The 72,089-nt window shown below is 43.5% G+C and overlaps 1 protein-coding gene across 1 annotated transcript; it reads right to left on the bottom strand.

Annotated features, from left to right (window-relative positions):
• Positions 1-11,643: 11,643 nt before the first annotated feature.
• Positions 11,644-71,573, bottom strand: gfra4b (GDNF family receptor alpha 4b; the record flags this gene model as incomplete). Its single annotated transcript, XM_079497431.1, has 8 exons — positions 71,490-71,573; positions 28,870-29,145; positions 28,036-28,116; positions 26,990-27,335; positions 24,840-24,949; positions 20,985-21,122; positions 12,543-12,754; positions 11,644-11,778 (listed from the first exon to the last, which is right to left on the bottom strand). The coding sequence occupies exons 1-8, from the start codon at positions 71,530-71,532 to the stop codon at positions 11,644-11,646; spliced, it is 1,341 nt and encodes a 446-aa protein (XP_079353557.1). The 5' UTR covers positions 71,533-71,573.
• Between the last annotated feature and the right edge of the window lie 516 nt (positions 71,574-72,089).

Below are 72,089 nucleotides of genomic sequence, written 5' to 3'. Positions count from 1 at the left end.
GTGAAAATGACAGACAATATGTAGGCTATAATGTTTATATAACAACTACTCAATGCTCAAACTACTCGATGGCAATAATTATGACAATTTACTTGTCAGCAACTGTAGAGTCTGTTTTCCTAGTATACGGCTGTGTGTCCTGGACCCTGAAGCCTGTTCCTGCATGGCCACTGCTGTGCTACACCAGAACGCTGCGTGCAATACTAAACATTGACAAGGAAGAACATGTTATCAACAAGCATCTGTTTGGGATGGATGGCTACCAGGAGTGAGTGAGAAGATGGCAGCCAGGACAAAGAGACTGGTTGGTTGGTTGGTTGGTCGGTCGGTCACTGCTATTGCCGCCGGGAGTTTGCAGCAGGGGAGGAAAGTACCATGGCAAAAGATAGCCAGACGTATGGAGGATGGAGATGACTGGAGACACCGCTGGAGGGCTGGTCCGAGGACAAACTAGAGAGAGGCTCTATCTCTCTATGACGAGTTCCAACGTGTTTTTTCTTTTTTATCCCATGATTTTTTTAAACACTTTTTTTACCCATGTGTCAATTATTGTCTAGTCTCTAGTGTAATCCTGGGCGCTATACACTCCCTCTGCCAACCTGGGGAAAGCAACGGACTTTCCTTCAATGCATGAGTAGTCCAAGCTGCTTCTATTCACCTGACGCACATGGAGGGAACACGTTTTTCCATCCAGTTCCTTTCCCCTCCATCAGGCGCCCTGGCTGGCCAGGAGGAGGCAGTTTAGAGACCAGTATTATAAGACTAGTATAGAGCGTCGCAGTCCCGCCCCTTACCATGGACCAGGAAATGATTCTCCGTTCATTTTCCTCATAGACATTTCAGAAAGTATTTATTTAAAGACGTTTACGCCGCGGACAAAGCCAACTTGAGTCGTGACAAACACAAACACAATTTTTGGGGCCGAAAAAATAATTAGAAAGAAGAAAAAAACGGCAGGTTACAACACTTTTTTTGTTGTTTTTCTTCTTTGTAATTATTTGTTTGGTCCAAAATATTGTTTGTGTTGTCATGAGTTGTCACGACTCGAGTTGGCTTTGTCCGCGGCGTAACCGTCTTTAAATAAATACTTTAAGAAATGTCTATGGGAATAATGCATTGGGATTCATTTCCTGGTCCATGGTACGGGGCGGGACTGCGACGCTCTATACTGTATAGAGACTAGGATGTTTTTTGTGAGGCACTGATGACGCGGAGGAGAACATGCCATGGAGAAATTAACACCATACTTGATCATACTGCATACAGCGTCACACAAAGACAGAAGTAGCAGATCCACACATGCATGTTTTGAGCTTTTCGATTTTCTACTGTTGATGCTTTTGAATTTTGAATCCTGAAAAGTAAAGACATGACACCCATCTATTCCAAAAGGTCCTTTGGAATAGAAGACTGACAGACAGACGATCTGCAGTATGTCTGCTGTGTTTTGGCTGCAGTTGGTGGCTGTATACTGGTACATGACTGGCTTGGTGGCTGTACTGGTTCACGACTGGCTTGGTGGCTGTACTGGTTCATGACTGGCTTGGTGGCTGTATACTGGTTCATGACTGGCTTGGTGGCTGTACTGGTTCATTACTGGCTTGGTGGCTGTACTGGTTCATGACTGGCTTGGTGGCTGTACTGGTTCACGACTGGCTTGGTGACTGTACTGGTTCACAACTGGCTTGGTGGCTGTACTGGTTCATTACTGGCTTGGTGGCTGTACTGGTTCATGACTGGCTTGGTGGCTGTACTGGTTCACAACTGGCTTGGTGGCTGTACTGGTTCACAACTGGCTTGGTGGCTGTACTGGTTCATTACTGGCTTGGTGGCTGTACTGGTTCACGACTGGCTTGGTGGCTGTACTGGTTCACAACTGGCTTGGTGGCTGTACTGGTTCATTACTGGCTTGGTGGCTGTACTGGTTCACGACTGGCTTGGTGGCTGTACTGGTTCACAACTGGCTTGGTGGCTGTACTGGTTCACAACTGGCTTGGTGGCTGTACTGGTTCACAACTGGCTTGGTGGCTGTACTGGTTCACAACTGGCTTGGTGGCTGTACTGGTTCATTACTGGCTTGGTGGCTGTACTGGTTCACGACTGGCTTGGTGGCTGTACTGGTTCACAACTGGCTTGGTGGCTGTACTGGTTCATTACTGGCTTGGTGGCTGTACTGGTTCACGACTGGCTTGGTGGCTGTACTGGTTCACAACTGGCTTGGTGGCTGTACTGGTTCATTACTGGCTTGGTGGCTGTACTGGTTCATTGCTGGCTTGGTGGCTGTACTGGTTCATGACTGGCTTGGTGGCTGTACTGGTTCATGACTGGCTTGGTGGCTGTACTGGTTCATGACTGGCTTGGTGGCTGTACTGGTACATGACTGGCTTGGTGGCTGTACTGGTTCACGACTGGCTTGGTGGCTGTACTGGTTCATGACTGGCTTGGTGGCTGTACTGGTTCATGACTGGCTTGGTGGCTGTACTGGTTCATGACTGGCTTGGTGGCTGTACTGGTTCATGACTGGCTTGGTGGCTGTACTGGTTCATGACTGGCTTGGTGGCTGTACTGGTTCATGACTGGCTTGGTGGCTGTACTGGTTCATGACTGGCTTGGTGGCTGTACTGGTTCACGACTGGCTTGGTGGCTGTACTGGTTCACAACTGGCTTGGTGGCTGTACTGGTTCACAACTGGCTTGGTGGCTGTACTGGTTCACAACTGGCTTGGTGGCTGTACTGGTTCATTACTGGCTTGGTGGCTGTACTGGTTCACGACTGGCTTGGTGGCTGTACTGGTTCACAACTGGCTTGGTGGCTGTACTGGTTCATTACTGGCTTGGTGGCTGTACTGGTTCACGACTGGCTTGGTGGCTGTACTGGTTCACAACTGGCTTGGTGGCTGTACTGGTTCATGACTGGCTTGGTGGCTGTACTGGTTCATGACTGGCTTGGTGGCTGTACTGGTTCATGACTGGCTTGGTGGCTGTACTGGTTCATGACTGGCTTGGTGGCTGTACTGGTTCACGACTGGCTTGGTGGCTGTACTGGTTCACGACTGGCTTGGTGGCTGTACTGGTTCACGACTGGCTTGGTGGCTGTACTGGTTCATGACTGGCTTGGTGGCTGTACTGGTTCATGACTGGCTTGGTGGCTGTACTGGTTCATGACTGGCTTGGTGGCTGTACTGGTTCATGACTGGCTTGGTGGCTGTACTGGTTCATGAATGGCTTGGTGGCAACACCTCCTCTGACCTATGTACTGTAAGTAGGTCTATAGACTACCGAAGTCCTGACTCACTCATCCCATGGTTTGCGGAAGTAATGTCTCTATGGAGAATAACATTGGGTCATCTTAAAATTCTCTCATATAAGCATTGTTGTCCAAAAATAAAGAAATTGTCGACCGTCTGCGATATTGTCGAGGAGGAGGTCTCTGTATCGTTTACGGCAGTCAGTCAGTGATATTTGATACAGTCTGCTTCATTTAATTCAACTAATTCGGCGGCAATAACGTTGGCGTTTTCTCACAGTCAGTTGAGCGTTCATATCCAAATGATTGAAACCGCCGGGATGATTTGTTTATTTTGGATCACAGTTCTATATTTGACGTGATTGTTTTTTTTTTTAAAGTCTTGGAATTCAGAATGGGGAAAAATACACAAACTGGGTAGGATGTGAAATTACGTCAGACTTCGGCACTCGATCCTCATGACCTTTCTTTCTTTGGAAAGATTTTCTATTTCTTTGCTGAGATACTGCATGTGTTGTGTTGCTTTGTCAAGCTCTTTGTATTTGTCGTATTGTATGCTGTGAATGAATGTGATTCAGGCTTTTGCTGCTCTGCCGTCACATGTACACGTCTAGAGGTCTTTCTCTTCTTTTTTCACGGACACACATCTTTCTGGGTCTTTAGAGATAACGGGTCCATAGATTGTGTGAAGAAAGTTTTGTGCAGATTGCTCAAAGAAATGTGTGGGTGACAATGGCTGGAATGTCCTTCATGAGTACAGGCATGATGTATCAGGTTTCATGGTTATACTGAAGGAGGCCTGACATTATGCTTGTTCAAGTTTGGCTTTTCGATCGATTGCTATAGTTTTGTTAGCACTGGTTTTCTCTGCAATTTTACTCATATGGATGTGAAGCATCAACCAATGGTGAAAAAGTAAACTTATCCAAAGAGTAATTTTTCTTCTTCTCCAAACACATACGTAGGCCTACAGTACATAAAATGTAACTCGATCATAAACGACACAGAGTCACACATACCTGACAAAATCGCTGGGGTAGGTTTGTTTACGTTTGGGAACACGGTTCTTGTATGACGCCATCTAAGATTTTCCTGTGGGGAATCCAGTACAAAACATAACTCCGTGACCCAGGGGTAGTGGGAGGGATACCAGCAGGACTTCGGTACTCTATAGACTTCACTTCTTTGTTAGCAATGAGTTTTCTTTTAATCACTCTGTCCTCGTGGGAGCTGAAACCACGGTGCCGTTTGCTAACAAGCCATTACTCTCCAAAGGAAAACATGGGGGAAAGTACACTGACACATTTCACCAACCTCGATCTGTCGCAGTGTTTACAGCAATTAGCAGGCAAAATCCATTTCAATTACACCTCGCAGACGTTGGAGGATGAGTTGTGTGTGTGTGTGTGTGTGGGGGGTAGAACTGTGTACAGTATACTGTATTGTCACTGTCGAGTGAAAACCTCATATCTCCAAAGCCGTTATTTTTCAGGATTCGAACACATCAAAAGTAGCAGATCTGCAAGCTCAAAACGTGTCGCTTTCATCACGCCACATTTCCAGCTTATACACAGTATGATCAAGTAGGGGGTTTATTTACGGGAAGAAAAAAAAAGGTTAAAATATGGAGATATGAGGTTTCTGCCCGACAGCAATGATATGCAGGTAAAGCGATCCGACACCAACAGTGAATGGCAAGAGGCCTCGGCAACAGTCGATTGCTTCTATTGATCGTCCCTGACCCCCGAGTCATGCAGCACAAAGCCATGGGTCCAAGAGGTGAAAGTGGTGGTGAAAAGTACAAATAATGCACTACTGTACTTATCCACTTAAACCATAGATGGCTAACCTGCCATCCTCTACAATTCTGCGAGAAATATCTTCATAAACGGCCTTGTTTCTGTACATTTCGAGAAGTTTAGATTGTACGGAGGCATCATCCAAACTCAAAGTGACAGGAGTGCCAAAGTCTGACGTAATTTCACATCCTACCCGGTTTGCATTTAACCGCCTCCCCCCCCTTCGGAATTCCAATAACTTTTTCATATCGTCAAATAAGAACTGTGTTCCAAAAATTTACAAATTATCCCAGCGTTTTGACTCTTATGGATATGAAGAATCAACTGACTGAGAGAAAACGCTAATGTTACTGCCGCCAAATTATTAACATTTTCGCTAGAAACAGACATTATGACTGACTGACTGACTGTTGTAACGTTACAGAGAAACCTCCCCAACAATATCGCTGAGACAGTTTATTTATTTTTGGACCACCTTATGAGACTATTTAAAATTCAACTTCTGCGACCCGGCCCAGGGGATGAGCGAGTGACGTCAGGACTTTGGTACAGATTTCACCGTCTGTACGGCATCCGCTATAATGCTGACATAATGAAGTGACATTATTCCTATAAAACAAACTTATGTTGCACTATTGTTTTCTCTCTTTTCTGTCCTCTCGCTTGTTTTCTTTCTTTTGCTCTCGTTTGGTTGTTTTTCTCTCTCGTTTGTTTGCTTAAATGAAAATACTCGCGCTCTGTAATGACGTCACATCAGTAGCGCTCGGGTCGCACTGCAAGTGACATTTGGACAGTTTACTTGGGTCACTTCATGTGGTCGTTGCATTCAGACTGAGACAGATCTCCTCAGATCGGATTTGAAACCACCTCTGGATGTGACTCAAGTCACATTTGAAAAAATCGGATTCCACGTGACCTGTCTGCATTTAGACTTATTTAAGCAAATCGGATTTCTATCTTGAAGTGACACAGATCTGATTCAGGCTACATTCAGGCTAGATTTGGCTGCCAGTGTAAATCAGGCCTTAGACAGGAGCTAGCCGAGATTCGAACCGCCGACCCATGGATCATTGGACGACCTGCTGTACCTCCTGAGCTACAGCTGCCAAAAATAAATATCAATGCATCTAATAACATTGATCAGAAAACTCAAAAAGAGTTTGTTTATCTCACATCCATTTTACATTTTCTCTTTATTCATATAATCACCTTATTCTCACCAACAAGATGAGCCGCGTTTGTAAACAATGCTCCAGGCATTTCAATTTAATTAAGATATAATTTGGAATTGATTGGAAAAGCAAACGATAAACAATACATTTAATAGGAAAAGTGCCGTCGTTGTGTTTGTGGTAATCTGCCAGTTAAGGCGAACACAGACTGAGTTTACTGCATGATTTATACTTTGTTGCGCTATCCATGGATTCAAGTTCTCAGTCGCCAATCGTCACGAATTATTTCAGTCATTTGTATTCCATAGAAGTCAGCATGTCTTCTATGGAAGCATGCCATGCACCATTACTATTTTCAGAGGTTAAAATGACGATCGTTGTGTCAGCAAAGGTCGTGGAATTATGAAGGACCCAAGTCATCCCAACCGCAGACTGTTTGAGATGCTGCCGAACGGAAAACGTTTTCGCAGTATCAAAGCCACTAGAAATAGACTGTGAAAAAGCTTCTTTCCCCGACCAATCAGATACATGAACGAACTGATAAGAATCAGAGCGAAACAGGGCAAAGACAAACGCTAGCAAAACATACACTAAGCACTTCAGCCCTACGTACATTTCGGCCATTTGAAAATAGCAGAACTACAAGCTCACAATGTGTCGCGATGTGAGCATTGATTGTGAACTTGTAGATCTGCTATTTTCTTATTTTTATACATTTGAAAACGTGTGACACGGGGTGGTGTCTCTGTATCGTTTACGATCGTCAGTCAATCATATTTCTGTCTGTTTCTAGTGAAAATGTAACTAATTCAGCAGCAGTAACAATAGCGTTTTCTCTCAGTCAGTTGATTCTTCATATCCATATGAGTGAAACGGCCTGGATGATTTGCTTATCTTTCAATCACAGTTCTTATATGAGGCGCTCTAAAATCCCCCTATGGGGATTACAATGCAAATAAAAAAAGTACATGAACCTGTGGACTTAGCGCCCTCTACCGATATTAGCAGATTTTGGTGCTCTATACTTTTACTTAAGTAAAACATTTGAGTACTTTTTTCCACCACTGATGAAGCCCACAGACAGACTTAACCACTTTCACTTACAGCAAAAATAGAAGATCTACAGTAGCCTATAAGCTCACAAGGTGTCGCGATGTGACGCACTGTGAGCTTTTAAGTCTACGTTTCTTTGTCTACTTTTGTGTGACACTGTAGTATGACGAGGAAGGGTATTCATTAATTTATGGGGGGCAAAAAAAAAAAGTGAAATGCGGAGATACGATGTTTCTTCACAACGACGTTGTGCAAGTTGTTGAACGTTAACAATGATGAGTTGGAGCGTGGATCATCCGAGAGATTTTACTTCGCTTTTCCACAGCCGCATTATCTTAAAAGTGAAAAGACAACATTTTGCGAAGAGTTTCATCATTTTCTGGCTTCCTTCAATTCATCGCCACAACGCGTTCCTATAATCGACATGTGAAATGTAAACAGTCCTGTCCCTGCGGCACTGTGTTTCAGAAGTCACCCCATCGCAGCAGATCCAGGGCCAATCCCCTCGACAGCACATCGCCTTGACGGAAAACAAAGCAATGCATCCTTGACTTCCTTTTGTTAAAACCAGCAGAGACGCGTTCCCTCCCCTCCTCCTCTTCCTCCTCCTCCTCCTCCTGGGCTGTGTAAGGCCTCTGTCCGGATGTACACCCACTCCACCAAAAATCCTCTTTATTGTTTGGTTAACCACTTCAAGTCTATGACCGTCGCTGTCCGGCAGAAACCAGCTCCAAAATGAAATGTAATCATTGGAGTTGGCTAGTTTCTGCCCGAGATATACTTAATATAATAGAACTTTCCTCCTCACCCACATGCAGTCACCAAGGATGAAAATGGACCCTCAACTGAACCTTGAGGCACTCATGAAACACCTCTGTAAAACGTCCTTTTTCCACCTCAGGAACATTGCCAAACTCTGCTCCACACTCATCCTGCCAGATGCTGAGAAACGGGTCCAAAATACTCATAAATAAGTATAAAGTACAAATAAATAACTCAAAATTGTACTTATGCAAACACACTTATAGTTACTTTCCACCACTGGGATTACTGCAAAATTCATCAGGATCCCTTGCAAGAGCCTGCAGAAGCTTCAATACATTCAAAGCAGCACTGCTAAGATCCTGATGAGAGTGTGAACGTCTCCCTTTTGACTCGTCAGTGCATCCATAGACGTATATAAAGGCTAGATGGCTCAAGGCCTTAAGAGTATATATTAATAGAGACGGCACCGGATTTCTCCTCCCATCCACTTGCATTAAGTTGCTAAAAGCGCATGTAGTCTAGTAGGATGCTAGGCTACTTGGCTGCCAGTCTGTAGTTCGTAAGTTTGCTTGCCAGTGACTCTGGTGTGTATACTGTCACTGCAGTACACCATCTTCCATCTCTCTACTATCTTTGACATGTCACAACTCTTCTACTCTATGGCTCTGGATCGACGGTGGTATTATTATTATTCGCCGTTAGAAAATGTTCGGGTGTTATGATCTGATAGCCGCCTCCCCTCCCCTCACGTCACGTCACGTCAAAACAGTTCTTAATGTTTACATCTTACTTGACGAGAAGACGTGGACATATCCTTATGGAACCAGGGAGAGGGGGGAAAACACCACGAGAGTGACGAGTGATCATTCAAACATGTGTTCTCTCCGCAATAAATAATAATATGTCTGTAATGTATGCGATCTGACCATTATTATTTTGATTACACTGTCATGCTTGTTTGAGGACAGGTAGAGAGCAGAGCATACTGTACATGTGTTTGGGAATGTTGCTGAAGGTTATGTTATTTTGTCAGCTGACACCCAAATCAAAGAAACCATACAGCGTGTATTTAATTATTTGATATCTACAGTCAACGCACTGCAAGGCTACAATGGAAGCATAATTCTGACGGCCCACGGTGGAATGGAGTTAGAGTATAAAAACGGACGGGGCAGACCCATTACTGTTGTGGATCAAGGTTATGTTATTTTGTCATCTGACACCCAAACCATACAGTGTTTATTTATTTTTTTATACAATGATATATGTCTCCACAGTGAGGCTGGAAAATGTAGCCTAGCAGCCTACTAGCCTACTGGTAGGCAGGAAAATGGCAACCAGAATAACCCGTTCTGAGTGAAACTCCTCCCGATGCACTGGCCCTATAAACCAGAGCAACGCGGCTGCTGTGCTATAGCAGAGCAGAGTCTTGTACGGTAGAAAGAAAGGGAGCATCATAGAGCATATTTTGTAAGAGTATATACAGTTTAGTATAATATATACAACAATACAACAGGTTGACAATGTGCTGTGGAAACGGCAAAACGATCCCCATCATCTCCGCTCGTCACATCACATTCACATGGACGTGGCCGTGGGCTAGCTGTCACCAGACCCATAGAGTAATGCTGCATTCACATGGAATCAGGCAAGCGGTAGACGGCAAACCAGACTTCATTTTAGTGGACGGGAGCAGGACGGTAAACGGAACAGGGCGTAACGGCAGACGGCATCAATTAGTTAAAATAGTTTATATTTTTACCGTTCCGTCCAGCAGGTTTTGCGGTTTGCCGTCTACCGCTTGCCTGATTCCATGTGAATGCAGCATAAGACAGAGTTACGACATTGAGGGGGCAGAAAACAGCCCGGTCACATGGTTCACTGTCACTGTAAAGCCTATAGACTCCAATGCATTCCGTAAACTTCCGGTTCAGGCCTTTGTCACTATTCGCCAATAGAAGTCTATGCAGAAGAGTCTATTGGACTGGCCCCATGGAGTGAACGGAGTTGTTGTAACGTCACTAACGACAGAGGAGGCCGCGGTTATGAGAATAATTCAAATTATACCGTAATTTATACCGTGGAATTAAGGTCCCTGCAGGCCCCCTCCGATTCACCCCAAAGCCACTGATGGAGGGTTAAACTAAGTCTGCATGTAAATGTCATCTGAGAAGTTTTTTTTCTTATACCGCATCTTATCACGTATAAGAACAACTCCTCCACATTCATATAGTGTCAGACAGGCTCGGCACTGCTCCTTAATGGCAACTATGAAGGTTAACCCAATACGACCTGAGGCCGATTCTACAAATTTCTCTGTTTTCTGAAAAAAAAAAACACACTAATTATCAGTGGTGCTCAAACCCCCATCTGAAAATATTTTGTTCCAGGCACCCCCAGAAGCAGTTCTTAATACAAAACAAGTCTATGGGAATTCAGAATGTTGAAAAAAGGGACCCAGGTAGGAGGATGTGTAAATTACATGAGACTTCGGTGCTCTTATTACTCCATGGGGCTTTGACATGCATCCTCTGACTTGCCACAAATGGAACCAAATGGACCCCAATGGGTCAAATTGGTTCCATTTGTACACTCTCAGAGTTAAATTAACATTGATTTTACAATATAAATTAGGGGTCCCAGAGGTAGAAAAGCCATTAAATGGGGGTCCGTATAGACTAATGCATGTCAAACTGGGGGTCCTTGAAATTAAACGGGTTCAGAATCACTGCTATAGCCGTAAAGATCTTCTCTTATCGGGGTCCATGGCATACCTTTTTTCACATGGGGGTCTGCGGGCTAATTGGTGTCAGTTTGGGGGTCCTTGATATCAAAAGGTTTGGGAACCACTGATTTAGACAGCATTGTAGAAGCTTCTTCCAGTCTGTATATTGGTCCAAGATGGCTGAGTGAGCCACAGTGCGCTCGCTCTCTCTCTCTCTCTCTCTCTCTCTCTCTCTCTCTCTCTCTCTCTCTCTCTCTCCACACTCAACCATTTCCAGTATTGATCAGCTCCAGTAATGGTCCCTCTCAGGGGGGGGAGGGTTGCATTAAAAGTCCAATATCCTCGAGGGGCTTTTCCAATCATTTTGAGCACAAAAGTACAAAATAGAGACAAAGTTCACCGCTTAATGCTCCTCCGACCTCTTTCTCCACACAAAAAAAGAAATGATAAAAAGAAAAAAAATAGAAACCACACGTTTGCGATAAGAGCCCTCTGTTCAGATATCATGAATCCTTCAAAGATAACACACGCACACGTTGTGTCTCTAGGTATACATTATCATTATTTTACATTTGCATATTCACTGTCAAATTAGCGGGGTGCTTGGGTTTAGTCCACGTAATTCCACTGGACCCCGCGATAGCAAATGTACACGTGTACAGACTGACTCCAATCTGTCTTTGTCTCTCTGAGTCACATCACCGAGATGGGAATACTGGCAGGCGCAGCGACTGGACCACTGAAACACGAAAATGAAAACAAACAAACAAACAAACCGATAAGCTGTACATATATTTAGATCGTGAATCCGCCCATCTGCTTGTTTCTGGCCAGGTGGCACGGCACGGCACAGCACTCGGGCCCGGCAGTCTTACAGTGTCTGTTACAGGGCACATAACGCGAGCAGCAGCAGAAGGCCGGTGGCGTGAGACTTCAGGTCAGGCGGAGACGAGGAGGAGCTCGGGAGGATGTTGGACGTCAGCGTGGAGCTGTCCCAGAGTCGCTCGTTTCCCATCGTCTAGGGAGGAGGGGGGGAAAAAAGGATGTCACTTTGTGGCAGTCGGTCTGCCATAAATATTGACCGCCAGATTTATTTTGCCACCCTGTTCTTCTGTTACCAACTCTTTTTCAGAGCAGCTTTTTTTTGAAGGAGACCAATTCATGACCCCTGAACTGGAAGTAAAATTGGCTAGGCTATTTTATCTGCGATCTTTTGATACAGTAAAGCGTTATTCATAGTCTGGATTTTCGGTGGTGAGGTGACCACCGAACTACAACATGACGTCACGACCCGCGGTGAAGAGCAAACCACCACCACCACCACCCCATTGTTTTTACTCACCACCGCTCAACGTTATTTCAGCTCCGGTGGTCACCCCACCACCGAAAATCCAGACTATGAGTATGAATGAGCCTTAAGTCACCCGAGGCATCAGTTGTGTAACCGCGCCCTACGACGCTTTAGTTATGAGCTATGAACATCAGCATTTTGATCAAAAACTCAATCGGTGAAAAGTGATGCATTGCTATTTTCAAATGAAATGACCGATATATATAGGGCTGAAGTGGTTAATTTATGATTTTTGGTTTTTATATAAAAACAACAAAGTAACTAAAGTTTTCAAATGAATGTAGTGGAGTAAAAATACAATATTTGCCTCCGAGATGAAGTAAAAAAGCATTGGAAATTGAAAATGCTCAAGTAAAGTAGAAGCGCCTCAAATTGTACTTAAGTACAGCACTTAGTAAATGTGCTTATAGTGACTTGACACCGTTGCACACCTGTGGGGGTCTGGTGGTGTCCTGGCTGGTCTGCGACGTGGTTTCCATAGCATGAGCGTGGTCGCGCTGGGAGGCAGAAGTGGCACTCTCTTCCTCCTCTCCGAGCCCGCCCCGGGCCGGGCTAGGCGACGCGCTGGAGTGGCCCAGAGTGGTGCTCGTCATCGTGGTGTGCTGCTGCTCTGATTCGCTGCCAAACGCCAGGAGGGCATTCCCTGCTCGGCGAGACGCACACACACACACACACACACACACACACACACACACACACACAGTCACACACACAGTCACACACACACACACACTGACGTGAGGACTTTGTATTTTCTTCCACAGAACACTACAGTGCACTAAATGTTTGTGCATTGTTCCATGGAAGTGCGTCAATGTCAAGGTTTATGCCCACATCATGTGTCTGCTCTATCAGCACCGTAGTTAACCTGAGTTTAATGGAAGGTTGGCTAAAGTAAGAATGGAATAAGGGTAACCCTCGGTGGTTCTCAACCACCATCTCATATACTTGTACTTGTATTTGATATTTGATATAACTAGACCTGTACGTGCCCGTCGGCTATACCGGCCTACTTGCAACTTGGGAACCTAATAATACCTGTTGTCAACTTGTCATAGCACCCGTTTTAACTATGTCCCTTTTGTGCACATACTGTATATGGAGATCTCTGTATCTCTCTGTTTGCCTGTCTGAAGAGTGCAAACTGACTGTGAAAAGTGGACTGGTTAAGTAATCAATTGGCTGAGGCAGAGGCTGGAAATTGCACAGGTGAGGGGACTTTGGCTCATTAGCTCCACTGGCAGAGCCTGACCAGAGCCTTTTGTGGTGTTTCTAGTCCCACAGACTCGAGGCCGGGCACTGCACTCCCTGTGATGGAACGCGTGTGTCGAATTTGAAGTCGATGGGGCAAACGGGCTTTTTGAAACGTCTATGGGAAAAATGAATGGGAAATTCTCTTCCAGCCACTCCTCGTTCTGAAAGGGGGCGCGAGTCACGGGACTGTGACTCTCTATAGCCTGACGCTCAGCCTGAATGTGCATTTCATTTCACTCCATATTGTTTAGTGTGAAGGTACTTCCTATTGCAGCCAATTTCTGACATGGCTGGGCTTTGCCAAAGAGGGAGTCTTCGGCGATTATTGGTTCGTGCCGATCTGTGCGCAAACCAATCAATCCCTAGTAAAAAAAAGTGACGCTGATCCATGCACTGGTCCGCTACTCTACTGTAGCTCTTGATGAGTTGAATACATACAGTACAGTAGGACCACAATGGAATGTGTTAAACCTTATTGCATAACTGTAGCTAATAATAAAGTATTCTTGAAATCAATCCGTCAAAGCTATGTTGCTAAGCATCTAACCTGACACTGTAAAAGTACATTGGCTGATATTTCTACAACCTGTCGCCACAAAGTTGTTGTGGTTTTATAGCTGCGATTCTTGGCATTAGTTTTAATAGCCACATCAATACTAATCTCATGACGCTACCGCAGCCATTATAGTTTTGAAATGTCGGTCGCATTCATATTTGACGGCATCGCATTGAAAGGACGCTGATTAGATTGGCCCCGATTCGAATTTCAATTTCAACCAGCAAAACCCTGCAAATGACAGCATCATCAGATCCTAGAGTACATTTGTTTACTTGGACGTCGTGGCTAGCAATTCAGGTTCTGGGCACAGACTATAGGACGAACTCCTGCATCGTGAACTGCACCGTTTCGGTGTGGTCGGGCTTTTGGCTCGCGGCCTCGACGCGCCACATCATGCCCGCTTGAACTCTTGTCAACTGAGGAGATGAAGGGAGATGCTCAGTATTCTCTTCAGGTCTAACTACTGCACCTGCCTGCCCCCCCCCCCCCCCCCCCCCCCCCCCTCTCTCTCTCTCTCTCTCTCTCTCTCTCTCTCTCTCTCTCTCTCTACACACATCCATTGACTCATATACCAATGACACCGGCCAAACAACTCTGAGAACTCTCTCTGTGTCCGCTCTCTCTCTCTCTCTCTCTCTCTCTCTCTCTCTCTCTCTCTCTCTCTCTCTCTCTCTCTCTCTCTCTCTCTCTCTCTCTCTCTCGCGCTCTCTCTCTCAGGGCACATCGTCCCCGAGTAGTCTCAGCCAAAAGATTTACCTCCCGGCCTACGGGGAGAGAACATAGTCCTTATTTAAACAGGAGGGATGAAAAGCACTGCCACAGAGAAAGTCAATAGTAAGAACCATTAATTATTCACTCGGCACAGACAGGGTCATGCGTAAAAATTGGAGGCGAGGCATGCAGATCATCAAGGGTGAGATTTGCAGGGAAGAAACGTTAAAGGAGTTGTACAACACGCAGTTAGTCCATCTATATCCATCTTCAACCGCTTATCCGTAGTCTGGTCGCGGGGGCAACAGCTCCACCAGAGAGCTCCAGACTTCCCTCTCCAGAGCAACATTAGTGACTTCCTCCTGGGGGATCCCGAGACATTCCAAGGCCAGTGAGTCGATGTGTTTCCGCCAATTGCGCCTTGGTCTGCCCCGGGTCTCCTCCCAGTGGGACACAGTTAGTTGTTTCGTTAAAATAAGTGTGCAATTGCTCTATATTCTGATTGCAATCATTGCTGTAGACTCTCTATAGTGTTTGTTCATGAACAGCCACCTCACTGTTATCAATTATAGCCAATCAGGGTAGTGGGACAGGATCACAGGATGTACAAGGGACATTGCCGGCCGGGAAATGAGCGACATATTTGAAATTGAAGTTGATAAATTAATTACTAGGGCTGTCACGATTCGCCTAATCCATGATTCGATTCAACTTTCGATGTTAAGGTCACGATTTGATTCGATACGATGTTCGATTCGATTCAATGGATATTTTTAAAAACCTATTTTCAGCACAGAGAGCTGTATGATCATTGATTTAGGCTAATGTTTTGATTTGTAAAGAAAAACACTTGTTTCTCTGCAATAAGTCACTTTTATTTGACTAATAACAAATGAGAATAGCATCAACAATATAAACTTTGGGTTTTATGTCCTCATTTTGAGATGTTTCTTTAAGATGATGAGATAGATGACAACATTATTGTTAAGCTCTACTCTAAGTAACTAAATAAAATAAAGTAAATTATAGGGCTGCGACTCGATTAACAATGTTAATCTAATTAATTAGAGGCCTTATAATAATAATAATAATCGCATATCAATATTCAATATAACAGTGAGAAACATTTTTTTCAAAGGTATGCCAATGAATCAATGAATAGTGACTACAAAAGATTAAGCAATAAAACATTGTTTTTGAGGGGCGGCTGGGCGCAAGCCACTAGCTTTTCTTTTTGCCTCTAGTTGTTTTTGAGGGGCGCTAGCTGGTAACTCCTATACTAGCCATGGTTCACATGGCTTGTTCAGTCATGTTTCAGGGCTACTCCTATACTTGGAGTCGGGACTCGGGACTAACATTAGCACTCCGGCGCTCTAATGTAGCATCTTCAGGGAGAGGTTCCATGAGCTGGACTGGCGTCAGCCTCCACGCTGGCTGCCTCATGTCTCGCACCGAACACAGCTTCGCGCTGCGGTCCTCGTCTCGATGCGATACATGTGGAAGCAGCCATAGCGTGGAGGCCAGCGCCAGTCCAGACTCCAGGCAGCCCCATATGGAACCTTTCACTCCGCTATTGTACACAACCATACTATATAAACAGCTTCTTCCTTTGGGTGAATTTGGGTGTGTTGTTGTCTGCTCTGATGATGGCACCGCAATGAGCTACAGGCTGGGTTGTGCACCGGCATATAAGGTCCGACAGGACCGACAGGCTGAAACTCCGGAAACGTTCCGGGGTGAATAAACGGGACAGCCGTGCGCGTGCAATACATTTTGCGAGTCGGCTGGTGATTTCGATACACTGTATCGAACGTCGATTTCGATACGAATCGAGAATCGTGACAGCCTTATAAATTACCTCTCTCTCCTGATGGGATGGAATTGGCAACCCACGTGAACATTTATTTTGTGTTTTATGAAAGAGTTGGACGAGACAGAGAGACCCCTGTTATCAAACAAACACTCTACTAGCAATGATTACTATCAGAATGTAACACTTTAACTCGGAGAGTGCAGGCTTCAGATGTAACCGGATGAACCCTGATGGATTACATTTGTGCACTCTCTGAGTTACTAACCCATTTTGGGCGGGAACCCCTTTTGGTGTTAGCATCATGTTATGCTTTAGCTATTGAAAAATAGCAGATCTACAAGCTCATAGCGCGCCACCGAGTGGCGTGCTACGAGCTTGTAGGTCTGCTATTTTTGAAAAATCTAAGAACGACTGACATAGAAACATAGCTTTTTCAGAAAACTGTCAGGATGTAGAAGACATTTTTAGAATCTGATCTCAGGTCAAAATAGGCTAATGGAAAAATGAACACTGAGGATTGTACACAGTACTGTACCCTATATATCTGCCTTCTTATGGCCTCATTTCTTGCACCTGCCATCTGTAATCTGCAATAAGGATAAGGAACCGTCTGATCACACACTCGCACCCGGTGCACGTTTGTGCATTCTGCTGATCCGTCTGATGTTCCGATCACACAGAAAATAGAAAGAAAAAAATAATGCGGGTGCGCTTCTGGACAGGAACCCCATTTGGCGTTTTAAGCATTATGTTATACTTTAGCTATTGAAAAATAGCAAATCTACAAGCTCATACGAGCTTGTAGATCGTGCTTGTATAGATCGAGCTTGTAGAACGTGAAAATGCGGCGCAAATCTTTGAATATATATATTCTTTCAGAGCGAACATTTTTATCTCAAATGTTTGCTTCTGGTGGGGTCCCTGGAACAACATACTTTCAGATGGGGGTCGGCGGCCAATTACCCAATTACATATATTTTTGGGGGTCCTTTGACATGAAAATGTTTGAGAACGACAGACATGGAAACATAGGTTTTTCAGAAAACTTTCGGGATTCAGAAGACCTTTGTAGAATCGTCCTCAGGTCTGAATGGGTTAAGGAGACATCGCAGTCGTGGGGAAACCGTTAGGGGTGTGCTGAAATATCGATATGGCGATATCGATACGTCCTCCCGCGATAAATAATCGATATTGATTTTTTAAAAAAACTCTATTAATTTAGTGTTTGAGTGGTGCAACCACTATAGACAGCTATGTGTGTGTCCCTCCTTGTGTCCAAGCACGAAAATAGCATTTTTTCAGTTCGAAGTATTTTGTAGTTGCAGATATCGTGATATATCGTTGATGAAATTTCATACAATATATATCGCAAATATCGCAATATATTGAATATCGTGATATTATCGTTATCGAGGGCCTAATATTGCAATATATATCGTATCGTGAGGTACCCATATCGTCCCACCCCTAGAAACCGTTCAGTCCGTAGCTTGCAGTAATGTCCGTTCCCAGGGATCAGTCAGTTCATATTGTTTATGTTACTGCATTCACACTGACAGCAACAATATAAAGCAACCCTCTAGCATCAGTGCTTATTATAAGCGACTTTAGGCCTTTTTCTTTGCTTGTAAATATCGGAAGTCGCATATTTTTGGGCTTGCCTCCTAAATGTTGTTTAAACCACGCGTCAAGGACCGCCAGATCAATATAGCCTATTTGTCTGCACAAACCCCCATCTGGAAACATTTTTGTGCCATGCAAGATTTGTGAAGTGAATGTTTCAAAACGTTTTCAAGATCGTTGTACTTAAAAAGATATAGCAGATCTACAAGCTCAGTGTATTTTAGATGATTTGATTGTTAGGTCATTTGTCATGTCTGCCATGTGCACCTTTTGTTAACAGAAATGTCATTTTAATTCATAATGTAAATGTTCCACTGCTCAACAATTAAATCATCAATCGTAATTATTTGAGATACAATTAGGCTAATCGTCGAGCAAAATCTCACGATGGTGCGTGCAAGTCCGGAGACCACCAGTGGTCCTTGAGGAGGTTCCAGGTGGTCCCCAGCTAAATGATGGAGAGTCTACACAATCGGAGAATGTAGAACATTTGCCTGTTGTCTCTCCTATTATGGTACCACATCAATACAGCATGGAATTTTGCAGAATAAATAATGGGCCTTGATATGAAAATATTAACCCATTCAGGCCTGACGTCGAAATTTAAAAAAAAAAGTTTTCTAAATCATGACAATTTTCGGAAAGATTTGAGGCACATTTTAACGATTTTTCAAAAATAGCAGACCTACAAGTTCATAGCGCGCCACTCGGTGGCGCGCTATGAGCTTGTAGATCTGCTATTTTTCAATAGCTAAATTATAACAATGTTTAAAACACCAAAACGGGTTCCCGCCCCAAAATGGGTTAATGGTTAATGTGGTTAAACGCTAACGTGACATGGATGCGTTCCAGGTCTCAATGGGTTAAACTGTTGAAAACCACTCCTCTAAAGCTATAGCACCACATTTATTTATGTTTTGCTTGGTCCCATCCAGCCGTATACCATACGCTATCTAACGGCATGGATGAATATCTGTAACCAATTTGTGACTCACAATCCTTTCACATATTGTACAGTGACAACTCACAAATGGACTTGGCGAAGCCCAGCTCTTTCTCATCACCTCAAGCCATTATTCTTCCACAACCCTGACACTTTGTACTATCCACGTTTATAACCATGGCCATTCGTCAAAGATATCCACATTCTGTGTTCTTGCTGTTTCCTGTCTTAAAAATGTAATGTTTCTTTTATTTTGTATTTTTTTATTTATTTTTGCTCTACAGTAGGCCTATAGAGTATTGGATCACGAAAAATGAACGTTGACTACCTTATTTCACCGGACTCGTTGGAGTTACATTCCTTATTGGTGCATAATTTGTCTTATATCGTTGCCTTCCATATCTCCAGGTTGTAGGTTCTTTGTGTATAGGCTGTGCGTGCGTGCGTGCGTGCGTGCGTGCGTGCGTGCGTGCGTGCGTGCGTGCGTGCGTGCGTAATGATTGTGTGTGAGACGTGTGTAGCGGCGGCAGCAGCAGCAGCCAGGTAATTGTAGGCAACAACGCTCAGAGTTGTTGTGAACAGCAACCGTTTTTTGGGACATGTGAGGTTTTCAGCCAACACAGATGTTATCTTATTGGCCACAGAGGATGGAAGCATGTGAAGTGCTGACCCTGCTGACTGAACAAGTGCAAAATGCTTTGCTTTTCACAACAACGCTGAGCTTCAATTGTTGCCGTTATGTCTACAATTACCTGGCTGCTGCTACACACGTCTCACACATTACACACACACACCGCAACGTGACAGGTGACTCTGAACACTGATTTAACCAATTACAATGTCAAGCTACTTGATTAATAATTTATAGTCCAATCACATGATATAATTGATTCCGAAATGGGTGTTCTGCATAATGAATGCACTTTTGCTACTTTAAAATATGTCCAAAACTGTTACAATTAAAAATGTAGGCATTTAGCAAACACTCTTAATCCAGAGCGATGTATTGTACGTATGACAGTAAGCAAGCAGTATAAGCAAGCAGGACACTAGGACAGTAAGGCAAGTAAGCAAGCAGGATTCAGATTCAGAAAAGAAAATAGCAAAAGTAGCAAACAGTGGCACACAGTTAATATGGAGACAGCAACAACAACAATACATGTGTGTATGTGTGTGTTGATTAAATTGTTTATAGGATAAATATAAGTAAATTAATATATGATAACCCTTCCACAGTAGTAGCGTTTTCATATTTTCTATATTTTGCATATTTTCCTATATAATGCCTCATTTGCATATTTTAAAAAATAAAATGTGTAATACAATAAATCATTGTCTTCGTGTAAGTAATCAACTGGCGAAGTTTCATGGTGATAACAATCTAATATAGGTGTGGTTTTGCCCACTCAATTCATAATTAACGTTCCAATTTTGGAGCTCTGGCTCATGGACTAAGAACCACAAAGAACTGAACCGGTTCCCATTGGGAACCAACCGGTGGAAAAGGGGTCAGAGTGTCGCATCCCTCCAGGCTATGGGAGAGGAAGTCTCTCATGTGCGTGTCGTTTGTAAACAAAGTGACAGAGAGACGTGAGGCAAAGCCAAGGGATTGTTTCGAACCTATAATATACACAACCTAAAATATTATTTTAGCGTGATGATTACGTTTAAAACGACTAATACACTGTCATCTCGAATGAGATTAAAAACGGAGTAGTTCTTTAATCAAAACCAGCTGTGGAGGAGGACAATGAAGCATGGGAATCAAACTGGTGAGCTTCATTTGTATTGGCTTATATGGATGTGTATCTCTACACGTCATGCACGCAGCACGTGAAGTAATGAAAACAATATTTGTATGGACTTTTGATATAAAAACACACGAATGAGATTTTTTTTGGCATCCATTGTTAGGTATGCCCATATGATGACCACGGATATGGTCTAAAAGTATGGGAGGGTTCACTCACGGAGGCAGAGGTTGTCGGTGAAGAGTCCCAGGAAGTCGCGGCACTCGTCCCTCTGGCTTCCCCCGGTGGCCGAGCACGAGCACCACGGTGCCACACTGGACGTGGAGTTGTCTACGTAGTTGGGCGTTATCGAACTCCCTGTGAACGAACGAATGAACAACGCCCACAAAGCCTGTCAATATTTCATTTTCATCGTCCCCATTTTGAGACACTGCAACAGCTCAGTGTGGGGTCGCTGCGTTAGCAGCGCCACCAGTATAATGTCAAGAGAAAACTTTGGCACCTGATTGGCCTACACGCTTTCACTTAGAAAGTCTGTCTGTTAGTATAATGATTAGGAATTAATCATTAATACACACTCTCATACAACAGTCAAAGTCAAAGAGTGCCCTGCACCTAGTACAATATTTTGGCATGCAGCGACCCCGTATATTGTTTCTTCAGGAACAATATTTCTAGTTTCTTCTAATGCACGTATCCTCCTGAAACATGCATGAAAATCATATCGGTCCACGTCCGTCCATTCACACAAATAACACAGAGGAGAAACTAGAGTAGTGTGCTACTTGGAATGAGTCACTTGATTGTGCGACCTACGGTTCAAGAGTTATAAGCCAAAACGTGAATCGACCTGTTATAGCACTGGAGATCAGGCTTTAGTTTAGACATAGCATTGGTCCGACTGTCATTAGACTGACAACCTACTCAAACCCTAACCTAATCCTAACCGCAAGCACGGGAACAGCGCATGTTCCACCGTTGTTTCCGCATGTCGGTCCGTTGGTCTGTCTAATTTGCGTGTGCATCCCCTAGCTGCTCACAAACAAATGGACATACGGACGGACAGGGGCGGAAAATATATCATCACCTGATGGAGATAATAATGTTCCATGAGTTCCTGTTTGAACAGAGACACTTGCTTGATAGAAGGTATTTAGTTGTGCTGTTGCACTTTTTATTTTTCTAGGTCACAGAAGTGCTTGACATCTGGCTTAATTTTCTCTCTGCCAGGTTTTTTTCTTTTCCTTTTTTTCCCCCCCCTTTCTCTCAAGTGGAGCCGAGAGAGGATTTGAAGTGCCTTAATAAATACAGGGCAGGAATGAAAATGCCAAGTGTTTGTTTGCGCTGAGGGGCACCATTTGCGGCTCTCCAAATGTATTATGTTAGACCTACCAATCCTGTTGTGGGTTTTTAGTAACTATTCGCCCAACAAAACAAAAAGCTGGACTTTCATCAGACACTTCACACAGGTTCTGCTCCTCTGATGATGCCTGTAGCAATGTTGCTTATGTCATTTGTTTTAGTCCAAGGGCAGTGGTTCAATATGAGTACATTCCCTTTCTCCTTCTGTTTCTTCTCAGCATTTTATCTTTATTCATTGATTGCTATTGCTGCCTTTCCAAAACCATCCCCTCTGCATTGATTGCATTTCTCAATCGCCTTTTCACATACAGTGCGGAAAGTAACGTACATAAAGTGCATTTACTCAAATACTGTACTTCAGTACAATTTGGATACTCCACTACATCTCAGAGGAAAATATTGACGTCATTAGTTGCATGTTCATTTGCAGATTTAGATTATTAATACAAAACAGACCATTAGCCCTCTTTTACAAGCTCCTACTTTGGTACTATACGTGAAAAAAGAAAGAAAAAATAGGCCTTTTACTTGTTGTAATCGAGTATTTTTCATATTGTGGTATTGCTACTTCTAATTCGATCGCTATAAATGCACCAAGCCTCTGTGTGTGTACGACGTGTGTATGTACGTCGTTAACCCCGCGTCAGTGTCACCACTCACCAGACTATCCACCATCCACCATAGGGTATCCGGAGAACTCGCCAGTTTACCATCTCGCCGCGATTTAGTGCATTTTAGTTTTACTTCACCTTCATTTAAATTGCATTGAATTGAGAGAGAGTTAACGCTAGAGAAAGTAGGAATGCTAAAAGTTTAAACACCAAAGTACCGAAACAATGTAATTCATTAGTAAACAATTCCTGAAATGGTAGGCCTACTTATACAGTTGGAGGCCATCGATATTGTCCTTTTCTTTTTGCTGAGGTTTGCGTGATCTGCGCAAAAGGACAGTTAACCCATTTTGGGCGGGAACCCCTTTTGGTGTTTTAAACATGTTATAATTTAGCTATTGAAAAATAGCAGATCTACAAGCTCATAGCGCGCCACCGAGTGGCGCGCTACGAGCTTGTAGATCTGCTATTTTTGAAAAATCGTGAAAATATTTATTTCAGAAAACTGGAGGATTTATAAGGATTTTTTAAGATTTTGAGGTCAGGCCTAAATGGGTCAAATGATAAGGGACAATATCGGTGGCACCCAACTGTATCATTGGTATTCACATGCTCACCTTTTTATCATCATCTAGCTCAGGGGTTCTCAACGTTTTTGGCTGGGGACCCCCGGAAATGCTTTGGCCATCGCCCATCACGCCCTCCCATACACAATGGCTGAGAGAGATTTCAAATTCGGATTTAAGTTTTTGTAGGTGTTTACATGACGACGTTTAATAGGATTTAACTTTTATTCGGAATTCAAGGGGGTTAAAAGTCCTCATGTAAACGTGGTCACAGAGTACTGAGTAGAAAAGAATGGTGCCATTTTATCATGATTATTAGTGAGGACCTATTATATGAAGATAGTTTGAAAAGTGCTGAAGTGGTCCTTTGAATAGTTGTCTTCTAATGAGCCTGAATTCCAAGATCAAATATAATATTCACACTTGTTCCCAAGCTATTCATGGTCTCAATCTATTAGTGAGTCATCTGACTGAAGTGATTTAAATCCCATCTCCCCCAACCCCCACTCATGATCTTTCTTCTATATGCATGCATTTTGTATTTTGGAATTTGTGGGCCCTTTGAAAACGGCATGATTCCTCTCATGGTTCATTCCCAATAAAGAATAACATCACTGCCACAAGAGGGTGCCCATTAACCCTTTTTGAGATTACGTCATGTGGCGGCCAAGTCTATGGACTTTTGTTTGTTTAGAGCACTTTCGCCGCGACCCGACTATGGATGAAGATGGATGGATCGTTTGCAAGCCAGTTTGTTTAGGGCCCTAAATGACAACGTGTGACGTTATGTGGCTGATTATAAATATACAGTGGGCGCCCCTCACTTCACACAAGTGTGTTTTTTTATTTAGGGGCACTAGCCCTTCCTATGCCCAGATTGGTGTGCTTGTGTGAATAATTGCGATGATTTGATTGGCTGAGCACGGAATTGCGATGATTTGATTGACTGAGCAAAGTACGTATTGAGGATAAAAAGTGAGATCGCAAATTTTGATTGGCCAGAATGAGATGATATATGATGATCAGAGTGCCCCTCACTTCACAGTTCACACTGGTGTTGTTTTTAACACAGATCCTGTGTGTGGTGAAGTGATTCCCAAACTTTTTCATGTCAAGGACCCCCAAAATGATACCCATTAGGCTGCGGACCCCCATTTGAAAAGATATGCAGATGGTTCCATTTGTACACTCTCTGAGTTACAGACCCATAAGGGTCCATTTGGTTCCTAAGTACAAGTAAGACGTGTTAACGCGGGAAGCGAACGCAGCTGTTGTGGCAGTCTGACACACACACACACACACACACACACACACACACACACACACACACACACACACACACACCCTCTGGTGGCGGGCGGGTGGTGTTACAGCGTGACACACACAGACAGACAGACATGTTCTGCTAGGTCTCATAGTAAAGGCTCACTGGCGTTCGCAATGATTTAGCTGGGGACCCCCTGGAACTCCCTCAAGGACCCCTGGGGTCCCCGGTCCCCACTTTGGGAACCACTGGTGTAGTGTACAGCACTTACCTATGAGCCCTGTGTAGGCCAGCAGACACGCTCCATAGTTGCCCTGTTTGCATCCGTTGGGAGATGACTTAGAGGGGTGACAGTCATACTGGAACTGGGCCAGACGAGACCTACAGTATTAGAATCACAATCGGGTCTTATTTTCTATTGTATTTCTTTTCATCTTTTTGGTGCGGAAGAAGAAAGAATCACTATCAGGTGTAAAAGCAAAGGGTGCAAATCATTCTTGTGCAAGCTCTTTTTGTTATTTCCATAAACAGAGAAAAGGAAGAAAAAGGGGTGCTGGGGGCAGGCAAAGCAAGGGGAAGAGAGAGAGAGATCGATATAACAAGCATGTATCTACATTATTTACGTACACATCATTGCATTGTCAGGCAGAAACATCTTATCTCCATATTCTAACTTTTTGTTGATGTGTTGTGAGCTTGTAGATCTGCTATTTTCAGAATGCAACCAACATAAAACTGGGTCTCTAGTACTCTAGTACTTTCCTCAGTGAAAAAGGGTAGTAGTCGAACATTTTTTGTCTTAGTTTTAGTCGACAAAATCAACACGTCCAACTCCTGTACAATTCCTAATTTTAGAGCCCATGAGAATACGACCAACAAGGGTTTAAGTGTTTAACACTACAATAAAACCGTTGTATTAAAGTGGAACCTTATTATAATTTTTTTGCTCTGTTTTGTTCGCCCATTCCCTGACTTCATCATGGGCTCCTTGATGAAGATTTATAGTTGTTTTCTCATCGCCTTTTTGTCAAAATTACGGCCGGTCAACGCAGAGAGTGAAGGCAACGGACTATAAAGCGATGGTGATTGAAAGCACATTATGTTTCAACCCCCATATGCAGCTATAGAATCATTATCAACGCCCTGGGAGTGTAATGGGGCAGTGAGGAATAATGACCATGACCAGAGATAGCAGTGCGCAATAACTCTGATCCATCCAGCTCTTTATCTGTGCTAAATAGTTAATGTGTTATTCCAACGGGCACTCTGCACTGTTCTAGTCCAGTGTTAGTGGAGGAGGACAAAAAAGAAGAAAATGTGTATTTTTATAAGAAAAGTATAGGTAAAAAGCCAAGGGTAAAAAGCCAATCTTAATTACTTCTGGTGAACAAAAATGTGCTCCCTGATGATAGATCGACTTTCATGAATATAAATTAATCTTGATTTCGTTCACCTGCGTGGTTCCCATAGCTGCACGTTCCTTCAAACACAGCTGTTTTTAATTACAGAACTGCCAGTACTCCGTCTGGGTGTCATCTTAACGGTTTACTCATTGTACACTTAATGAGCACACTAAAATATGTAATGTATCTGAAACCATTGTAGGTTAGAAATAAAATAAGCAACTTGGTAACAAACATGCTTCACACTTCATGCCATAGCCTGAAGGGATGGAACTTTCTGACTTTCTGATTGGTTGCGAACTGCGAGGCCGTTTCAGACTAACCTTCAAAAGAAAAAAGAGCAAAATTTTAATTTCAGTGCCACTTTAACTCTGAACGGCACTCAGTCGGCATCGCACATCACAGACATCGCAACGCTTGGCATGGCGGTGCCTCTCGTGACTCAAGTTTAGATTTAGATGGCACGGCACTTCTGCATTCCTAAGAGCATCCGTAATTTGGACGGCGTGTTAGTCTGACAACGTGGTTTTGCGTGCAGTTCGCATTAGGATTATGGACAGAGTTAGTAATGGGGCGAGCCGTCGTGTAGTCGGAATAATTTACCCTCGAAATACTGATGCTTTTACTGACGTTTTTTTTTTTTTTATGTTTTTTTTTTGTGGCTTTCACCTTCATTTTATATTTTTTATGGAGGGACAGACAGTAGGCTGACAGGAAATGGGGAGCGAGATGGGGGGGAAGACATGCAGTAAAGGCCGTCGGGATCGGGAGTCGAACCCGCGGCACACTGCCAGACTGGATTACCAGCCAAGGTGCCTGGACCACTGAGCCATGGCCCAGGCCACGAATACTGACGTTTTATATCATTAAAAAAAAGACCCTAAGATGTCTCCACACATACTGGGTCCTCTACGGGTGTAATTATAAAGACGTGTGGAGACGTCTTGAGCACTTAAGCTGTATTGTGACAGCCCTATACTTACTGAGTTGTAAAATAAAACATATTATGCATACAAACCTGCACACATAGTCGTCCTTGCAGGTGCGCATCTGTGTCAGGCAGCTGGGCCTTGGGTCCGCCGCTTCGTACGAGCAACTGGGCACGACTGTCTGCCTCCGGCGCTCGGCGCACGCCGTGTCCGTGCAGGGGCAGAACAGCAGCTCGTGGGTGTAGTCGGCGGGCACTCGGTCAAAGAACCGGCGCAGTGCCTTGTTGCATTTGGCTCGGTTGCACAGGCCCGACTTGGCGGTGGGTTTTATGCAGGCCGACACGTACTCCGTGCGCAGTTTCTGGCACACGTCGTCCACGTTGCACGCCTTGGCGGCGTCCAGGCAGCGGTTCACCGTCATGCCGACCTCAGAGTCTGTGGACCACGCACGAAAGGTTCAAAGAGACAAGACATCGGCGTGCTTATATAGTGCTCTAAGCCAAGGGTTCTCAACCCGTGGGTCGCGACCCCTCGGGGGTCGCCAAATTATTTTGGGGGGTCCCCAAATTATTATTATTTTTTTGTATGGGTTTTAATGGTCTTAACTTAAAATGTATACAGCACACAGCTTAGATCTTTGGATTAAATCGGAGAGCAGACCCACGCAAACTTGGTCATGTATAAACAATATGGTGTAAAAATTGCGCCCACAGTGACTTTACAAAAACATGGGTCATTCCACCTGTGTCCTTCTCTCTCCCTTCCAGCAAACACCAGTGTGTAGGCCTATAGGTAATTAACAGACTGTGAGATCCACATGTGTTTAAAAGTGAGATAGCTTTAAAAGTATAAAACTGATCAAAAAGTTAAACACTGCAATGGAAGTCATAATATACCTCGACCATTTAAAGTTCAAATGGAGTTTGTCAGTTAATGCATGCTTTAGTGACATGATTACAAACACGCAAAAGAAAAAGGGCTTCTCAGTTGAAATATCATTGACTTTCCCATAGACTTTTTGGGGTGTGTTTCTTTTACAGTTTGAATGGAGGTGCCGAAGGAGATTATACTGTAGTAGATAGATAGTGAGGATATCTACAATTAGAATGGTGTACTAGAAGGTGAGTGAACTTACCAGCGGTGATGGAGGCCAGGCGGACATAGTCATAGTCTCTGTCCACGGCTTCATAGGGATAGCTCTCCACCAGGTTCAGCCCTGAAACAATACAGTATGCCTGGATTAAAGTTCTCAGTCGTCTCTGTCATTTGTCGTCTATGAAAGTTTGTCACGCACCTAAAAACCGCTAGGCTACCTTCTACCTATACAAGCTTACAATGTGTCACTATGCGACGCATTGTATGTTTGTTGATGACCTATTTCTGATCATCCGTTATTTTAAAGGTATATTCAGTGATTTCACTTAATTCAAATATCACTTATTTTTTTATTTGTTGTGATAATCCTCCCTAGTATAGAGTGTGCTGACCATATAAGGTGTTCCTCCCTGTCCGGGGGAGACCGGGTTTTTTCCCCAAATCACTGAATGCTTCTTTAAGATTAGATTGAAGTGGAAACCGACGGTCCGTCCAATACAAATTACAGGGGGTTCCTGGGGGTCCCCAGAACAATGTGTTAATACAACATCATGTAACCACTTTATCCATAACTATTTGATACGCTGGCTATTCAAAAATAGCATTGTACAAGCTGTTATTTTAACATCTGTTATTTTTTTTACATTAAGAAATATCTTGAAAATGTTTGGAAAGGTTTGAATACTCACCTTAACCTAAGGTAAGTGGGAAACATAGAATCCGGGGCGCATAGAACCTGGGGACCCCACGAAACCTTTTCAGATGGGGGTCCCCCGCAAAATACATATCAATTTGTGGGTCCTTGGCACGAATAAGTTTGAGATCCACTGGTATAAACAGTTTTATATTATATATATATATACCCACAACTGACCATGGATGACGGACTGGTGCAGGCTCCAGTAGATGCTGAGACAGTTCTTCTCCTTCTTCATGCCCCGCTTGCACTGGCAGCCGTGCAGCGGGCTGGAGAGCAGCGCCGACACGGCGTTGGCACACTGGCTGCGGGCGCCGGGCCCCAGCTTCATGCTGCCGTTGCCCGCCACGCACTGGCGCAGCGTCCGCAGGCGTGGGCTGCACGCCTCGTCGCTGGAACACGAGTCTCCGGCCACCAGGCAGTCTCTACCGGCCAGGAGCACCTCCAACAGAGCTGTGTGGGCCATAGCAGAGAGCAGGGAGGAGAGGTCAGGATTGATTGATTGATGTTGTTTTTACATTTCTGTCTAATAAACTATTCCATCAGAGTACAGTCCAACACTTCCAGTCCAAAAGGGATGGCACCAAAACAAAATCAACTTGCGGTCTTGTTATATAATAGATCGCCCTGTTATAATGTGGGAGAGAGCAGGTTATAACCACTTAAGTGGCTAATATGCACACAGCATAAGGGCCGATTCATACTCCTATATTTTAGAGCCGAATAAAAGTCGGTTCGGCGCTGTAGAGCCTACAATGTGACGTCATTTGAGGTTCGGGGGGGCGGGTACCGTCCTAAAGTCGGCTCTTCGGTGCTACTGAAAATTTCTGACGAGCCGAAATCATTTTGGCACTACAGCGCCGAAACAGCGGTAAAATAGGAGTATGAATCGACCCTAACTCTTCGTACTTTCGGGCCCCTTCCCTACTTCCTTCACTTGTGTTATACCAATGATTCTAATTAAGGCTCTGTTCCATTTTGGCACAACAGAGTTAGGGTGCTGCTATTGGGGTGCATAGCGTATACGCTGTCCCAATAATCTGACATTACTAACCCTACCCCTAGCCCCCTAAACACTGAAGTCCTTAAACCAGGGCCCAGACTCTTCTTCAACAAAGATGGCGAAAGCAAACATTCTTTGTTCTGTACTCATACAATAGTATGGTACAAAACACTGAAGTCCTTAAACCAGAAACCTAACCGGCCACGCATATGTCGGACTATCAGTACGTCGGTCCAACGTATTCTCTCTGCACCGAGCCTATTGCCCAGCTTGCAAACCGTATAGAAGTACAACTGTTAAATGGTTAACAAACAAAAGCCTTGATGTTCTTGTTTCCATTGTGGTCCGTTATGGCTGAGTAGTCTACTACACTCAACTATATATATATACAGTTGGAGGCCATCGATATTGTCCTTTTCTTTTTGCTGAGGTTTGCGTGATCTGCGCAAAAGGACAGTTAACCCATTTTGGGCGGGAACCCCTTTTGGTGTTTTAAACATTATGTTATAATTTAGCTATTGAAAAATAGCAGATCTACAAGCTCATAGCGCGCCACCGAGTGGCGCGCTACGAGCTTGTAGGTCTGCTATTTTTGAAAAATCGTGAGAATATTTATTTAGAAGGATTTTTTTAAAATTGAGGTCAGGCCTAAATGGGTCAAATGATAAGGGACAATATCGGTGGCACCCAACTGTGTATATATATATAATCAAGCCTTTACTGGAGATGCGTTGTCCGGCAACATAAATTATACACACGGAGGACAATTCTTTGAACGTGAAAATGCCGCATTCAAGTTCATGCAGGAGAATTTGGAAAAGGAAATGCTCTTGAGTGCTACATGCATGGTCTGGAGAGCTAGGGCACTTTACAGACAGGACAGCTAGAGGCTCATGCCTCCTTTGATCTCTGCAGTGTGTACACTGGTTTCTAGTGCTGGAGCTGGTATCTAACCATTTTCTTCAGGAGAAGAAATACATACAGTCACCACTGTGCTCAATCTGCTCATGTTTACCATGCAGCTTCAATGAATTATTAGTATGTCGGGATGCTATACTGCCACCGGGCCACTTCCTGTATTCGCTCTGTTGCACATCAAAGATCTCAGATTTCTCTCCAGACAGTGATCCAATTTATTCCACGCACGGATGCAAGCATTTCCAGTTATTCTTTTTAATTTCAGCGACGAGACCAAACCGAACGGATTTGACTGATTTGATTTAACTGCCGGGGTTGGGAGCTCCTCGTGGACATATACTGTAAAAGTTTAAAATTAATTTCAATGAGAAACGGTGTGGCGCCACGACGTGACTGGTATACAGCTTTACCCCTGTGGGCGCTGATAAGACGTAATTCCGTCTTTGCCTCCTGAATTGCAATGTAATTCACTTGCGCTCCGTGCATGTAAGCAAACGGTGGAATAGCCATGAGTAATTAAATGCCGTAGGTTTTGAGGGCACATTTATATGTTTAATGAAGTAATAATACAGTGTATGACATACATGCGAGGCCATGGCTATAACAGTTCAGTTACTGGAAGTCGTTCATCTTGCTTGTCAAAAAAAGAGCTATGCTGCGTACAGCTGCATCCTTCTGTGGTGGAAGAAGTATTCGCAGAAAATAGCAGTTCGACTCCCAACGCGATGCAACGCACATGTACAAAATAATAGATCCGCTATTTTCACCATTGTACAGCATAACAAAGTATGATACAGGGTTAAGTAATTATTGAGAATTATCTATTTAATCGATTACATTCTATATATTAAAAAAAATCAATTATTCGATGAACTTCTACATGAGCATCTATACGTCGGTTATTGGCTCTAAACGTGGGTTTCCATACATTTTCGGGTTAATTGCCGAGGCCTATACGGTAGTTTCATAAATTTCCCGAATTTCGCTGCAGGGATCAATAATGGCTTATCTTATCTCATCTGTATCGCTGTAAAACTTCACTCTTGAGTCTTCCCTAAATAGCGTATGTCTCACACAAATAAGAAGGTGCAGCTTTTAGTCTGAGCGATCAGTCCCACTTGTACAAGTTACTTTGGGAAGTCAGTCTCCACACTCCCCTTTTCAACCCCTTTTGGTGTTTTAATTAAGCATTATGTTATACTTTAGCTATTGAAAAATAGCAGATCTACAAGCTCATAGCGCGCCACCGAGTGGCGCGCTACGAGCTTGTAGGTCTGCTATTTTTGAAAAATCGTGAATATGCGGCACAAATCTTTGAATATATATTCTTTCAGAAGACTTTTTTTTTATTTCGAATATTTTATATAGAATGCATCTATGTACTTGTGTTTATTTATTTTTATTTTTCCATGATAGCCTGTAATGACTGACATACATGGCCACGGTTGAAGATCAGCTATTGCATGTATGTTTTGTGGGGATACCGATTGAACACTTTACCGTACGTTTGTTTTTTATATTGGACAAGACATTATGTCATGGCTTTGTATATCCTCCACTGGTATAGGCTGGAACCAGCCTATTTTTAACCAACAGCGTTAAAAACACACCTACAGCACTAACACAGACAACTGCAGAGAGAGACGGCCAACTCTAGATATCGGCATATATACAGCTTACAGCACATATGACATACATGACATATCCATTATGAAGTCAGGGTCATAAGAAGACACAAAATAATAAATTAACTAAAATTATTTGATCGCACGTCAAATTGCAAAGACAGCCCACCCACAATGCACTGCAGCGTGACACTATTGCATAGATTTGCTATAACAGCTGTTTCCCAAACAGTGGGTCAGGACCCATTTGTGGGTCAAGGCCCACTTTTTTCAGGTCACTTGAGTAAAGATCCTATTTTCTTTTCCTGTGTGTATATATATATATATATATATATATATATATATATATAGTATAGTGGTTAAAGAAGATGAAGTGTGATAGGTATTTACTAGCCAGAATGCTCTAGTGTATATAAAGTCACATATATTCCAAGCCTACTTCATTAAGTTCCATTTTCAATTTTAATTTTTATCTCCCCTGAAGTGGGCCATTAAGTCAGCGCGCCCCGCCAGGGTAACCGATCAGCTAATCTGCATGTGATTTATGTGGCAGGGGAACCCGAGGACTTCAAACCGTGGCTCGGGAGCCATTGATTACTGACATGGTTAATTGGCTAAACCCACTGGTACACTGAGACGAGCTTATTGGAAATGTCAAATCAAGCGGCTCATTTGCATTCATGATGTATGGCGGCCTATTCCTGCTTCTGCCCCGGCAGCACAAACTGACACATACGCATCATGCAGCCACGGAGTAGAGGGGCCTGGGATCACTGCCTCCAGTTTGCAGCTTGACCATCTGTCCTCCGAGACAAATTGGCTCGAGATACACTCTCTCTCTCTCTCTCTCTCTCTCTCTCTCACAGAGAGACACATCATGAGCGAGACTCGGGTGGCTTTCACACCTATATAGTTGGCTACATTTCATCCGATTCAAGAGTCAAAGATCTTACGTCGTTGCATTGTTCCATGAGATCCGATTAGTGTTCAGTCTGTTCACACAGTTCTGTGTTAAGTGAGCCAACGTGCTGTGGTTTTGTGTAAACGAATGCCCTACTTCATCGTACAAGAGTGCCACGCATACGTATAGCGAAGATAGAGCTTGTATTTTCGCTTATTTTAGAAAAAACTTGAAAGTGAAAGTAGGTTGTCTGGTTCTGTACATGCAAGGTTTCCATCCAAGTCCGACGGCAACCGAGTTTTCTAAACACATGTCGAACAGGCCACTCATTATATTGGACAAAACAGCGAGAATCACTGTCGCAGAAACAATGGAGCAACAGCAGCATATGATTCATTCAGTTGTCTTTTTTCCATAATGAAATCACACTATTACCGTGTAATTTACACGACGCTTGTGACAGTCAGTAACCAGTAACGTTATACAACGTAGAACATGTTTGAGCGGCTATGTGTGTCTGTTTGATCACGGAATGTGCTCAGCTGATTGGCTGAGCACGGAATGTGATGTATGATGATGATAAGATCACCGCTCACTTCACACAAGTGTGATTTTTAATCAACATTTGACATTGCATGGCAGAATTTTATACTTTTTACTCACTTGGCTGCACGTAAATATATGTCCCTGGCACAAAATCATTTGAGATGCAGGTTCATGGCCAAATGCCACCACTCGTATAGAAACAGTAGGAACATATACTGTAGCAACAGTCATAGGTCAAGTATACAACGCAACACAATCGTACCACATGAAAAATAATCCTACATGTCTCATAGCCATGTCGTAACAGCATAAAATATGACCTATACTTAAACATGTTGCAATAACTGACTCCAGGGGTATATAATTGTGATCACAGTTAAAGTGGCCTTGTTCAGGCAGACAGAAAGAATCTATAATGTTCTTGGCAACATGAAAATTACACACATATCCCATGGTATGGGTTTTTTAATTTAATTAATATTAAAAAAAGAAGCAAGTAACTGCACATAAAACCGCAAAAATTGAAGAAAATAGGTACAAAAAAATGGTAAAAAAGAGGCAAGTAACCGCGAAAATGTTGGCGCAATCCGCGCGCACGCGCACGACGCATGCGCTGCATGTCGTGAACTTATACCGTGTGTCACATCACATGCAGATGGATGGATGTGATCTGAGATGATAACTTGGAGTTTATCAATACAGGCATTCCAATAAAATAATGTATTGCTGCAGTCTAAGTGGCAAGAGATAAGAGCGTGTATCAGTTTTCAGCATCTTTATGTGTTAAAAAGGTTACTTTGGCCATGTTTGATGTTTCTTAGGCAGAAAAACTGCATTCTTTGTTACCTTTCTTTCAGATGTGAGATTGAAAATTGAGGTCGGCATCCAAGATGACTCGTTGGTTTCCGACCCATCTTTCTTGAAGCTTGTCTATTTTTTACTCCAGGCCCATAGAAGTATTTTTTTTTAAAAAGCCTATACCTCTGTTTTTTCTGAATTTCTCTTCATCCATTTATTCTGGATTTTAGACTGCAATAATCTTACGCACGGGTTCATCACCTTGCATTAACCTGGTTGGTTGGTTTTCGAATAGGTCTTAAGTAGTTAATGCATAGTTTTATAATAATAAACTAAATCTGCAGTAAGGTACTTACTGTAGGTGCAGCATGTAACTATAAAGTGAAGCTGGGGAAGAATAAAAGTACAATATTTGCCTAGATGTACAGGTATGTACTTCAGGGTTGTCTGTGCAGGTTTACTCTGGCTGAGAGATTCCTACAAACTTTGGTGCCTTTCGTTCTCCCTCCAACGGCTTGTTGGAGGATTATAAAGCTCTTATCATAATAAAATAGCAAAGCGAACTTAGCCAAGAGCCCGCCTGCTACTTTCACCTATAAACCCGTCTCAAGTTTAATCTTTCCGGTGCATTCAAACACATTTAAATCTCCATTTAATGAGCATCCCTGAGAACCTTCCTCTGATCCGAGTTCATAAGACTGGAGGAATCGACCTGTACGAATAATAATGCTGGATATGCCCTGTTTATAGGTTACTGTAAACCAAAACTGGGGATTATGCAATAGTAGTTTACACAAAACTTATACAAAACAATGTTTTATCTTTAAAAGCTATACCACAGTCGAATACATTCGTTTTTTTCTGTAATAGGCCTACTTTGTTTTTTGTATCGGAACAATAGTTTCTATACATTTTATTTCTTCAGATTCTCTCAGTAGATTCACCCTTTCTGCTCTGTGATTTAAATGGTGGGCTTAATCTATCAATATAATTAAGGAAAAGCATGTGTATCTATCTCTGTATGTGCTACCCCCCCCCCCCCCCCCCCCCCCTGCTCCCCCTCACTTGCACAGTTCATCTGCATTTTGCACACAGACATCGACCATCATGTTATTGTAATGCAGGGCACCACAAAGCCCTTTTCCCAAATTAACAAACTGAACGCTGCGTTTATTTGCATTTTCCCACAGTTACACCCTTACTGCGCATGCGTGGTTGCCACAGCTTCACCCTAGTTACTGTGCATGCGTGGTTGCTTTAATGTGCATGCGTGGTTGCGTTACACCATCGATCGTTGCCTATGGAATTTTGCCGCGGGCCGCTGGACACTTCAAGCCTCATAACAACACTGACTCACAGCGACTCACAGCCATATGTTTTTGGATGCCAACGTCCCTACATTGCTCCATTCCACCTCTAAAGAAAACCACAGACTCTCCTCTACTGACCGCGATGAAGTGAACGTCTGCTCTGCAGCACAGACGTTGCTTCTGTGCCGTGCGTGCGTGCGTGTGTGTTCATATATTTGAACGGGTATAAGGACTATAAAGTATACTATAATCACTGATGGAAAAAGTTATATTCTTACTTAATACAATGTGTTTTCAGAAGCTCTCGTATCAATCTTTGGGGCCAGAACCAGATTCATGCAGTGTGATGTTGTACCGGGTACATTAGTTCTTCCAAACAGCTCCTTCATTATTCCCGAGGTGATTCATCAAGTTGTGATGTATAGTATAGGTTACTGTGTAACCTTGCAATATGATGATGATGATGATGATCATCATGATGGGAGGCTGCTTGATTTCTCCCATGTATTCAAGGAATTTGTGGATTTATAACATCTGCTCCATGCAGGACAGAGAGCCACCATCAGTGCTGGACAGAGTACTCCAATCCCAGTACATGAGTCAACTTTGTACTTAGTTTAATATAGCAGATCTACTATACTAGTTTACAGAGACCTATATTACACTGACGATCGGCAGGAAATGACATGGTCACGTGACTGGGCTTTCATGGATGCTTTCATGGGAGCCAACTATACACCCCCGGAAGTTCGGCAGAATGCAGTGGAGTCAATGATAGCTCAGTGACCAGCTTATGAACAAACATTATTTCTGAATGACAGACCTTTTGTAAAGTAATCGCTTCTGGAAGATAACTGAAGACATGTAACACATTATTGTCTGCTGTGTTGCTTTTCGATGTGTACACTGTGTAATTATATAGAGGTATGGTATCTAAAGAGCACAAGGTACTTTTCTGAACGTACCAAGTATCGCAATACTTCCCACCGTTTCCTGTCTGGCAGCCAAATCTCGTGTTACCTCCAAGCTAGAAACGATACCTGCTGCTGTTTAGATCCTCAGATAAAATTATATACTGTGCACTCTGTGCACATCAAAAAGCAAGTGATTAGAAAACAACCTGTGATATGTCTTCTTTTATATTCCTGAACCGATTATATGACAAAGGTCTCACTCTCAGTGAATTAACTGTTATTGTTCAGAAATAATGTTTGTTATGAGCTTGTCCAGCCGGCTCCATTCACTGCCATGTATTCATTGAACTTCCGGTGTGAGGGCTCCCATGAAAGTGTCCATGAAAGTGTCATGGTGCAGCCCAGTCACGTGACCATTTCCTTTCCTTCTCTAAGCTTCCTTGGTTCGATCCCGGCCTCCCCCGGAGTTAGTGTTGAAGTGTCCTTTAGCAAGACGCTGAACCCCCAATGGCTCCCGATGTGCAGGTTGATACCTTGGGCATGGTTTCCTCCCGCCATCACTGTATGAATGTGTGATTGGGTGAATGTATAGGGTGAATGTATACTGCACAATCTATGTAAAGCGCCTTGGATAAATGCGCTATATAAATGCACCATTTAATTGACTGATCAGAGCAATAGAGCACTGAAGTCTGGCATCACTTAGAGCACTATCGCCCTTTGTCACTTATTTTGGGTTATTTATTACATTGGGAATCCCATAGTAGAAGAATCTTAGATTGTATAAGAACTGTGTTCCAGAAATAAACAACTCAACCGTGAGATTTTACTCCAAACAGCCGTTATCAAACGTAACTCAATATCATAAACGACAGAGTTACATACGTGACAGAATCACCAGGCTGGGCTCATTTGTTTATTTATGGAACGCAGTTATTATATGATGCGATCTAAGATTTCATAATAGAAATAATACTTACGTGACCCTGGGCTATAGAGTGAGTGAGGTCAGGACTTTGCTACTCTATGGCCACTGCATTATGGCCATTTGAATATTGTTATATACTGCTGTAACACTGCACCTGTGGCCCCTAGTAGGGCCCCTGGCAGGGCCCCTGCCTGCCCCTGGTGTGACTATATGGCAGAGCCCTGACCATGTGTTAGTTTTGAGCTCAAGATTCAAATCATGCTGCTGAACCAATCAAACAACACTATGGGAAACTGAGCCAGAACAGAAAACCCCTTCGTAAGCCACCTTCCGGAAAGCCCGGACTACATGCACAAAGCCTACTGGATCAAGGGAACGCCATCAAGGCAGCCCATGGGGCCCACTCGAAAATCTTGAAAGCTTTTACGTATATTGCGGCATCCACCCGACCACTTAACACAGCAGCCATTTGGCTGATGCATTATGGTCAGATGGGTGGTCAGATGGTCAGACTTAGATGGGTGGGCCACGTGCATTTTCAGAGCACGTGTATTTTAATTTGTATTAAGTGCCGCAACAAACATCTTTTGGACGTCTACAGTAATTGACCCCTCCATTCGCCCAGCTCCAGCCGACCGAGAACACATCAAGACAACATACGTATCAGAAGCCCTTACAGAGGCACACAACAGGAACTGATTTTTGCTGCTCATAAATAATATAGTTATATAGCAGGACAGGGATCATGTTCAATGAGTGGCTTAAAATAGCCGTTTTGGGTGTTTTGTAACTTCGAGAGAGGGTATAAATGGAATGTATAATTTGTACATTATTTACATATTTACATATTTGTCACACTCTGTGCCCTGAGTGTGCCATGCCTGTTTAGCCTCCCTTATGTTTTCCCCCTTGTTCCCCGGTGATGTTTTCCCTTCTCCCTCCTTGCTGCGTATGAGACTAATTACTGAACGGTGCCACCCGTGGGTGCAGGTGTGCTGATTGCCACCGTCCTTATTTATTGAACTGACAAATGTCTGTGCATTGCTATGTCGTCTTATGTTGCGTTCCGGGTTGCTCTCCCTGTGTGTTCCCTGGGAGGGATAACTTATTTATTTCGTTGCCTTTCTGCCCTGCGAGGTGTGTATTGTTGTATTTTGTGAAGATTTAAGTAAAGTTCCTGTGCCACTATTCCTGGGTCTCAATCCCTCTCTCTGCATTTCTTAGGTCCTGAAATGAACAGCGGCGAATAGATGTTGGAGCGGTCCCTGTGCACTAAGCATTTGACAGGTTGGAGTGAAATGACATCACTGCTTGAGACTATTTAGAAATTCATCTCTCTTCTCTAGCAGTGAAGCCCTCAATTACTAATGCCCATCTGCTTATAAACTATACAGCACAATATATTACGATCAGCTCCTGACGTTGAGTAAGAAGACATGTCACAAAGTCGTGCATTTTAACCACTTGAACGCCCACTATTTTGGGCTGCAGCGTCAGCAACATTATCCAATCTTGTAGATCGGATAGTTCTGTTGAAGGCATTTGTTTTTTTTGCTTTGTTTTTATTGATTGAATGCTTTACTTTTTTTTTTTTTAGATATTTTTTGGGCCGAATGCTTCACTTTAATAGTTTGCAAAAAGTACAGGTGTACAGTTATACAATGGTGCTAAAAGCATAACACAAATGCCCTGATGGCTTGTTTCCATTGTGGTCCTGTGTATTCAATTCATCAAGACATAGCCTACAGCATAAAGACAAGAAATCATCAACACTTGGAGCACTATGGGCCGTAATGTATGCCATGCCTTACCCGCATGTAGCGGGTTTAGAATATTCTAATTCCTCGGGCTTATGCTGTCTCTGGGGACGCAGTTTTTAGAATCGTAATACCTCGGATTCTTCTTGTTGGGTCAAAACAAGCTTGATTGGCGGCTCATTTCTCTAAATGATAGGATCCTCGATTACAAAAAGTATGTTTTGGGTGGATTAAATGATAATCGCGGGACATGTTACACAGCGGATTTTCACTTCCTGATTCTCGGTTTCAGAGTGAAACGGCTTTCAGAATAAGATGCTTTGCCTATTAAATGACTGTATGGCGTGCTCTGAGCCACCACCAGATGGCGCTGTTGGCGGTAAATTAGTTTAAAAAAAGCTTCAGATTTGAGCGAGTTATGGCTTAATGAAATGACGATTTCTTGTGAGACTGTGGTCACGGAGTGGATGATAGATAGAGGAGCTACTGGACACACGATGTAATAAATCAACCCTCGAGTCTGTATCAAATATTCATCTTATCTATAAATGCACCAAGTCTCTGTATGTCTGTATGTCTGCAGGGCCGCTTTAAGGGTAGTGCGAATGGTGCGGCCGCACAGGGCCTCGCGCATGCGAGGCCTCGCGCTAGGCAGTGTTTTTTTTTTTTAAGAAACAATAATCGCATCGCAGCCCGTTCCGTCGCAGTTGATTTTTCACCTATTTAAGCTGCGGTCGGCTTGGAGCCGCCCCCCAGGGGGGCCTCCGACGGCCGCGCGTCGCCTCCTCCTCCCAACCGGCGTCACTTATTCAGCCTCCCGTTAAGCAACGCCCGGCCGTCCGGTCGTGGGGCCCCCTGTTGTCCCCCTTTGCGCTGCGCAGTGCCGTGCCAGCTTGCGCTGCAGAATTAGAGCAGATCTACAAGCTCACAATGCGTTGCAGCGTGACGCGTTGTGAGCTTGGAGATCGGCAGCGCCACCGCGCAACGCAGTCGAATTATACACACACACTGGAAACGAAACAAAAACAAGTTGAACACATGTAGGCTAGTTGAGTGCACAACCGCTCCCGGTCACAAACAAAACGACTCGGCAGTCGGCACTCGAGTGAAGTGAAAAGGTATGCCATCATGTCATGTAGGACTGTGTGTGGACAAAAAAGGTTTTATTTCAAATAATTAGTCACACATGACTATGCGTGAGAGAGAGAGAGAGAGAGAGAGAGAGAGAGAGAGAGGTCGTCCTCTCTCTCACATTGTCCCCCCCGAAATATCACACAGGGCCTCGCATTTCTCCCAGACGCCTCTGATGTCTGTACGTATGTATGTATGTATGTATGTATGTATGTATGTATGTATGTATGTATGTATGTATGTATGTATGTATGTATGTATGTATGTATGTATGTATGTATGTATGTATGTATGTATGTATGTATGTATGTATGTATTTGGTTAAAATGGGTAAGGTTTTAAAAAAGGCAAAAGCATGCTCTGTTGCACTGGCCTAAAAGTGGGTCCTCTAAAACTGCTTCAACTTCTGAGAATGTATGTATGTATGTATGTATGTATGTATGTATGTATGTATGTATGTATGTATGTATGTATGTATGTACGTACGTAGTCCACGTAACTCGAAAACCGTTTTCCCCACAAACTTCAAATTCGACACACGCGTTCCTTAGTTGCTGGTGTAGATGGAAACGAGAGTACAGTTGAAAAGAGGGTTTAAGTGGTGGTGTGGAAACTATGAAAGGCTCCTGTTCAAAGTATGCAAAGTTTGCTGACAGAGATTTGATAGCATTCAGAGCCGTGTCGCTGTGACCCCATGGGTGGAAATGTCCTTTGCCAAATGAACTTGCTTAGCTTCAGTGCAGCAAAAAGAAAAAAACAAAAGTAAAGTGCATAGCAGTGAGAAAAGCCTGCTTCGGTTCCAAGTTTTTGGCAGCATTGTTATTTCTTTGAGGAGGTTGATCCATTGCCCCCACAGATTGCATGGTCTGCATTTTAATGAGACTGTGCTTGATGGCTCCGTTAGAAATACATGTGCGTGCCAGCCGCACGCACGCACGCACGCACGCACGCACGCACGCACGCACGCACGCACGCACGCACACACACGCAGTTTACTATCACTATACTACAGCAACATCTTAGGTCAACGATATTTATGTTTTCACCATTTTTCTGTTTTCTATTTTTGCTAGTGGTGACGCAGGCGTTGTCGCCTGGATGCACGTAGTGTGATAAAAAAAAAAAAGCTCCCCACAGTCCAGGCCTAGTCGCCCGCGGGCGTGTGCACAAACAACCATGCGTGGGACCATTTCATGGCACCCTGCATGCTCGCTTGTGTCAACGCCCCTCAACCCCTCACCCGCCTCTCATTGAAAATGAATTACCAAGGCCAAGGTGCGTCGGACGCTTCCCGTCTAAAAAGGCCTTAATGCCGAAAACAGCCAATCTACAAGCTCACAAAGTGTTGCGCTGCAATGCGTTGTGAGCTTATAGATTGCCTATTTTCAGTGTGTGACACTAAGTGTCCTTTAAATTGGCATCACTTGAACCCGATCCTCACCCCAACCGGGGTAAAGTCTAACATTTTACTTCAAGGGAAAGGCTTGCTCGACTCAAGGACAGTGTGGAAAAGTTCAGGAATATACAAGCCTACTGTACGTAGAAAATAAGATACAATCCGCACTCTCTGTAGAGCTCTTGTTTAATAATGTTTTAGGCAGTTGTGGAAAAAGTACTCACATTTGTTACTTAAGTAAAAGTATCGATACAGCAATGTAGAACTATACTGTAAAAGTCCGCTATTCAAAAGTTACTTGAGTAAAAGTATTGGTATCAAAATGTACTTAAAAGTACCAAAAGTAAAAATACTAGTTGTGAAGAATGTCCCGTTTTAAGTTTTCTGAGGTATAAAAAAAATGTATGTTTTGTAATAATAATCAAAATCTACAAAGTAACTAGTAACAAGTTTTTTTCAAAAAAATGTAGTGGAGAAGAAGTTAACAATTTGGATCTGTGATGTAGTGGAGTAGAAGTAAAAGTACTGGAAATTGTAAATACTCAAGTAAAGTAACGGTGCCGGAGATTAGCTGTTCACAGACGGGCGGACACACGGATGGACACACGGACGGACGGAGTGCAAAACATACTCTCCCCATGCCTTCGGCCTAGTGGAGACAACAAACAGCAGTGCTGTTTTTCCTTTTTTTGCTGACGGGTTCCCAGATTCCCAGATTCCCAGACCATGATAATGTTTTACGATTCTAGGACATCTGTGAGCGTCAATTGATTTTGATTAGATTTTTCAAAGGTAGGTGGAAAAAAACGCTCTAAATACAGTAAGGCACAGAAAGAGGTAAAAAAAAATAGTAGTCCTTAAGTAAATGTACTTAGTTACTCTCCACCACTTGGGCTGGGAGATGTGAATGCAGGCAGCGTGTGAGCGAGGTGGGGAGCAGGCTGCCTGCTACCGGACATTACTTGGCTCAGTAGTTTCATACATGCCCTCTAACCCTACTAGGAACCACTGCTCATTTTGACAGCAAGTCAGTTTAGTCAGGCCCGGAATAACAATGGAACTTACTGGAGCTTAAGCACCAGGGTCCGCAGCTTGCAGGGCCGTGTGTGCGAGAGACTATTTCAAATAGGTACAGCTGTTGCTTCCGTATTCATAGGTCACCGATTTCAATGTATAACACAACACAGGAACCCCAGCTATAGTGTTTTTGGTCGTCCAAGTTTCTTAACCACTCGATGGGAGGAGACTCAAAAATAGCAGATCCAGCATCAGGGTCAGCAGCCTTATAACTCTATGGGAGCAGCGGCGATAGTGCTGGCTGAACGCGAATCACATGCACGCTCGCAAAGCGCGGGTGCAAGTGGCCTTTTGATTTTAGCCGTTTCGACTGGTATCAACCGACAAGACCGCAGTTATCAGTTAGGATCAGCACGACTTTTTCGGACGAGTATGGGCATGCTCTGCCGACCCAACGGCTCAGTCGGTAGTTCTCCGTGATTATTTCGCTTGATAATCACTGATGTCCTGGTCAAGGTTTCCCCCTGGTGGACGTGTCATTTCCAACTATTTTCAGCGCATGGAAACTAGGAGCTACTAATATATACTATTCTCTGCCTATCGGGACGTAACTCGGACGGCGCTGAGTCGGGTCTGGTGGCCTTCGCAATGCTCGGCACGGTGACTCGCTCGGCTAGCGCCTCGCTCGGCGGTGCCTCACGTAGCTCAAGGCCACCAGACACGGCGCGCCTCCGTCAGGACATCAGTGATGATTATCAAGCGAAATAATCACGGAGAACTACCGACTGAGCCGTTGGGTCGGCAGAGCATGCCCATACTCGTCCGAAAAAGTCGCGCTGATCCTAACTGATAACTGCGGTCTTGTCGGTTGATACCAGTCGAAACGGGTGTTGATTTGGTGTAGCGCCAAACCCCCTGCTACCTGAGATTCCTTGCCTCAGTGCTCTCATGCTCTAACCCTGCTAGAAACACCTGTTTGAGGTTACAGAGGGAACATATGGCCAAGCTGCGCAGAACAAAGGGTCATGTATGCACTGATGTACTCACTCTGTAATTACTTGACTTCTTTTTTTAACTCCTCGCCTGTGCCAGATGGCAAGGTCAAATCGCATCAAATAACGCATCTTCATGAATACCTACCTACGTCCTATACATGTATCATATCTGCCCTGTGAAACTCTTTTTTGAGTGGTGCAACCACTCCTATAGACAGCTATGTCCGTCCGGTCCCTGGCTGGTTGGCTGGCTGTGTCCGAGCACAAAAATAGACACACACACACACACACACACACACACACACACACACACACACACACACACACACACACACATTAACTGTATATATTATGACTTTGGGTGTGACAGTACAGTACAGTAGAGGGACCCCCCCCAGGGGACCCCCACATGGAGTTGCACCACTCACTTCACACGGGTGTGATTTTTTTTAATAACCTAAAAGCCAAGCAGAATGTTCAATGACAGAAACACAATGAAATCATTGATCACAAATATTTAGCATGTCCAATTATGGTTAAGGTGTATAAATCCCAAACTGTAGGTACCAAGTAATAGTAGGGCAAGGATGAGGGATGGCTCACTAAATCTGTCAGATCCAATCAATAGGGTCACACCGCATTGCCCATGTCAAATATATATCATTAGTATATTTCATTGTAATTGAAGTTGAATAGTGGCTGGCTTGCAGTATTGTAACAAATAACTCATTTTAAAGACGGAAATTAAAAATACCCCCTTTTCACACTTTTAGAGCATATTCCGTGGTCATAATATGGGCATACCTATAACAATATATGACAAAACAATGGGAAAATTTCCATCTTTGTGTATTTTTGTATCAAAAGTCCATAAAAATCCAATTTGAATTACTTCCTTTGAATGAAAACGTGATGCGTGATGACGTGTCGAGTCCTGCATGAATAAAAATTAAGCTTGATTTCATTCACCTGTTTTATTCCCATCGCTGCGCGTTCCTCCAACACAACTGGTTTTGATTACAGAACTTCTACATTTTTAATCGCATTCAAGATGACATCCAGACAGTGTATTACTCATTGTAAACTTAACCATCACGCTAAAATATGTATCTGAAAACATTATAGGTTAGAAATAAGCCATGAGCTTTGCTGCACGTCTCTCTGTGACATGTCAACAAACAAACTCAACGCATGCGACGCGCACACGCATGTATAGCGTCCTACGTCCCATACCCTGAAGGGATGCGACTTTTTGATTGGTTCAAAAACATACAGCTTTCCGTTTCAGAGTGAAACTACAAAATGAAATGCTCCAAATAGCCATTCGGTTTACATTTTCCCATGGACCACCTTCTAATTATGCCATGGACCTGGTGGTCTGTCTGTGGACCACTGGTGAACAGGGAAAGCATGCGATTATCGTGCTGTGCAATTGTGCTGTGCAATTACTTAACCTGCTGTTTGAAGAGCTAGTTTCACAATGCCTTCATTCAGTACGTTTTCCATTTGTCCAGTCTCAGCGGTGTATACAGACCTGTAAAGGGTCACATGTACTCCAGTTTTCAGGTGATAACCTACTCACCGTGCGGTGGTTGGGAAAACTACAACATGAGTTACATGACATCACGCCTCGGTGATAAGCGACTCACCGCTCACCCAACACATCTCTCTGTTTTTACTAACCACCGAAAAGTGACGTATCCCCTAAAACTGGAATATGCGTGAACCTTAAGGGTGCATTTAGAACCCCTGTCAAGGAACCCTGGTCGGTTCACCTCCTCACCCCACATTGAAAACCACTGTAAACAGACAAACAGGCCGAAAAAGTGAACATAATTTGTTTAAAAAGAAAGTGGGTGGTACTGTACTGTACTGTACTGTACTGTACTGTACTGTACTGTACTGTACAAGCTCTCCTCCCTGGCGTGTGTATGTGTATGTGTATGTGCGTTAGGCTACCCAACAGTAAGACTTGGTGGTGTGTTAGGCTGCACAACAGTGACACTTGGTGGTGAAAATATGCTACCTCCCGTACAGCCAGGGACACACATTGCTGTCTATAGGAGTGGTTGCACCACTCAAAAAAAAGAAAAGAAAAACATGGCGATATGCGAGCTCACAGAGCTCGGGGGAAAGGTTTAGGGGAAAAAAGGAAGGGACCAAGACGCCTGGGGAATACCGGTCAACAAAGTATAGGGCTTAAGCGATGGTCTGGCTGATAGGCTCCTGACTGGCATTATAGATCATAAGGGCATAATGGATACAGAACAGAGTTTTATTATTTATTATTAAATCATTAACATGTTTTGGCACCAGATTATATCTGCAACCAGCGCCTCAGCTCCCCAGTCCACCTCCTGGGCGACTTCTGAGTCCTGGGAGAACAGACGTACTCTAAAAGTAACAATACCACAATGTAGAAATGGCCTATACTTTATTGCAAGTAAAATGAAATCAAGCTTTCAAAAGTACAAACGTATCCAGTATTTAGACATTGACATTGACTGTGTTTATTTTAGTTTTTCGGTGACATTGACTGTGAATTTTTGTTTTCCGGTGAAAAGTAATGTAACAAGTGGATCAGTTCAGTGGATCTTGAAATAATAGGGCATTCATTTTCGAAAAAAATATTGGCGTTAAGAGGTTTCTGTCCGACAGCAACGACCACAATACTAATATAATTATTATTGTAAATGTGCGCCACAAATACCTTGACTTGACTTTCCCTGACTGCATGTTTCTCCTGGCTTTGTCCTGCCTCTCTCTTTATTTCATTTTATTTTTTCCCTGTCTCTCGTCTTCTCCTCCTCGGAGAGAGCAAAAGTTCCCGGAAAATAGATAAATAGATAAATAAATAAGAAGAGAATAAGCCTTGATGACATCAGGCCGGCTCCTCATGGTTCACAGAGACGCACGGCAGACAGAGACCGGGGGCATACAGTACAGCATATACAGTTATCCTGCTTGTTATGAAAGCTGACTCTGATGCTACCGTTTAATTATGGCACCGCTCATCATTTAAACTCGCCAACTGCCCAGGTTTCCACACGGTTCAACCATGATGCATGCTGTCACTCTGGAAATACCTAACGTCGCTGTCTGGGGGAAAGCTTGTATGTCCAACAATGTTCAGGAAAGGGACAAAGATATGAAAGCCGAGTTATTATTTGGTCACACGCTCTTGTGAATGCTTTTCATTGGTTCAATATTTATAAAGACCCACAGACGCACGTAACCACTTTACAACCGTTTCCAAAGTAGCAATTTGATTGAATATTCAGTTTGCGCAAAAAAAAGAAAAGTACAGATCGGTGCAGTTATGTAATAATGCTAAAAGGATAACACAAAAAGCCCTGAGAGCTTGTTTACATTGTGGTCCTGTGTATTCAATTCACCAAGACAATGACATAAAGATATACAAGAGATCGTCAATACTAAGAGCAATAAGTACATTTACAGAAAAACAGTGGTGGTTCATTTTTTTGCTACTTTTGTGAGACAATGTAGTACGATGTATACATAATTCGTCTCTATGAATACTTTACAAAAGTTGAAATATGGAGATACCCGTTTTCTGCCCGTGGCGTGGGCCAACGATAATTGGTCTGCCAGTGTTTTCAGATGTCTTGTCATCACCACTTATCTAATTATTGTTCAGCTTTCACTTAACCGATGTTGGGCGGGAACCCCTTTTGGTGTTTTAAACATTATGTTATAATTTAGCTATTGAAAAATAGCAGATCTACAAGCTCATAGCGCGCCACCGAGTGGCGCGCTACGAGCTTGTAGGTCTGCTATTTTTGAAAAATCGTGAAAATGTGGCGTGAATCTTTGAATATATATATTTTCTTTCAGAGCGAATGTTTTTAACTCAAATCTTTGCTCAGGTCAAAATGGGTTACAGTATGTCTGGCTGAGCGCTCCTTCTTCAGCGTTCAGTTATGTCTGGCTCTGAGCGCTGCTTTCTTTGTTCGGAGAGGATGCATGTTTGCGTTTTACAGCAGAGATTAATTATGCCATTGCCATGGTTTGCTGCCAGTGGAAGCAACAAAGACAACTCTGTCTAAACGTATGCATAACACCAGGGCTCCACCGGGCGCGTCAGCGTCGCGTCTCCGTCACCGTCAGGGAATGTTCCCTTTTTAATCAATGAAGGGTGGCTCCACTGCCCGCGTTGCGTTACGTTGACGGAGACGCGACGCGTGCATTAAAATTGAACCGGTGCGTTTTTTGACGCACGCGACGGAGACGCAACGCGTCCGGTGGAGCCCTGGCGTAACACTGCTTTATGTATTCAGTGATTTCACTTAATTCAAATATCTTTTTTTTTTAAAATATAATCCTCCCTATTATATAGTGTGCTGACCAGGCCTGGAATTTCATCCTTTTAGGGGCAAGGCCACTTGGCCTTTAGTGTGGTCAACTTTTTGAGGGCACACGGCCAAGTGCCAGGGCATGAAGGCCATCAATTAAAACAATGATTTTAAGTCCCCGGTCATAATTATTTTAGCTTAAAGGTTAAGGATGATTACTTTTTTTTTTCAAGGTGAACATTGGTTCAGAACAGTGCTTCTTAAATAAATAATCACAGCTTTAAATAACAAAATATAAGTAGCTACTGTTGTAAAATATTGTAAACATGTCTGTAACATGGGGTCCCAGTCCAGAGATGAAAATCATAATGAAATGGCCTATAGGACCCTGTCACCCTAGGCTAATTCATATACATTTAATTTGGGGGTCCTTGACATTAAAATGGCTGAGGATCACTGGGTTAAACTGAGTTAATTCACAGAAAATACAATGACAGACAGCTTACATTCATTTTGATATCCCTATGTTTCTGTTCTGCCTTGTTTGTTTTTGTTCTGCTCACTGCACTACTGTATTATATTGTAACTGTGTGATATGTTCCTTGTTTTTAATTTGCTTCTATTGTTTTTTCGAAAGGTGCTTTATAAATACAATTGACTTACTTACTTACATAACTTTTGAATGAGGGCTTGGTTTAGAAAAGCCTATATTTTGTGCTAAAGTCATATATTGATATATATATATAACATAGACTGGCATATGGCATTGTAGAAAGGTTAGTGACAGATGAGATCTCTATTGTGGGGCTGCAGGACTGAGGACTAAGTCAACACAAAGTGTAAAAAGCATTTGTACAATTGTGTGCTTATGAACATTTACCACGTTATGTCCGCATTGATACAGAAATTAATGATTATTAAGCGAGCGATGCGTGGTGTACAGTGAGAGCGCTCTAGTGCTTGGCTAGCGTTTGGTTAGCGATATTAGCCGTGGCCAGCGTTGGCTGTTTAAACAATTTACTCAACTAACGTAGCAGACAATAGCGTGGTAAATGGTGGAGGAGTCCTGCAGTCTATGCTGTTGCGTGGTGTTGTTTTGTGAGTTTATTATGTCCATGAAGACGAGTCACGTTGGTCTTAACACACAGGCTCTGTGTGATAATAATCTTAAAGCATCGCGCCAGCCGGCACGAGTGTCAGTGAGTGAGAGCTGCGTGCGCTCTAGTAGGCAGCGTGTGGGCTAAATGCCCACTGTTTACTCTGTCAGTGCGTGTATGCGTGGCGCGGAGGAGGAGGGAGCAAAGTAAAGCAAAAGAATCAAACCACTTGGCAAATGGCAACACAACTACAATACAGAAAATACAAGTCTGTGCGAGACGTTTGGGGAAGGTTACCGTAATGACTGGAAAATTGCGCAGAGGAACTGCTGAACTGCTGTGGGCGCCGGTCGGGGCACATGGGCACCACGGCCACTGTGGCCGTCTGGGCATATCATTTTTCGATTCCTGCCCTGGTGCTGACCATATAAGGAGTTCCTCCCTGTCCCCAGTTAACCCCTGGGGTAAAAAAAACGTAGGTTTAATTTTTGGCTAGGGTTAGCCAGCCTTCATCCAATCAGGATGAGAGGGGCCTTCCTCCAATCATGATCGAGTGGGGGCGGGCCTTGGTGCACGTTGGCCTGTTGCGTGTCGCAACTGTAGAGTGTGTGCAAGTGCACATCTTGTTACCCGGGCGGACCGGGGGGGTTTTCCAAATCACCCAAATCACTGAATGCTCTGCTAAGGTTCAAGAATACATTGGCTTGGCTTGCTTCAGGATCCATTGGTTTTGTTTACAACGGCCGGGTATTTAATTTAATATAATAATTGCTATATCTATCTACACAAACAAGCCATTCAAAATGCACATGTCCAAAACTGTTACTTTTCAGGATTCAAATTCAAAAGCATCAAAAGCGTCCCAACCCACAGGTTGACCACTGGAATAGTCCTGTATATGTCTGTATGCTGCTTATATTAATACTTTGTTTGAGGGTGCCTGAGCTCTTCTGCACCTACAACACTTTTATGTCCTGTCTTTGTAACGGTAACATACTACGGTGCCTGTCTCTGGCACCTGGATTTCCCCTGCGGGATCAATATTGGTTTCTATCTAATAGGGGACCGAGACAGCAGCCCTGATGTGCGCCGGTCCGAAGACCTCATTTGGATGAGAGAGAGAGAGAGAGAGAGAGAGAATGTGCGTTATGAAATGCAATGGCCAATGCAATTTCAGACAGAGTTATCCAGGCCAAGACCTTCGATCTTGTTCCAAATAATCAATATAATGGAGAAGGCTCTTAAAGCCAGTGCTCATGTTAGTAGTTGTGTTAACATGCAATCGTGTTTTTGTTACACACAGTAGTAACTCAAGGTTAGTCTGCTATAGCCCAGTGGCTCTCAAAGTCAGGGTCCAGGGACTCTATAGGAGTAGAGGGGGTCCTTGAAGGGGTCCTAGTGGGTCCCCAGCAAAACGAGGAACACTTTAACCACGCTATAATTCAGTTATTAAAAAAAAAAAAAAGGTCTGCAAGCTCACATTTAGACTCCCGAAACAATTGTGGAAAACGCTGATCATTTGGCTGCCATTTTTTGAATGGGGTCAGCAGCCGAATACATTATTGACATGTTTGAGATCCACTGAGTGCTATAGGTGTCATTCGTCTTGTGCTTTAATGAGAAGGGGGGACAACGTGGAGGGTTTCCTCTGCTGTCTCTGTAATCACTGCTTGGCCGTTCCTGCAGGGATGCTCTGATTCAGTGTCACTCGGGAGCTCAAAGACGTCATGTATAAAACCTCTTATCTCCATTTTCTCAGCAAATACAATGCTTCCTACATAATTGCCGTAGCGAAAGAGAGTCACACACTAGTTTGTGAAAATAGACAACGTGCAAAACGAACAACATGGAAAGTATTAAAAAGAGCTTGGGACTAAATAATGCATGGATTAAATTTCTGATTTCAGTTATTTTATGGAAGCATGTTGCACAGCAAAAGTAGCCGATCTACAAGCTCGTGAGTGCTTGTAGATCCTGATGTAGGCTATTCGGTTCATATTTTAGGACAGTGGTTTTCAACATTTTTTATATCAAGGCCCATATTTATTCGGCATTTGATCCACGGACCACGGACCTGGATGACATTTAGCCTCTCAGACCCAAAACTGAAGAATATTTTATTTTAAGATTTTGTCCACAATTTCAGGCTGTTGGCAAACGTTAATGAAAATAACAATTCTCCTATACATTCTTTAACACACCAAACGCCCCGGGGTTTAGGTAACCATTAAATCAGGACGCCCAGCGATTTGTTTCTTCAGGACCTATTTCATGGTGGCTCCGTGCCATTTTGGGAAGTAGCTGTAATCCACGATAATGCCATTGGATTCATTGCGGGCACGCAGCAGGGGTGGCGATTACGGGTCCACATTTGGTTCCATTTGTACACTCTCAGGGTTAAGGGGGTCCTTGCAAATAGAACGTTTGAGAACCACCAGTACTTGTTGGACCTCCTAATAGCCTATATACCATAGTGTACGTAGTACAGTATCATACATATTCTGAAGAAAACCTGGAGACTTGACATTCAGTCTCTTGTGATCAAAATAAGAACATTTTAGTTGATGAGCAACGGTTTGGGACATATGAGGTTCCCAGCCAACAATGACAGCATGTAATTGATCCGCTGCAGATAAGCATGTCCTCCCTGTGTGGCAGCATGACTGACAGGCTCCTTTGTGGTGTGTGTGTGTGTGTGTGCGTGCGTGCGTGCGTGTGTGCGTGCGTGCGTGCGTGTGTGTGTCCTCCACGTGGCCCCAGGCGACGGGAGCCACACTGACCCACCCACACTAGTCCAGTGGTTCTCAAATTGGGCGTCTGGGGTCCCCAAATGATTTTTGGGGGTTCCCCGGATGATTTGCTTAATTGTTTTCTCAACAGTAAACAAACCAACATTATGTATAAGTGTACAGGGTATCTGCACAAGATTTAAGACGCTCTGCTCCGTCGCGCCATCGAGTAAACAACAGGCTAACGTTAGCAGCAACAGCTAACATACTCCTGTGCGGGGTCCCCGTGTATTGCCATGCATCCACACGTGCGCATGCACGCGCCTGCGCGGCCCTGTACGCATAGTAACGGCAAAAATTCTGGGCTGTAGAGTTAAACAGTTTCCAAAAGTGTGTGAGAGTGTGGGGAAAGTGAAAAACAATGTGTGCACATGGTAATGATGTAATGTCAGTCTACAACTTCAGATCAATTGCTGAACCCACAGAGTATGAGGAGGAAAACGCAACATGTTTCGACACCCCAGGATACGGACGCTATATGGCTTGTCTGCGGTTAACGTTAACACAGAAAGTAATTATCAGAAGAATACATTATGCACTCTTGTGTGTTAGTTGAATTGCTGTACATGTGTATATGTTACCATGCAGATTTCAATGTATCTTATCCACTCCCCCTACATTCCCCTTCATTTTAAAAATAATAAAAAAAAAGAAAAATGTAATTATGAAATATAAAACAAAAGGCAACACAACTAAAACAATCTATATTGGCACACTGTCGACTACACTGCACTCAATTAAGTGCCAGAATGCTTCTGAAATCCATAAACCCCCCAAATCAACGCAATTGCCTTCCAGATGTATCACCTCACACAGCAACACACAGCACATTATGGGAATTGCCATGTTGCAACCTGTTTATGTAGATGAAGCAAGTGGAGGCAATCAGCTGAAAGGTCCATTGTCTCACAAATTAATCTGTTGGCGTGCAGCCCCTTAACGTTACGATATAATACCACACACATGTCCCACAGGTCAGGGCAGGTGGTCAGAGGACAAGTTTTATCTGTAGGGGTCCCAAATTGGGAACGAGTGGCATTCCGACATCAGGTTGGGGGGGATATCTTCTCCACCCTGTATGGAACTGGGTACATCCATTCCAAACCCCCTTGTTTTCCTAGTTTGCTAATTTCTCTCGCTCTGTAGTTCTTTCAACTGCCACCGTGTGGCCACGACTCCACGAGTGATATCGCTTGCATGCCAGACGGATGCAGTGACATTTTGCTATGACGCACTTCTCTGTTCAACACATTGCTGGGGGTGCATATGATGTTTAGACATACTAACAGTCCGACGGACATTAGTTCGACAACACCGACCCTCCCAACATGCGCTGCCGGTTACAACTAACCTGTGGCTCCCGACTTACGCGGAAGGTTAAAACTAACCTGTGGCTTCCTGTGAGGTTTAGGGTTGGGTTTTGGATAGGGTGTCGGACTCATGTCTGTAGGACTGTTAGTACATCGGACCAAACACATGCTGTACCATTCAGTTCACCAGACCTACAGATTTTGTCACGCAAATCGGTACACAGTCTCTCTATAGCCATTAAACGAAAAGTGTCTTTCAAATTTTTCCTGATTGGCTTTTTGAACAAAATGCCTCAAATCATGAACATTGAACACAGCGTGTGATTTCCCTGAAATTGTGCAAGCACATTCCCACTAGGTTGAGGAAGAAATGCCTCAACCTAGTGGGACCACCTCATGGTGACGCTATAACAGGCCGAGTTGCATCTTTACTTATAACTGCACCGATCATGCACACTCGCTAGAGGACAAGGAAAAACGTCTGACCTGCATTTATCAAATCTATGCCACCTGGAGACCGAATAACTTATGTGAAACACATTTTATTTTTCTTTGTGATCCTGTGATAATAAATCATCTACAACACACTACAAGTTCCAGCTACTGCAAGTCTTTTAACTGTTACATCTATGATCACCCAATACCAAACAATGCACGGCCACAACAAACGCTCCGTGTGTGTGTGTGTGTGTGTGTGTGTGTGTGTGTGTGTGTGTGTGTGTGTGTGTGTGTGTGTGTGTGTGTGTGTGTGTGTGTGTGTGTGTGTGTGTGTGTGTGTGTGTGTGTGTGTGTGTGTGTGTGTGTGTGTGTGTGTGTGTGTGTGTGTGTGTGTGTGTGTGTGCAATTATGACCCCTGTCTGAGTAGGACCTATGCCACTGCAGCTGCTTGTGTCAACAACTGTGCTTGGGTCCAAGGCACCACACACACAGTATTATAACACACAGTCACTATGTAACTATAACACACAGTAACTATAAGAATACATTTTACAGTTCCACCGCTCAGTTCGCGAGCGGTGGAACTGATTTGTATTATGTTTTGAGTTGACACGTGTATACACTTGCTTTGGCAATGTAAACGTATGTTTTCTCATGCCAATAGAGCTCCTTTGAATTGAATTGAGTTGGATTAGTACTTGTGTCCAGTCCACCACTGACTTGAGTGTCATCAGTGAAAGTGCCCATCAGTCATTGTGACAGAATGTGGCTCCGCCCAACACACTTTAATGGCCCTTGAGTGACTGACGGCCCCAGCTGGGAGACAATATGTCCTCAGTGTGACATGGGGACCCCGTGGAAGGGTTAGCACTTCATCACTATGCTAATGAGAGAGAGAGAGAGAGAGAGAGACGCCCATTCCCTGTCACATTTCAAAGCCTGTTTCTTACATCAAATTCAATTTTTTCATTTGACATTCAATAACAGCTCCCGTTTTTGTTTTTTGCTTTGCTGTGACAGTGTGAGGACTCCTTTGTAGGCTAGTGTTTGTATTTGTTGATGTGTCACAATGGAAACAATCCCCAGGACTGTTTTGTGTTACTGTACCACATGCTGTTTTTCACACTGTCACTGTGATTGGGAGCTAGACCGGTGTGATAGGCGACCTTGCTACTCTCTTTCAATTTACAATTACAATTACAATTTACAATTCTACTCTTAATCCAGAGTGACTTACAATAAGCAAGTTCAACACAAGGTAATAAATGCATCACATGCACCTGACGGGTTATGATTGCATCATAGGGCAGTGGTTCTCAAACTATTCAGGTCGCGACCCTCAAATATAATCATATTTGAACTGTGGACAGTTTTGATTTTTGGTACATCGGTTCTTTGTGAAGGATGTTCATGTTCCGTTATTGTCCATTCGGGGTGTTAACATCCATTCCTCTCTTCACTGAATCTGTAGTTTTGTACTACAGATGTATTACTTATAGAACTACATTGCCCAGATTCATGTTTCCTGGATTTACACAAGGATGCTCTGAGAAGGAAGGGAAGTGGTCACGTGACTGGGCTGCGCCATGACACTTTCATGGACACTTTCATGGGAGCCAAATTCACACCGGAACTCGGAAGTGCAATGAATACATGGTAGTGAATGGAGCCGGCTGGACCAGCTCATAACAAACATTATTTATGAATAATTGAGACCTTTTGTAAAGTAATCACTTCTGGAAAATAACAGAAGAAATATCACAGGTTGTTTTCTAATCACTTACTTTTCGATGTGCACAGAGTGCACAGTATATCATTTTATCTGAGGATCTAAACAGCAGCAGGTATCGTTTCTGGCTCCGAAGTATCGCGATATTTGGCTGCCAGACAGGAAACGGTGGGAAGTCTTGCGATACTTGGTGCGTTCAGAAAGGTACTTTGTGCTCTTTAGATACCATACCTCTATACAAATTACACAGTGTACACATCGAATAACAACACAGCAGACAATAATGTGTTACATGTCTTCTGTTATTTTCCAGAAGTGATTACTTTACAAAAGGTCTCAATTGTTTGTTCATGAGCTGGTCACTGAGCTCTCATTGACTCCAGTGCATTCTGCCAAACTTCCGGGTAGTTTGGCTCCCATGAAAGTGTCCATGAAAGTGTCATGGCGCAGCCCAGTCACGTGACCACTTCACTTCCTTCTCAGAGCTTCCTTGGATTTACAGGAAGTAACATCTTCTAGTATTGCAGCGCATAGACATATAAAGGTAGACACCCCTTTCGGCTCTGGAGCGTATGTGCTCAAGGGAGGGCAAAGAATTCCCAAGATTCCTTGCGAAGCCCCGCGGAAGCATGCATGTGCGTCACAGAGCGCATGTTCGGGTCTGATAAGTCTCGGAAAAGATGCGCTGTGATTGGCCAGTAGTCACTTGAGTGGCAGTGTGACGTAGTGTGCCGTCCACTCTTCCGGCGTACCAGTGTAAATTCTTCCGCCCTCCCGTCAACACACATGGCTCCAACGAACTGCAGCAGCCAATGAGGCATCTATTTTTGAGTGGTGCAAAAAATAGATGGCTGTAATGTGTGGATTCCATCCTTTCTCTCCGAACTAAACAGCATCTCTAACGCCCTGAAGCTCTCTGACATTCCCTTAATTTTGTGACTCTAGCAAATTATTGACTTTGTGTAGCCTACTTACGGTATTTTTCTAAAGTATTTTCCTCTTAAGGTATTATTCATTATATTGAACATTTTCATAAAAGGTATTGCTGATAAAGCTAATTCTAAACTTATTAACTAAAAGGTTTTATAACTATTTTGGGTAAATTACAATGGTAAGGGGCCAATGCCTGGTTTTTATGAGACTTTTTGTCTCCACCAGGCCGAAGGCATGGGGAGAGAGTATGTTTTGCACTCCGTGTGTGTGTGTGTCCTTCCGTCCGTCTGTTACCAGCTAATCTCCGGCACCGTTCGACCCGGTCGATGCCAAACTTTGCACACACTCCTTGGATGCCAACGATGAACCTCTGCCCCACATTTTCCAGAACGGCCTGTTATAGCGCCACCATGAGGCAGCTTTTCACATTTTTTACCTAAAACTGCACCGATCTGCGTGAAACGTTGCATGCACACTCCCTAGAGGCCAAGGACAAACCTTTGACCTGCATTTTCCGCATCTGCCTTTTATAGCGCCACCAGGATGCCGACTTTTGTAAAACACATTTTTTGATACTACTCCTCCAGATTCTGTCCACAATCGTTACACAGTATCTCTATGGCCATGTGCTCAAGTCGGATCTGTCCGATATTTCATATTCCATCCTAATTGGCTATAATTGGCTTTCACAGTTTGCAAGATTTTTTGAACAAAAGCCTTAAATCATGAACACAGCATGCAATTTACGTGAAATCTTTCACACATTTTCTTACTAGGCTGAGGAATACATCCCACCCTTTTCACATTGGCCTGTTATAGCGCCACCAACAGGTTGAATTTTGCAAAACACATTTTTGGAACAAAATGCCTCAAATCATCCAATTGCCATCAAAGGCGTATGAAGAAATGGCACCCTTTTCACATTGCCTGGTTTCTCCTTTCATCTGAATTATCGAATATATACAGATATTATCCATAATTACAGAATTTATTTATACCTGATAAGCACTAAATACCTACCTGTAGGGTCATTCAATTTAGTTTGACTCGGCACTCGGTTCCACATGATACATATTGTGAAAATAGCCGATCTACAAGCTTGTGAGGCGTTGTGAGCTTGTAGATCGGCTTTTTTCACAAATGTTGCCTCTTTCTTATATTAGTTAAAAATGTTGTGACCAGTGTTCATAGTCTGGGGCGGTGGAAGTTCCAGACCCCCAGGAACGCGGCCAGGGGGCCGGGCCGGTTCCGGCGTGCCTCCCCGCGTGCAAAACGGTTGAGAAATGACAGTTACCGTGTGGGGGTCCCTCTACTGTACTGTACTGTCACTGTACTGTACTGGCACACCCAAAATCATACAGTTAATATGTGCGTGTGTGTTTGTGTGTGTGTTGGGTTGCGCACAGGTGGTGAAAAACAACCATGCTGTTTTCGTGCTCAGACCCAGCCAGCCACCCACCCACACACATATAGCTCCGTAAGGGAGTGGTTGCACCACTCAAAAACCTCAGCATCAATTTAACACTGAGAGTGTACACATGGAAGCATTGGGGTCCATTTGGTTCCATTAGTACACGCCCAGAGTTACAGCCCCCGTAAGGGGGTGGTCTCCAGGACCTCCCAACGACATTTTGAAAGAGATTGGACTGACTTAATGGCATGTGTGCATTTTCCTCCCGACTGTGCGACTTTAATTAACGTTCTGAAACCCATGCGAGTGCATCATGCGTCACGTCAAAGAGGACTCACCGCGGCATGATGCCGTAAGGCATGGAAAACTTGTATGTCCAAACCCGTTCTTTTTCTTTGTTTTACAATCAATCAAAAATATATATATTGAAAAAATAATCAGCAATCGGCTATTTTCACTACTTGTGTGCGACACTTGAAGTAGGGAATTCATTTAAGAAAAATATATATTAAAAAAAAAAGCTGAAATATGGAGATACAAGGATTCTGCCTGACATCCATTAACATGGTGTGATGAGCAATTCTATTGGCATTGTTTATTTAACATTGTCAGACAGGCCCCGTCATCGATGTGAAGGTCTTGAGATGAGATCCAAATCAATGTTTTACGTCTGTTTTTTAATCAATTATTTCTGCCGTGCTTCACTTGGCATAGAATGACAAGTAAGAAAGAATGTTATTTTATAAATTTTTTGGTTAGCTGTCATTGAATTTCACCCTGGGGATGATGCCGTCCTGCGGCAATTAAATATCTTTGTTGCATTTGTGTTGGGGGCCCCCAACACAGGGAGGCTGGCAGAACCTTCACTAAAAAAACACCCTACTTGATCATACAGTACTACTACTACTACTACTATACAGAATCATTACACAGAAGCAAAAGAAAAAGTAGCAGATCCACAAGCTCAAATCACGGCACTAATCCTGAATAGTAACAGTTTACACCGGCATCTAAAAGTAAAAGTAAAGATTAAAAAAATAAAAAAAATTCTACATTTAATTTGTGTACTCATCTCAATTTATTGATTGATTGAATACTTTATTAACAGGCTTTGGGCCAAGCCCCTATAGGGCCTAGGCTTGTTTCCATTGTGGTCCTCTGTATAATATCGGAATCGGTCAGAATCGGTATCGGCAGATATGACCCTGCAAATATTCAGAGATCGTATATCAGCCATGATTTCATAACCGTGCACCCCTATTATTTATTAACATTAATTTACCCCCCGTACACCACTTTGATTGCAATAATAAATTACAAAAGTTAAATTAATAATCCTAAATACTTGTTCCACAACATGATGCATTGCACACACCGCCCTACGGACCAGGGGAACAGCATCTGTCCTGTTGGCTGGACACAGTGGACAGGAGGACCCTTGTGGTCAGCAGCATTGTGCTCAGCCAGCACTTTTAGAGGTAGAAGAGAGGAAGCGGACCCCAGCAAGCCAAGGACGATGTGCCGATAAGTTAATTGCAACCATTACGAAGCGATCGTCAATGAACGGTGTTCTACTGTCACTGTTTCCATCCGGAAGATAACAGTCGCAATCTCTTTGTTGTGTGACATTGAGACTGAACTTCACAGGCCTCCGTCCTCTCATTAACACACACACACACACACACACACACACACACACACACACACACACACACACACACACACACACACACACACACACACACACACACACACTAGTCTCACAATATAATCACTGTTCTATTTCTTCCAAAATCTAGGGAAATTTATCTAATTAAAATTTCCCAAAGGCAGGCTTGGGAGGAAACAGTTTTTGCATACTGAAAGAAACGCTCCTACAAGTTACTTTTGTGTGTGTGTGTGTGTGTGTGTGTGTGTGTGTGTGTGTGTGTGTGTGTGTGTGTGTGTGTGTGTGTGTGTGTGTGTGTGTGTGTGTGTGTGTGTGTGTGTGTGTGTGTGCGTGTGCGCGTTTGTCCTGCTGCCACATCACATGTCCACAGCATCCATCATTAGAAGGGCCTCTCTGTGTGAGGGACTTCAAAAGAGCACCAAAGTTTAGGCCTAGAAACCCAGTCCTCTCAACAAATCGTTGGTGTTGGATGAAAAGCTCATGAATATTATGTCCAAAACGGTTCCTTATTATATTGTCGGTGTCCGGCAGGAACCAGCTACATCAATTGTATTATTTATGTTTTTCATACATTATTGCTATTGACCATGCAGCCTGTATGTCTGTGTGTGGGTGAAAAAAAGAGAAAAAAAGAACCAATCAAAAGTTTTAAAAAGTGATCTGACAAAACTCCATTGGACCCTCAAACTGTCTGCTAAAGCAGCTAACCTCTCCCCATCTCATGCAAGTAATTGACATTATATAAAGTCACAACACCAACTTTGATGAGGCAGTATTGCTTTGTTTTCAAAATATAATTTATTCATTTCCTGTGGGAAAACAATATATATATATATATTTTTTTCATTTCCTGAAAAATGAACATTTTGGAGATAGCTGGTTTCTGCCCGACAGCAGAGATATATTTATTATATTTAAAATATAAACTGTACTATGTAACTTTCCTCTTCTACCCCGGATTTGAAGCCGCTAATAGAGCCTGCCTGTTTGCTCACATTTAATCTTGAGCATCAGGATCAGATCCTGTGTCTATACATGTGTTATGACCTTGACACGATCTAAACGTCTCAATAGAAGAGCAGGGAGGCAAAATACAATCCCAATTGTTTCAATTATATTTACTTTTTACATACTACTCACAAAATTGAACCATTAAACCCTTTATTAATGCTGGTGCACAAAAACTGAAAAAAAAAAAAAAAGACCACCCCTGTCTCGTCTGAATGATCGTATCCCAAGACATTTTGAGGACAAACCTGTCCACTTGTGATCAGATCACCCTCAGATCAGATCAGTCTGCCACCTGCCACCGTCTCATCTTTGTCCTACCTTGTCCTCGTGTTTTATCGCGTCTTATCTGATGTTGGAGATCCATTTGTGATGTGACGTCAGCCAGTGTACCTATAGCTACCTATCCACCTTAGCAAACAGACAGAGTGCGGTACGTGATCGCCCTCCAAATTACACAGCTGTCTGTCACTAAAGGGCAATTGACCTAATACTGGTTAAATCGAATGCATAAAGAACCCACTATACTTACTTAAGTTACTTACTTACTTTACATTCGCTCTGCGTTCCACGATTTGTTTTGTCTGGCCAGCCTCCTGTTTGACTCGTATTTCATAATGTCCCCTGTTAAGTAGCCACGTTGTTACTGATACGTCAGTTGCCAGTGCCACTCTTTTCTCACTGTTGCGAAGAATTGCGCCAGTTTGAGACTCAAGAGTAAAACCTATGGTAAAAAGTAAACAGTAGTTTGATTCAATTGTCCACTATGTCAGATTCAGTAGTACAAAAAAAACTGCCCGGCTGTGTGGGGTTTAGTGAATGATAAGGGGATGTTGCAGGGCAACAGCAGTGGCTGTGTGGGGTTTAGTGAATGATAAGGGGATGTTGCAGGGCAACAGCAGTAGCTGTGTGGGGTTTAGTGAATGATAAGGGGATGTTGCAGGGCAACAGCAGTGGCTGTGTGGGGTTTAGTGAATGATAAGGGGATGTTGCAGGGCAACAGCAGTGGCTGTGTGGGGTTTAGTGAATGATAAGGGGATGTTGCAGGGCAACAGCAGTGGCTGTGTGGGGTTTAGTGAATGATAAGGGGATGTTGCAGGGCAACAGCAGTAGCTGTGTGGGGTTTAGTGAATGATAAGGGGATGTTGCAGGGCAACAGCAGTAGCTGTGTGGGGTTTAGTGAATGATAAGGGGATGTTGCAGGGCAACAGCAGTAGCTGTGTGGGGTTTAGTGAATGATAAGGGGATGTTGCAGGGCAACAGCAGTAGCTGTGTGGGGTTTAGTGAATGATAAGGGGATGTTGCAGGGCAACAGCAGTAGCTGCGCTTTGATACAACGTACGTCAAACTGGTGCTTTTGTCCCAACCCGCACAACACCAATCAGAAGCCTCGGGTCGATTTTGATGTTTGGTATGTCCCGCCTACCTTGGAGATAGGAGACTTTCCAGACTGAGTAGCGGAGTGGCAACAAATCACGGAACGCAGCAAATCGGGCTGGAAACCATATGATGCTGTCCAATTAAGTAGGTTATGCCAATCTATGATTGATGGTAATATGGGCTGATTTCCTTTTTTTTATTTTACGTAAGCCGGCCTCCTGCTGGCACTATGAAAGCAGATGTGAAAAATGCAGGGCAAAGGTTTTTCCAACACACACAATGCACGACTTTTCATCATTCAAGTTTGAGCCAATAGAAAATAAATTATTATCATGTAATTAAACGTGATAAATATTTGTTGGAAAGCACTAGAAAAAATATATAAAAAGTTTAAATTATACAGACGGTAGAGGTTTCCTTCCCAACAATAGCGATATATATATATTTTGGTCATTTTCCCACAGCGCTGCTACTGTGTCTGTAACAACAGAAAAGGTGCTGCCTGGGGAGTGGGGACTGGGGACTGGGGAGTCTCCAGCTGTCACTACAGTACTTAATGCTGTGTTTGGGGCTTTTATGTTTTAGTATTATAGGCAGATGATTACGTGGTCTATTGAATCATGTCAGAATGAAAGGTCAGAGCCATCAAACTGACTAACATTAGACGAATGGCAATCTGCCAGCTGAACAGCAAGCCTTAAACCTCAATAATTAAATACAACAGGCATTTTTACGGTAAGAGCAGTCAGACACTAGTGGAAAGTAACTAAGTACATTTACATGTAAGTGGTGTACTTACTGTAATTTAAAGACAACTGGTACCTTCACTTTACTCAAGTAATTCCATTTTTGGACTAGTATAGTGTATTTTCTATATATGATACGTAGCTTGCGGAGTTAGTTCAGTCAGGTATACTCGAGCGGCTTCATGCTGTGCTCAAGGGCGCATACATACTGTATACTCGAGGGGTTAATATGCTGCATTACTATGTGGGTATTCAGTGTGTGCAAGACCCACATGTCATTCGCTGATGTGGCAGTCAGCTGACCAATTGGGCGGGGTATTTAAGCTCACTTAGGCCTCACTCACACGTTATTATTTATCCCACCGCAGTTCTAGGAAAGCCCTGCTGTGATTGGCCAGTAGTCGTTGTGATTGACAGTTCTCATCTCGTCATTACTCCTACAACTACAACCTATCTCAAACCCTCACCCTAAACCTAACGGGGCAGCACACCTAAACCTAACCTTAACCCATGTCTAACCAATGACTAGTCTAAACTAAGTATGCACCCCCCTAAACCTAACCCGAACGGCCTAACCTCAGTAAAACTATGCCTTCCCGGGAGCCAATCAGACACATGGTGAGGCGGGTCTACCCTAGAACGTTGGTGGGATTCATAATCACGCCTCACTCACACCTAAGACACACTTGTGCCCTGTGTGTTCTGTGTCATGGCCGCCTCAATGCATTTCCATTGGGAGTCACATGGTTGGAAGACAGAAGACACAGGACACAAATGTGTCTTGCGTGTGTCTTAGGTGTGAGTGAGGCCCTAGACTGCATGCTTCTTCATGCCTTCCTTCTGCATATGGTTCTTGGTTGTTATGTTTGCTCCCACCACCACACAGCACCACCGGTGGGCTCTGTTATTTCTGTTCCCCATGGGGGGTTGTTATTGTATATCTATCTCCCTGCTCTTTATGTTTAATGATGGTGTTTAATTGTGCCGAGCAGGAAGAAAAATGTAGCAGAGCCAAACCAATGTAAAATATTATATGCACACAGCACACTATTCTCATTCTATAATAATAGAATAGAAAATAAATATTGGTTAAATCTATTCGTGAGTTATCTGACTGAAATATTATTGTGGGGAAACCTTTGCTGAAAATAATCGATCTGCAATTATTATTATTTGATTTATTTGAAAAGTGAACTTCTCTTACGTGAGTAATAAACTGTTGGAAATATAATATACATTCTCTGTGAAAGCTTTCCCCACAATGTGGAAGCTGGGGTTTAAGTGGTTAAGTAAGAAGCCCTGTTTGGAGAACAGACGGAGGCAGACCACAGGAAGGGAATATAGTAGCCATGTTGTCTGTCTGTAAAGCTTTTAGTAGTACCATTCCCTCCCAGGAAGGTCTGGGGGGTTACCTTCCTGGGAGGGAATGGTACTACTCCCATAATATTGATACGGTTACACACAGAAACAATAATGCTTCATAAATGATTCTTTAAAAGGCTTATATATGCTTCCACAAAGAAACTTCATCACCTGCTATACAAAGGAACCGTTTTATTTAGTGCATGGTTCACAAAGAATACAGTCTGCACTGCACTGGGCCATGCTCCAAAGCTTACACAGTTATTCTGGTTCCTTTTTTCTGCCATTGGACGTGACATTTCTTCATCAGTCTGATGAGGCGCCGGTAGGCGTGCAGACTTTGTGGATTCTGACCTCAGCTCAGCACCTGTTTTTTAGTGAATGGATGTGCATGCTTTATTGTTTGTTTGTTTCTAGTTCTTAACTTCTTTATGGTGCTCATGATTCTAGAGCAGGGGTTCTCAAACTGTGGGTGAGTGGGGTCCCCATATGATTTGCTATTGGCCAAATTGTTAAATATTACCTAAGAAAGAGGCAAACATTGTGAAAATATAGCCTCGCACTGCAAGGTGTGTCACAACGTGACTTGTAGATTTTGCTATTTTCACGACATGGAGTCTATCTGTCGAACTGAGTCAAACTAATATAAACGCTTGTCAGGATCCCCAGTTCAGTTTTTGGGGGGTCGCATCCTGAAAGAATTGGGAACCCTTGTTCTAGAGAACCTTTTTGGTCAAAGAACCAATTTTGTTCTTTGAGGCACCTTTACAAATCCACTTAGAAGTCCTAGCATCCAAATTCTGTTCATGTCTTTCTTAAAGGAGATATAGACAAGTTTCCAGTGTTTCTACACAGAAGGTGATGTTTCCAAACAGATTCAAATCTAGCTCCACCCCCCTCCCCCCGTCATTCTATTGGCCGAGCCAGGTCACTTCAGACTATGGGGTTGTTGCTGCTGGGAGGGACGCAATGTATATTTGCGCTCGTATGGCTAAATATGGCATTATTAAAAAATTATGAATTTCTATCGTACATCTTAGTTACAATGAAAATGAGTATGACTGACAGGTGAGGGCATGGCAACAAGAGCGATCAAAAGAGTAAATCAAAGGACAAGTTTTTCTCCTCTGGTGAAAAGCTGTAATTTGCGCGATGGCAGGCTCTCAGTCAAATCTGGTCACATTTGTTTGGAATCGGCCTCAGGTCTTAATGGGTAAAATATGAAAGGGGTTCATGTGTTTGGTCCGACGGAGCATTGGTCCAAACGACAACCTACCTCAAACCCTCACCCTAACCCTAACCTCCCCCGGGGCAGCACACCTAAACCTAACCCTCTCCGTCGGATCATAGTATGCCTCCCATATGAAAGGGGCACATGTGACTTGTATGCAACGCTACAGTACCTTACGGAAACTTAAGTTCACACCCCGCCAAGATTATCAAACCAGGGGTTGCACAATCACATTTAATTCCATATATCGTAGTGTTGTTGCCCCCATGTGGACGTGTCAACTTGAGCCCCTGTGCACATTTATCATGCAGATAAGATCAATGCTTGGGGTCTGTCTACCCTTGCCTCGGATTCGTTTTGCTTTCTCATAAAGGTGGGACATCATATGAAATGGATTCAGTCTGTGACTCCGACTCCCCCTCCCCCCTCGTCTGACTGAATGCATAATCTAGCATGCCGTTAGATTAATGTCTTCCTTAAGACCCCCAGGCCTTAGATTGCGGATCACCATAGCTCATTGTCTCAAACCAACATGCCGTGGAAATGACCTAAGACAGTGGGTCTCAAACTTTTTCATGTTAACGATCCCCACATTGATGTGTATTTGGCCACAGTATTTGGCCACATCTGAAAATGTTTTAGTGCCACTGACCCCCCGGAAGAGAAGACACTGACCCCCCGGAAGAGAAGATCACTGACCCCCCCGGAAGAGAAGACACTGACCCCCCGGAAGAGAAGACACTGACCCCCCGGAAGAGAAGATCACTGACCCCCCCGGAAGAGAAGATCACTGACCCCCCGGAAGAGAAGATCACTGACCCCCCGGAAGAGAAGACACTGACCCCCCGGAAGAGAAGATTTGTATTAAAAAAATCACACCCGTGTGACAACAAACGGTGACAAAATTCTCTTTATTGTTAATGGCATTTAATGTTTGTGTTAGGGACAAGATGACGTACATTTTCCCTTCATTGTCGATGGCGTTTTTAAAACAAACATTGAACTAAAAAAAAACATTAAACCCTTGTCAATGGCGTTTTTAAAACAAACATTGAACTAAAAACAAATATTAAACCTGTATATAGGAGGCGCCCCTCAAAAAAAAGATGATCAAAATGATCAAAAAATAAATAAAAATAGATCTGCTATTTTTGAATAGCCAGCGTACATACTGTATGTATAATGTGGTTAAAATGATCGTCATGCTGTATTAAATACATTTTACTGGGGAGTCCCTGGGGGTCCCCAGACCCGCAGACCCTTTATCCCAGAATAGGGATGCCTGGTTGAAAGCATTTATATTTTCCATGCAGTCTCTCTTTGTGTCACGATCAAAACATTTTACAATCATGTAAAGACACTCGTATGTCACTAGCATGATCATTATATTCACATGGAACTGCCAAAGAAGGAAGGCAAGATGATGGACACATGCACACTTGCACAGTAGCCTAACGATGCAATTACTTCCAGCGTGGGTGACAATGTTTCTGAAGTGTCATTGTGTACACCCCTTGTTGTTTTCAAGGTCAGAGTTGACGACATATTAATCTCTAGCAAAGAAGAGGTTACATATCTGGGCTGTATCATGGACAATAAACTGACAGGTGAGGGCATGGCAACAAGAGCGATCAAAAGAGTAAATCAAAGGACAAGTTTATTGGGCAGAATCTCCTCCTTTGTTAACAGGAGGGCTCTCAGGACATTCAGCTCTTATTCAGCCCTTGTGCTTGCACCTCCTGGTTCTCTAACATCTCTAACAACATGGGACTGACTTTTATTGTAAATGCAGATCTGCCCTCCATGCCATTTACTTAACTGATTATACCTAAAAAAGGTGAGCAACTCCCACAGCCGCAACACTAGAGGGAATATGAATAATGATCTGGTGCCACCCACTTTTAGAACAAATATGGGTAAATTCACCTTCCACAACACTGCCACTCACACTGCCTTGCCCCCTTCCCTCAAAACTAGCAAATCACTGGTTTCCTTTAAGGAAAGACCTGTCACTATCATCCGGTCAATAGAAGAGAAGATGATTGCCCCACAACTCTATTGTGTGTAATTATTTTACAGTTGCTCTAGACTTCTTGTAAATTATGTAGAATAATGCAGGTGTTTCACAATAATGGAACTCTTGAGAGCGTAAATGAAACCCAAATCTCCATCATTTAGCTGGGGACCACCTGGAACAGAGATGTCATCAGAGTCACTGATGGCGTACCTCCTATACTCACCCTGAAGAAGGCATTTTATTGCCGAAACTTTTTTTTTTTTAATATATAATTTTTATCCCACGATTTTGTAACACATTTATCACCCCTGTGTCAATTATCTAATGTGATCCTGGGCTCTACACACCCTCCGCCAACCTAGTCCCCTTATATGGGGGACATGGGGAGAGCAACAGACTTGAACTCATGCTTCCTTCATGCCTGAGTGTCCAAGTTGCTCCTTTACACCTGACAGGGGGGAGTTTCCCTGGTTGGACGTAACGCGTGGAAGGAACACGTTATTCCAACCAGTTCCTTTCCCCTCCATCAGGCGCCCCGGCTGGCCAGGGGGAGGCAGTTTAGAGACCAGGATTACTGCATGTGTTTTGTGAGGGTACCTACCCTAGGGGACACGGGGAGAACATGCAAACTCCACACAGAAAAGCCCTTTCGCCAACCCCGCCTCGTGTATGGGCACTGATGACGCGGAGGAGGAAACACGCCGCCAGCACCCACAGCGTCCCGAGCGGGAATCGAACCCAGGACCTTATAGCTGTGAGGCGACAGCACTACCAACTGTGCCACCGTGCCCCCCGAAACTTTGTTTTGATAAAAGTTTCTTGCATCGTGACTACGAGCTGTGTGACCTCTTTCTTTGTTCAAGTACTTCCTAACTACACCAGTCTTCACGGTATACACCACAATGCTGATGCTATATCAGCCAGACCATCACCATCTTTTGGAAAGATTTGGCTAAAATACATTTATTTCACTGCCTTGATTGCATTAAACGGCGTTAAACTCACTTTACCACTCACATTGCCACTCGATTTGCCACTCACTTTTTGTATGCGCATACCCAGTCTATTGTGCATCCAACACATCCATTATTTTCAACCTAAAAGGAGCGCATTAACAGCGAAGGTCAAGAGAGAGACGACGCGGCAAGTGATTGTCGGCAAAGCAAAAGCCCCATTCATTTCAATCCATTCAGTGTGTTCCACGCGCATCGTCTTTCATTGCTCTGACGAGGGAGGGCAGCGACTGAAAGGAAGGTTACGTGTTATACTCTCCGACTGCACACGCATGCAGCCTGTTGCTGCCTGCGTGCTTTGGTTGAGCAGGTAGCCTGTGTGTGGCCAGCTGTCACGACCCACATCAGCAACCATGAGGACTTTCACTTTATAGGCCTACCCACACTGCAAACTGGGCCATATGGTTAGGGCTGGGGGCCATGACGTGACTTCAAATCAATATTGGCTCATTTTTCAACAATGTACCATCGTTTCCCTTCCATTCCCGATTCCAACTGACAAGCTCACAACGCGTACGCCTCGATGATCTGCTATTATCACTATTAGAGACTATATAATCATTCATCGTAAACGAGGCAAAAGTTTGAAATAATCACGATATTGATTAAAAATCATATCTCCCCCCCAGCCCTATAGAGCCGGTGTGAGGAAACAGACAATGAGAGAGCTCAAGACTCTGGACTGCCTTTTCCTCTCCATGCTCCTGAACTGCAGACATTAAATCAATACCTAACTTCATTCAGTAGCACAGTGAGTGTCCGCATACCATTAACCCATTAAAGGAGACATCCACACCAAAACACATGTACCCTGAATCAGCCTATACTCCTGTCCCAAGACAGGAGTATAGGAAGGAGTACATGTTGGCCTTACATTGTTTCATAGATGCCCCCTGTTGTTCTCCATGCATTTCCTCACCCCTCCCAGTGGCTCCCACGTAAAATGCAGCTAGAATGGTAGAAAGCTAGTTGTCTTCATTCTAATGCGGGTATGTTAGTAAAACTTATTTTGTTTTTCACGAATCGTCTATTAATAGTGTCCTGGTAGTACTCACACATTCACTGTGTGTCACCATTGAGCTGCCGTTCATACAGAAGCCAGCGATAGAGTTCTCAACGGGCCTGAGAATGAAGGCCCGGCCCTGGGTTCTGTATGAACGGGAGCTCAAGGGTGATAAACGGTGCATGTGTGAGTACCAGCACACTATTACCAGCAAGACACCCTGAGGGCGAGAAGTGACCTCGCCCTAAAGTGCACGCAACCCCATGGGTGACGGTAGACGGCAGACTGCTGTGGGGTAGAGCGCTGGCGCTTTGGCATGGGGGGGGGTCAGGTCAACATATGAAAGGAATTCTGTACTGGCCATATATGGAGTGTGTCTTGAGTGTACAGGGTTTGATGAGGTCAGATCAACATATGGAAGTCAGAACAGGAAGGACGGGTGGGGAGGGATCAATGTGTGGAATGTCAGAACCTGGCCGGCTCCATATATGCAGATCTATCATTTTTTTTGGCGTGACGTGTCACGAGGCATGACCATATAGGAATGATGTCACGAGGCGTGACCATATATGGATGTGTGATGTCACGAGGCGTGACCGGGAGTCGTGGCTAACTGACGGGAGATGCAGGATGTCATAGTAAATGGGACCTAAGTTTACAAAAATAGATGATTCATGAACAAATACAAAAATAAAAAATAAAACTATACTAAAAATACCAGCATTAGAATAAATGTACTACCATTCCTGCTGTATTTTACTGTGGGAGTGGTGGGGATATGGAGAACAGGGGGGATCTACTGTATGAAACAATTCAAGGCCAGCATGTATGTTAAGACAGGATTCTAGACTGATTCAGGGTACATGCGTTTTGGTGTGGATTTCTCCTTTAAGGCCGATTCTACAATTGCCTTCTAAATAACAGTTTTCTGAAAAAAAGGTGTGTCGCTATATAGTTGCTCAAACTTTTCCATCAAGGATATACAGTATGTAATTATGTGTAGCCTATTTTGCAGTTGGCCACTGACCCCCAGCTCAAAATATTCTGTTCCAGGGACCCCCCCATGAAGCAAAGATTTGACTTCAACATATTTGCTAAAATGACAGTTGAGGAGAAAACAATAAGCAAGGAGAATGGCAAATTAAATAGAACAATCTGCAAGTCCCAACAATATACAAGTTCTATGAGGTTTAAAAAGTGTGTGTGTGTGTGTGTGTGTGTGTGTGTGTGTGTGTGTGTGTGTGTGTGTGTGTGTGTGTGTGTGTGTGTGTACACTCGCGTACACTATACGACTACAGAGTATGCATTATAGGAGTATCTATATATTAATTTTACTTAAGTAAAACATTGAGTAGGCTACTGGGTGCGTGTGCCAGGTAAACGCGCACGGCGCGAATGTCTCAACGGCGCACACAAACATGAAAGGCACACGTGTGCCACACGCAGAGACGCACGCGTGTGCCACTGTCATAGTGCCAACTGCCGATGATGGGCTTAACTATTATGTGCCCGTGGTCGTGCGTGCGTGTGAGTAATATAGGCTGCTACATACACGCGTGACGCATAGAATGAAATTGCTACTAGATCGGGAATATATCGTAGCCTATATGCCTACAAGAAATTCTGTCTATATAGCTATTGATGGGGAAATAAATTAATTAGGCTATACTCGATGTTATAGGTGTCATATATTATTCATGTGAACTTCTTTCCCATGAATCTGTCTGACTCTGACACAAAGCGTAAAGATTGAAGATGGGCTAATATGGGACTGAAGGACATGTCCTCATTTCTTGGGAATTTAATTCAAATTGGCAGAAATAGCGAGATTTGTTGTTGCGAGTTGGTCTGTCAAGACTGGGCTGCTTACTGTGATAGTGGTGGATATAATTACATATAGCCTGGCTGCCTGGGCTGGAATTGGATCAAGAAAGACTAGGCTTAAGCTATCAGTGTATTTTAGTATCGATTTTGACATAGGCTCCTATACGAAAGTAAAAGTCAGACTCAAACAAATAGGCTACATCTCGAAATTCGTCCAAGGCTATAATGATAACACACTTTAGACTTGTGGAAACCAAGTGGTTAGGATATAGCAGGCTTACTTACCCGAAGTTATGAGATGAAACAAATACACTCCCCACAGATCCATGTCTCGTGTCGATAAACGAACGAACTGGTAAATTATTGCGGCAACAAACTCCACGCGACGTAACGGTACCGGCACCTATAATAGTTTTGTAATTATACAACAACGAAATATCCTGTCTTGAATATGAACACCATCACTGTCGGACACTGAATGAACGACCTCTGGAAATCCCTTCTTTTCCATTCACAATTCCATTAGACTTTCTTCAAGGAGAGAGAGGACAGTGTCGTTTCGGGTTTTTTTGCGCGCGGTTGGTTTGCGCATCAGAAGAGGAGAGCCATGAGTCCTCCTAAATGCCCAGTGAAAGTTCTCTCTCTCTCTGTGTGTGTGTGTGTGTGTGTGTGTGTGTGTCTTAGAAGGTGTGTGTGCGAGCGCGCGTGTGTGTGCCGTAGACTCGTAGCCTCCCATGTTGCCAGATTTTGTTGCCAGCCAGCAGGTCTATGAAAACAAGCCAAAAAGAAGCAGGCTACATGAGCACATCATATCTGACTTGATAATTCTATCCTTCAACTTATTGTTTATGACCCAAAATGACTGGATGTATACGGTTTTACAGC

Source organism: Electrona antarctica (assembly GCF_951216825.1).
Source record: "Electrona antarctica genome assembly, chromosome: 1".
Lineage (NCBI taxonomy): Eukaryota > Metazoa > Chordata > Actinopteri > Myctophiformes > Myctophidae > Electrona > Electrona antarctica.
The sequence above is the reverse complement of the archived record's forward strand: the minus strand, read 5'-3'. Positions and strand labels throughout refer to the sequence as shown.